The following is a 72,089-nucleotide window of genomic DNA, read 5'->3' as shown; positions in this document are numbered from 1 at the left end:
CTGCACAGTATCCTCCTGTGTGAGTGTGTATGTGCGTGTGTTTATCCAACCCCTCTCCAATAAACACTTAGGCTGATTTTTAAAATTTGCTGCTATAAAATAATCTTACAGAAATATCTGTGCACTATGGGAAAATTTCAATGCACTCTTCTATTATTGTCTAAAAATAAGTTCTAGAAGTGGATTTGCTAAGTCACAAGTTACCCTCGTTAAAAATCTTTATATAGTTTGACAAGCTGCACTTAAGAAAGAAGTTGCAGGGCTTCCCTGGTGGTGCAGTGACTGATGGTCTGCTTGCCAATGCAAGGGACGCAGGTTCGAGCCCTGGTCTGGGAAGATCCCATATGCCACGGAGCGGCTGGGCCTGTGCACCACAGCTGCTGAGCCTGTGCTCTGGAGCCCACGAGCCGCAACTACTGAGCCCACGTGCTACAACTACTGAAGCCCGCGTGCCTAGAGCCTGTGCTCTGCAACAAGAGAAGCCACTGCAATGAGAAGCCCGTGCACTGCAACGAAGAGTAGCCCCCACTCGCTGCAATTAGAGAAAGCCCGCGCATAGCAATGAACACCCAATGCAGCCAAAAATAAATAAATAAATTTTATTTAAAAAAAAAAAAGTGGTTGCAACAATTCACACTTCCACCATTGCAGTGTGTGAATGTGCCTGTTTCCCACGCTCTCTGACACCCGGTGTTACCTAATTTTTGCCAATCTTATAAAATGGAAATGTTATCTCACTGTTTAAATTTACTTTTATTTCTTTTTTGGTGTGGCTAAACAGCTCCTCATATGATTATAGGTCACTTGCCTTTCTTCTTTTATGAATTGCCAATTCATTTTCTGCCCAACTTTCAACTGGGGTAAGTATACATAAGTATTTATGTAATCAAATCTATTCTAATTAGCTTTTACTTACATTCTTTATTTCGGTGGATGAAAGAATGAAACCAACATGAGAGTTGGTCCATCAGAAGTTTGATTTATAATCTGAGTTTCTAAAAGAATCCGACAACCCATCAATCTCTTGGCCCAACTTCAGGAAACAGGCCAATTGTTTAAGATGGTAAAAGTTTTCACTTACATGCTAAATATTTACCTAAGCCAACTTAAGAAGGATTTCCAACCAGGCTAGGGTGAAAGCTACTAAGCTTGCCCTTCCGGCTTGTATCCTGCTTAAAATGTGTGGTATTCAAGTCGGAGTTGGATTTGGATGTTAACGGAGGCTGTTGGGATGTGTGCCAGGTGGGTCATCCCTATTCTTTAACCCTGAGCTTCCTAAATGGTGTCTGCTTGCGGATGTCAGAATCCTCACTGCCATTTCTACAGTGTTTGGCTCTTTGCTCTTTGTTCTTCCTAAAAGTTGCTCCCAGGATAAATGCAGTTCAAATCATAACTGAGTAGAGCTCAGATTTATATCACTACTGTTCACCAGGCAAAAGTCCCCAGGGTTTACGAGAGCACATGGGGCCTGGACCGCACAGAATGATTCTAAGTTAAGGCTCCAGGTTCAAGAGCTGAGAATTAGGTACAGGCTCTGATTAAGGGTAAAGTTCTAGTTCTTATCTTTTAATCAGAAGGCTCCCTCTGGACCCTCTTACCTTCCTTCTCTGTGCAATCAAAACTTGCTGAGCCATGCCTACCACAACTGTCTCCACTCCTGTACTTTCTCTTCTTTAAGATGTTCAGACAAATTCCGGAAAGGAGGCAGTTTTCTCTTCAAAGTGTGAATTCTTAAAAAAGAAGGATGCAAATTCTAGTTCCTTTTCTTTAAAATACCACTTGGACCTCAACTCCTCTGAAAGTCTTCCTGAGCAGCTATCTAGAACTTTTCTGTGTTGTGTTCAGTTGTCACTGTCCTTACAGCTTCACACCATGTTGCCTTGGCTCCTTCACTAGTTCATCTGCTCTGTGAGATACTGGTCTTCTCTGGGCAGAACTGTGAGCTACCCATCTCTTCATCTGTAGCGCTTAACACAGTGTCAGTTGTACATTTGGCACTCCATAAATGTCTTTTTATTGGATCTATGATAGAACAATGGAAAATATTTGATTTCAACATGCCATTATGACCTTGGCTTGGGTCAAGTGGGAACTCATAGCTTCTGAGATAAATGCATGTGAAAATAATAGTATCCCAGTTGGAGGTGTATCAGATAGTGGTTTAAAGGAGAAATATTGTGACCCTCCTCTCTGGAGAACAGCCAAAGATTAAGACATAATCAGATTGCCTGTCTGTAGAAGAAAAAAATATGTCTGGAGAATGGGCTAAGCCTACATGTAGCCAAATAATACTCAGGCCCCTGTATCAATTTATCAGTTTCCTTGAATTTCATTAGTTAATCTTACTTATAAGATCATGTAAAATAAGATGGTAATGGGATATAAACTTTAGCATGCCAAGAGTTACTTGAAGACATACGAAGCCCAGTTATTATTAACTGACCCTGACATTCGTTTAGATATCTCAAAAGAAGTTTTAACATGTCAAAGGTTCTTGTAGTTTGCCTTTTCTAAAAATGATCAAAATGTGTTGTAGCAATTTTAAAGAAAGGGGTGTGCTATCAATAGAAGTCTTTAAGTCCCATGATTTGGACAGACATTTGCTAATTAATTCCAGAAATTAAGCAAGTATCTAGATTTTGTGGAACCCACACCCAGAAATAGGCCAGACAAAAGATTTGTCTTTTCATAAAATTGAACTAATGTCTTTCCCATGTTAAAATTCTTTCCATACATTGTACACACACACACACACAACTTGTAAATTATTTTTGTTCCACTGCAATTACGGTAAAACACTTGGTGCTTACGAATGCCTGATGATTTATGGCGTGAAAGTCTCCTCTGTTCAAAATGTTGCCTTTTCCCTTTCAGGTAATGCACAGTGAAAAACAGGATTGTCAGGAACTGTTCCTGCATCTCTTGGAAAGTCTCTGCTGGCTATGCCCCTCCTTACCTTCACTGTCTAGCAGACTCTCAGGCACAGATGGGATACTCATGGGGCAGAATGAGGACTAGAGGTAAGTGTATATGTGGCCACATGGCTTTTTGAAAGTGGGAAAACAGAGTTCCATATTGCCTCATGCTCTGAAACACTTTTCCTCCTGCTAGAAAACTGGCAGGGCTAGAGAATCTAGTTCAATATTAGGAATTCAGTTCAATTCAAGAAATAAGGTGTGCTCACTGACCCTGTAAAAAAAGTTATGAAGGTGCCAACTGGTGTTTGGCCACTTGTTCATTAACATTAGAGAATATATGAAATTGTCCCATATTTCAGCACCTTGCCGTTTTTGTTTTTTTTTTAAACTTGATGGGCGTACATTGAGGTCTACATTGAGCTAAAATTTGACACTGATAATGATTGTTGGAACCATATGCCATTTTGGTTCTCTGGCCTCACTAAAAGGTAGTTCATGGTTGAATCATAAGTCTATTCCTTTCCTAACCTGCCTTAGCTGAATGTATATGGTGGGCAACCCAAGGGTGACTTTGCGTGGTTTGTTTTCTGGCTTCTAGAAAGTAAGTGTAGCCAGTATGTAGACTATCAGGTAAGCATTATTTATTGTGTTACACACCCCTCTCCCCAGAAGACTACCTAAGAAGTCAATTAGATATTAGGAATAGAATCAAAACTGAGAAATGTGAAAACTCAGTAAGATTTTTGCTGAGTACAATAGAAAGTCACTTGAGGATGCTGCCAGGAAATTGGTCTATTCTGACTGAATTCAAGTCATTCCCTCATCACCTGGAAAATTGCCAGATAACCCTTAGTGATTATAATTAATGTTGTCTTTCCCTCTCTCATCTTTAAAAGGGAACAAAAATGGGCAGCACGATGATGCAGTCTCTGACTGCTACTGAAACATCAGACCACTGATGCCCAATTTCTTTGAGTGCTTTTCTTGTTGGACCAGAGGTTCTTTGCCATTAGTCATGAGAGTGGTTCTTCGGGGCCTTAGAGCTCCCTGGGCATGGTCTGTGGCGACGAAGTGAACTGGCATGTGCCAGGATGCTACACATTTTCTTTATGAGAACTTCCCATCATGCCTTGGTGCTTGGTGCAATTAGCAGTTTCCTTTGAACAGTACTGCCCTGGGCAGCTTTCTCTCATACAATGTCACAGTGAGCAATATTATTCTTTCCTTTTTATAGGAAAAGGAGAGTAGAGTAAAATAACCTGAGGTTAAAAATAAAAAACATCAGTGTTTGGAACGGAACGTCATAATTCTGTCCGTCATCCTGATGATCATTCATCTCTGCAGAATATAAGAGTGAAGTTAGAGCCTCTCTAAAGAAAACTGTCCTTTCAGTTTGGGGCCTCGGGGAAGATCTTTTGATGCGTTCTTCTTCCTCGTTATGCCTTCTCTTCATTACAAATAGCCTTTCATGAAGCTTACAAGAAGGGACATGAGCACAGGCACCCAGTTAGCAATGGGTGAGCAACCCTGGGCAAGCAGCTGAGGTGGGTTAGGGAGGGGCAGGAGTCAGAGATGCACCATTCCCTCCGCACCACAGTGAATACTTGTAGTTTGCTAGTCATCCCTGGAAATTCCAAAGTCTTTTTTTTTTTAATAAATCACTTTTTCTACTCAATTTATAGTCAATTACTAGTTTATTTTCACCAAGGAATATTTATTGAGAATTTGTAATCATCAGAGTACTCTACAAATAATTAGAGGTGTATTTATACACACAAAGAGACCCAAACAGGGGACTCTACAGAGGCTGTGGTTTGGCTCACTTGATAAGTTTAAGACCTCTAAGATTATTTAATCCTGTTTCAAAAATAGCACCTAACATGTTTCTGGGAAAGAGTGGGTGACTATTGCAGAAGTGAAGATGACCTGTTAAGAAATGTTTGTGGTTCTTCACAGGAAGGATGCAGATGGTAAAGAGTTGAAACTGAGTCACCAGCAAGAACTTTAGAAACCGGCACCAAGGTGCAGAGCAAGACACTGGTGGAGTCAGGATCAGGATGCCTACAACTGGGCTATGTTTTATGATCTATTTGTTGGATTGCAAGTTACCAACACAACTACATTCTATAATAATACCTCTTCTCAGGGGCACTTCCATTCTCCAAAGAGAAACAAAAAGAGTTGAATTTTGGTCGAGAACAGTCAGGTTTGGGGAAGTCTAGCCATTGGTTCTTGCCTATATTCGGGATTCCTGTCTAGGAAGCAGAGCTCAATTTTGTGGAATATGTATGTTTGAACTTGAGGTTGCATCTCCTTTGAATTGAGATACGGGTTTTCCTTTGGTCAGAGAGAAGTCTGCTTTCTGCAACATCTCTGGTCGGCCTTTGGGTTTTCTCTCTTCTTGCTACCTGCTCACATACCAACCACAAATTTCCAGCTGCTTACCTTGTGAAATCTAATGAGAGCACCACAAAGCAGGTCCCATGGATGACAGCCATCATTATCCAGAAATAAACAAGAGGTCCAGCTAAATGCACCATATAAGGCTTATTTTAAGAAATGAATCCTTGAAAACATCAGCCCAGCGATGATAAAAAAGAATTCTGCCTAGTTAGAGTTCTCTGCTGGAAGGGTTTTTGATATTGCTTTGGCTTTAGGGAAAAAAAAAAACAACGCTGGACTTTATGGGGGTTACCTAAGTGCACAGTGAAACTGCAAATTCAAACTGTTTGAATCCTGTCCTCCAACTACAGAGGTCTTATGTGAAAACAATCTCATTTTCCTTTTGCTTTCTGGGAAGCCCTCCAAGGCATGGTGAATTGCCAGCTTTTGTGACCTTTAGTTTCTTAGCTGCTCCCAAGGGAAACTTGACCTTGGAACTGTAGAAAGGAGGGAAATAATTTTCAAGCTGGTGCAGGGCAGGGGCAGAAGTTTCGTTCTGTTTTCTCATTGCCCAAAACTTATAGGTTCTCCGGCACCAATATCCTTAGAGCCTCTGAGGTCACAGAAATGAGGACAAAAGTTGTGATGAAGATGTGTATGAACCCCAAGGCAAGGACGCGGACAACAAGACTGCCACATGGGATGGAGACTCAGGTGACCAACCAGGTGCAGTTCCCAGTAAAGCCTTAGGAGTAAAAAAATGATTAGTCCTGGGCTTCCCTGGTGGCGCAGTGGTTGAGAGTCCGCCTGCCAATGCAGGGGACGCGGGTTCGAGCCCTGGTCCGGGAGGATCCCACATGCCGCGGAGCAACTGAGCCCATGCGCCGCAACTACCGAGCCTGCGCTCTAGAGCCCACGAGCCACAACTACTGAGCCCGAGTGCCACAGCTACTGAGGCTCACGTGCCTAGAGCCTGTGCTCGGCAACAAGAGAAGCCCACGCACCGCAGCAAAGACCCAACACAGCCTAAAATAAAAATAAATAAATTTATTAAAAAAAAAAAAAGATGATTAGTCCTCACCCAGATTCACAGCTGATGCAGGGCTTTCTGACTCCTCATAGCATTTTAAGACAAATGGAATTCACAGGGCACAAGAATTCCTCCTGTAACTTTCGTTGGCTTCTATAGGTATTGGGACTATATCTAGGATGGATTCTCAACCTCCTTAGCTTTCCTACTATTTGGCAACTGCTTGACTCATGAGACATTCATCTGGTTACAGAGTTAACCAAGAGAGGACTTGTGTACATCAAGAGACACCACGGGGGCTCTGGAAGCCCTGCTCACATACACTGTCCCCCAGGCATGGAATAGATTAGGGGACAGTGATTTGTTACCACTGATTTCTCCAAGCAAGAATTTCTTTGAGATCTTATTTTGCTCGTGGGCACGTGGGTTTCAAAGATTTTGCTTTTGAGGCAGATTTTATTAACAATTAGTGTCTTCATTTCCAGTACTCAATGAAAATCTAATTAGAGTAACAACATGACCATACTGACCCGATAGAATCCCAGCCCAAAACAGTCACTATCTGAGTGGGTCTCTGTAGCCTGAGAACAGACTGTGTAGTCATTCGGCACTTTTAATTTCTGAAAATAGCTGTGTGTCCCATTCTTATCATTTGTAAGCCTTAGGAATCCAGAGAACTGTTTGTGTATTAGAAAAAAAGAGCAAAGAATTTGGAGTCCCGAACCCTCTGGGACGTGCCAGCTGAGTGATATTGAGAAGGACACTCACCTTGAATGAGTCTCAGGTTCCTTATTTCAAAGGCTATCATCAGAAAATGACACTTCTCTAACAGGGCTCTTATGAAGATTAAATAAAACCATACTGGAAAGTTTTGACATACTTAGCTTTCTCAAAGACAGAAATTTGCAGAAATAAACATCAAAAAAATCCTGGTATAATGCATAAAAAATTTGTTTGTATGTCACATTAAAATCAAACAAACTAAACAATGTTTGTGAACCAGGAGAGAAAAACAATTTTTTCTTGCAGTTTCAGAAAGGGATAAATGTGCTAACCTGTGGGCAATTGTGTGTGTGTGTGTGTGTGTGTGTGTGTGTGTGTTTTGTGGTTACTTTCCTGGAGGAGAGGAAAACCACTGTGATATTGATTTTTATACCTGTATAGGATCAAGGATACTATGGGGGGTGTGTGTGTCATAAATATATACTCTGAGGATCCAAGCAAATAATTTAGAAAGGACTCCTTAGTCTTTTACACTTAAAATACAAAGAGTATAGATACTGTTGGGTGAGTATTTTTCCCGGAGTGTAGAGAACATGGGCTTTGGAGTCAGATAGGCTCCAACTCAAATTTCACCTCATCTCACTAGCTCTGTGACTTGAGCAAGTATTATAAATTGCTTATAGGGATTAAATGAAAAAGAAATGAGGAGCAATAGTTCAATTCCTGGTCCTAAGAAGCACTGGATAAAAATGAAATGTTGTTATTCATCCTTATATTTCAGCTTCAACTTTTCTCTTTATCCTAATGTTAACAAAACATTTTTTTATCCTGTTTATCCTAAGTTAACAAAAATGAAAGCATTTGAGTAGAGTTCACGCGGGGCCAACTGTATAAAAAAAGGGCACTCAGTGGACTTGGTGATGCAATCCTTGTTTGTAATGCCTTTGCTATCACACTCTTAGGTATGTATGAGGTGGGTCAGTAAAAAAGAAGAAACTCTTTGTTCAAAGTTGTTTAGCCAACCACATTTCATGATGGCATTCTTTTATCTTGATCTTGTAAATGCTCAGGAATTGTGGCTGCTTTGGAATGTCTGCCAGACAGCTAATGGAATTTTTAGGATGAATCTGAAAAAGAGTGCAAGCGTCTTTGTCCAAATCCATTGGATTTAGATGAGTGGATATTAGCTGAGGTGAAGTGAAACAGTAACTAAATTCTTCAGTTTTCAGAGAAAGATTAAGATGGTGTCATTTTTCCCTGGAAATAGTGCAGATATTGTATTTTAGTTGGGGCTCATGAATCTCTGGAAGGGAATGGGGTAGAGATCTAGCCTGAGAATTGCCTGTGTTTCCTTAGGAAATATTCGGGACTGGGAAGACCCCAGTGACTGCCACCACTAGAACTGGGAACACTTCTCTTTGCTGCTCACCCACTCCTCCCTTTACCTCCCCTCAAAGAAGGTCCAATCTAGTCAATGCTGGCCTTTTGGTTACAGTGGTACCCAAATGGCCCAGGGCATGGCACATCCAAGGGCCAGTGGAGAACCACTGACTTTGTTAGTCAGCCTTGCTTTCCTCAGTGACATTCCCACCCACCACCCAATTTAACTCCTGCATGTGCTTAATTCCATGGCCACTTGGGAAAACCAATGGGTTGGGAATGAGGCAGAAATGAGTAGAGTCCTGGCTCAGCCTCTCACTGAGCTAACTTGGGCAAATTAGTTGCCTTCTGAGTTCTAACTTCCTGACATGTAAAAGGAATAATACTGTCTATCTAGTCTAGTCAATCTCAAGAATAATCTCCCTCCACCTAACATCCAATATGCGTGAAGAGGGAAGAAAAGCTGGGTATATGTTCAAGGGGCCACCAGAGTTTTGGCCAGATGCTGCACAGAAAGGATAGGTAAGACCTAGTGTGGGACAGACAGCCTACAGGCCTGTGGGTAAATCTGGCCAATGCATTTGAATGCACTGACACCCTTCCCCCTCTTCAAAACCACCTCCATCGTTATCTCCAAGAATTATCTGGAAACTGGCCAGATACACACTTACCATTTTACTGAGCTTAATATTGTCACAGAAATCAATCAGTTTCTCATAATTCTTCACCACATTCCTGGGAATTAGCCCCAGATTCATCGAAAATCACACATGGGGTTTGTGTCTGGGCTGCACTCTCAGTGGCCTCAACTCCTGCTTCTAGTTAACTGCCGGAGCCACTTAAAACCTCTAGCCACAAACTTCACCAGAGGGGAGTCACTTCAGTTCCATAAGTGATTGACAAAAATAGTGTCAAACATTGGGACTTCCCTGGTGGCACAGTGGTTAAGAATCTGCCTGCCAATGCAGGGGACATGGGTTCGAGCCCTGGTCCGGGAAGATCGCACATGCCGCGGAGCAACTAAGCCCGTGTACCACTACTGAGCCTGTGCTCTAGAGCCCACAAGCCACAACTACTGAGCCCACGTGCCACAACTACTGAAGCCCACGCGCCTAGAGCCTGTGCTCTGCAACAAGAGAAACCACCGCAATGAGAAGCCCATGCACCGCAACGAAGAGTAGCCCCCTCTCTTTGCAACTAGAGAAAGCCCGCGCGCAGAAGCGAAGACCCAACACAGCCCAAAACAATAGTGTCAAACATTACCAGGTCAAATACATGGCCCAGCCCCTTCCTTAAAGGGAGTTCAGAAAAATAGGGCCTCCCTACCACCAGGCTTCTAATAATTATAAAAAACAGGAACCACTGCACAGACCTGACAGACATATGCTGTGACAATATGACAATGTTTCTAGAGGAGTTACATTCAGGCCTAAAGAAGAGTGGATCGTGTTCACTAAGAATATTTCTGGAATGTGTAGACTTGGAGGGGAAAATTCCATGTTTTTGAGGATTATGTAACAACCTCAATCCCCCCCTAGAATAATAACTTATTCTAGAGCTAGTCTATTTCTTCCCTATAGACTTCCAGCAGCAGGAGAAGTTTCTCCAAAGTCATGAGCTCTTATGTCCGAGGTGGTGTCAGATATCCAGCTTGTGTGCTTGCTCACGTTTATTATCGAGCTGGGAAGGATCCTGTGGCATTTCCTACTCTGGGCAGGGTAAAAATGTACTCTGGTCTGGAGGCTGTAGCTTCAGAGAAATGTATCTTCTAAGTTGCCTTGTGTCCATTCTTTAGAGAGAATCAGGCAAGGGCTTTAGCGGTCCTCCACCAAAGGTAGGAAAGAGCCCGGCATCAGTAAATGATTGACCTGCTGCCTGGGGTGATAAGCTTAGGTAAATAGGCTTGATTCTGCTCCAGCAATTTCAAGACTTTTAACTCCCTAGGTTCCAAAGCAGAAAAGTGCACATGGCTTCCTGGGATATCCTGTCTTTTGAGGTTTACAGCCTCTGCATGGACTGTGCGTTCCTCAGAATAATTGCAAACTGTCCTCTTTGGTGTATTTTGAAAGTGAAAAGAATTCATGCAAATGAAATTCTGGAACAAAGCCATGTTTACAGAGCCACGATCGATGGAAGAATTTCAACAAATCACAAATAGGATTTTTTATGATGAAAGATTTTTTTTAAACTTTTGAAATATGTAGAAGAACAGCAGCAATTTTCAAAGGAGAGAGAAGCTGGAAGAAAAATACAACCCACTTTCAGAATACGTTGGAGGACAAATGATTTGATTTGCCCGACATACGCCCACATCAACCACACCTCCTTCAGCAGAACATCACCCGAGACGTGCTGGCTGCAAGGTTGGGTCAAGCGCTTGCTTTGTGATCTCCAGAGAAGGGCCTGTGACCAGACAGATCACCTACCTTGATTGCTGCTTCTCGATCTGGATTCTTCCCTCAGCTTCCTTCCTGGTTCAGCAGGGGCGGTCTGAGACTGTTCCAATCCTTGCTGAAGATTTTGGGATGTTTGGAAGAAGCATCAACACAGGCTTCTACTTCTCCCCCAAGCACGAAATTGAGATGTTCCCCTCTGTTTCCTTTCCTGGTCTCTCTGGCTCCTGGACACAGTGGTCACAGGCAGCAATTTGCTTGCAGTCAGGTATGTTGACAGATGTGAAGGCGGGAGCTCGTGCTGGTCTCAGCTGCCTGGTCTGGCCAATCATTACACACCAGGTCAGGCTCTCAATCCTGCTCAAACCCAACCAGAGATCTAGGTGACACAATCAGACAGCAGTACCACAGGGGGCAAATAGCAGGGTCTGTTAGCTATTGACAACCCAGAAAATCAATTACCTCATTCCCAATGGGTTGGGAATGAGGCAGAAATGAGTAGAGTCCTGGCTCAGCCTCTGACTGAGCTAACTTGGGCAAATTAGTTGCCTTCTGAGTTCTAACTTCCTGACATGTAAAAGGAATAATACTGTCTATCTAGTCTAGTCAATCTCAAGAATAATCTCCCTCCACCTAACATCCAATATGCGTGAAGAGGGAAGAAAAGCTGGGTATATGTTCAAGGGACCACCAGAGTTTTGGCCAGTTTTGGCTGCACAGAAAGGATAGGTAAGACCTAGTGTGGGACAGATCTGGATCTGTGAAGTAGACAACACAATTATATCTGGGAGAAAAATCCCCTTTACTTCTTTCCCTTTTATTTTAGCAATCTCAGAAGAGAATTTGGAGGTCACTTTATCAAATCTTATAGAACTTAATAATGGAATGTCTTCTATGGAATTCCTGTCTGGTGGGAATCACCTGGAAGTTCCTTGAACAAACATGGCTGCCACTTCCTGAGGGCACACTCTGTGTTAAGCATTTTATACATATTGCCACAAATCCTCATAATCATAACCTTGAGATTTTATTCTTTTTTGTGGATGAGGGGACAGAGACTCAAAGGGGTAATTGTTGGGCAATGAATAGGTGCTGGAGCCAGGATTTGAAGTCAGGCCTGCTTTCAACTCAGTATCAGTGTGAACGCACATTTCAGGATCCACTCTATGGCAGGCTGAATAAGAGCCCCCAGAGATGTCCATGTCTTCATCCCCAGTGCCTGTGAATAAGCCACCTTATATGGTAAATAAGACTTTGCCTATGTGATCAATTAAGGATTTTAAGATGGAAAATTATCCTGGATCATCCAGGTGGGAATAATGAATCACAAGGGTCCTCATAAGAGGTTAGAATCAAAGAAGATGAGATGACAGAACCAGAGTCAGAGGGAGATTGAGGATGCTACACTGCTGGCTTTGAAGATGCAGGGAGTTGGCTTCTAGAAATTGAAGGTAAGGAAATGGAGTATCCTCTAGGGGCTCTTGAAGGAACACAGCCCTGCTGGCCCATTTTAGACTTCTGGCTCCAGACTGGAAAGATAAGAAATTTGTGCTGTTGCAAACCATTGTTTGTGGTTACTTTGTTATAACAGCAATAGGAAACTAATATACACTCTCTCAGAAATAGTCGTTATGATGGTGAGCTCACTAGCTCACTCAGCGTCCCTTTCCACATACGGATGCTTTTCATGAAGCCGTGATCTAACTTCCTGAAATGGCAGCTCATGAGTTCTAGTTCTTTCCTGCACATCAGGCACTCAGGGAAGCAGCTGGAAATGATGGAAAGGGACTCAGAGACCAAATTCTAGTGTCAGCTCTGCCTTAGGCCAGGCAGTCCTCTCTGGTTTTGTTTCCCCTCCTGTAACATGAGCAATGGCACAAATGTTCTTTGGTCCCTTCCACATCTAAAGTCATAAGATTCTAAAATCTCAGTCATAAATATCCCTGTCACCTTTCTCTCAATCTTTTCTAAACCCAACCTTCCTGCTTTCTCATGAGACGTGACTTCCGGCTTCTTCACTCTCCTGGTTGCCCTTCTCTGGGGAGGCTCCGACGTACCCATCTGCCTCTGAACTTGTGCTCAGATCTGTGCCTCGTGCCCAGTCATCTCTCCGTGTCTGCCAGTGGGCCTGGCTGCTCTGGCTTTCCCACCCTCCTCTCTTGCTAAAGCTCATCTAACTGTCTCTTAGGATCCTTTGGACTTGACTTAGTCTGTTCCTTTTTATCTTGTTCTATCCAATCTTACGTCTTGAAAGAGAGCACTTTTAGTGAACAAATGCGTGAGTCTTAATTTAGTTCGTTTTGTTGTCCTAGGAAGGACCAAGGCTTCCTAGGGCTAGCCTCAATTAGCCATCTTTGCTTGCTTAACAACATTTAAATGATAATTTGTTCTCATGGGCACTTGAAAGGCAATGGTATATAATCGTTTAGCATCATAGATTCCTTGATGAAAGCTACGGATCCTCTACCAGGAAAAAGTGCATATACACGGAAAAGTTTGTGTTGTTTCAGCGCCTGCGCATTCTGGCTCTACTAAAGCATCCCACCACCCCCGCCGCAGCTTCCCCACCCTGTCTGGCAAGTTAGTTCTACACTCACAAGGTTGCTGGTGGGGGACGCTTTTGTAAAAGGCAATCTAATGTCCTATATTTCACAGAGATCTGGAAATGAAACTCTCTGCACCCTGACTGAGAACATACCCACTGGGGATCGAGGCAGGAAAGTCTTTAGACAGCAGTCCCTTTAGATTAAATCCATCTGCTTGCCTAAGGCTTCTTCGGCACGATGTTACTTGTCAGAGGCTGACACTTCTGTGTCCCCCTTCCCCACCCATGCTGTCCCCAAACACTGCCCAGCTGTGCAAACACCCTGGGCTGACCAGCACTTTGTTTTATTGGCACTTGTCCAGGCCATCCCGGGTGAGGTTTGAGGCACATGGGCTTTGGCCACTGTCCCTCCCTTGCAACCCTCCACTCTCTCTGAGAATGAAAGGTTTCATGTCTTAAAGATAATAACACTCCTTTAGTCATACTGAGCAGATTAGCAGAGGGGTAAACAAAGAACAGGCTGCTGATCAAGAAGAATTCCTTTGGGGGGAAAAAAAGAAAACCACAAGAAAAATCCAGGACATCCAAGCATCCCAGCTTCAGGGAGTCACAGAAAAGGAGTCACTTTCGAAGCTGGAGGAATGGGGTTTGCTCTCTGCATTGTCTGCTAACCGGGTACAGCCATCTGTGGGACTTCCCCCAAGTTTAAACTGCTGCCCAGACAACATGGAGAGAAGATGGTCTAAGCGCGGACCTTCTGCAGGAAACACGAAGAAAGTTCCCTTATGAAAAAAAGAGGTGATTCCCTATCTCAAATAGTAGTTTATTTATGTATTTAGTAAAGATGTTCAAAAAGAGCCCAGCCAAACCCAATTCTCGGCAAAAATGTGGTAGAATCAATTGCAATCATTTTCGGCCCGGAAAGGATCGTAAGCATAGGTCATTCCCATAGCTTCTTCACAGTGGACTCTCAAAAAACTTAAATTTATTTTTATTTTTAATTTTTTTTAGGTTTGGAAAGGGTTTTATGCTATATAATTCTCACAAATTCACAGTATATATTAACAGAGGCTCTGAGGAGTCTGCTATAAAGGAATCAGGTTAGCTCTGCTTAATCCATCTTCTCTCAAAGCCAATGTCAACATTACAGCCAGTATTATCTTTCTAAAATGTAAATGTGCTGAAAATGTTCATTGGCTCACCACTGTCCTCAGGATAAAGTCCAAATCTCCTAGAATGGGTTATAAGACCTCTTGAGATCAGGCCCTGCATACCTCTCCAGTCTGTTAACTGATTCTTTATTCCCTGTATGTCTGTGCTCCAGCCATACTGAACTATCTGCATATCTACATGTTTGCTCTTTTTTGTGTCTGTGCCTTATCACAGAAATGCCCACCTTTGCACCCACACCCCCACCCCACGAGGTTAACTGCTACTTATTAGTCAAGGTTACTAACATTGGAAAACTTTTTTTAAGCCAGTATGTCATCTCTTCTACCTTTTCATATCACTTATCACACTGTATTGTAATTGCATGCTTACTTATTTTTCCTATCCCTGCTCTTCTGTAAGCTCCTTAAGGGTATTTCTAGTATTTTTTTTTAAACTTAAATTTATTTTGAAAGGAAATTTTATATCACTCTTGAAAAACCCTGGATCACTTTGCTACAGAGAGAAGGTAACCAAAAGATAAATACAATACAAAATGATATTTAATGTTCGCTAGATACTATTATCTTTTTTGTTTTTGCTGAACAAACAAGGGTCAAAGAGATTTTTGTCACTAAGCTGAGACTTTCGCCTCAACTAATCAGAATGGTTAAGTGATTAACGATATTAATGCTATTAGGATGTGGTCGCTTTCCACCTTACATCATTTTGCAGACCACCAGTGGTATGAATCCCACTCTCTGAGCAATGTATCGATATATTTGGTCCAGGGATTGTGCAACTTTCTCTTTCACTGTCTGAATGTATCTGCTTTCTCTCTCATTAATTGGTTTCTGTTAAATCATTTACCAGTAGACACAATGGTTAGCAGTCAACCGTGTAGAAGAGGCTGTGCTGGGTGCTCTTTGGAGGGGGTGGGTGCAAAGTCCCCACCCTAGTATTAAGACTAATAGTTACTCGAGTATTTACTATGTGCCAGGCTCTGTGCTAGATGCTTTCCATATATTTTCTTGTTTGGACTTCTCAATAACCCTTCAGAGAAGGTATTATTAGTCCTATATCCTATATACTTAGAAATATTAGTTTGCCTAAGATCACATGGCCAGGGCATGCTCTAGTTGGGACAGAAATCCAGGTCTATGCATCTCTGAAATGCCTGTTCTTAGTTTCTGTGCTAAATAGAATGTTTATAACCCAGCTATAATATGACAAATTGTGATTAGATATTAAAGGGTTCATATATAACGCAACAGTTCCATTGTCATAGGGGCAATGTTTCAGCCCAAGTGTATGTTCAGAAATTGAGTCAGACTGGTAGAATCATTGCACTTTCACCACGCAGGTTACACCTGCTTCGTTTATGTTTGGACACAGCCCTATCTACATTATGTTGTTTTTTTATTAAAACCAAATGGAAATGACTGGAAATGGTACTTATCAAAGCCAACCAAAGTACAGTATGGTAGACTTACTACACAATAACTAAAAACACAGGCAGAAAATTCTGACTATGACTATGTTCTTCACTTGCTATGATAACTTGAATAGAAATATAATTATCCCTAATTACCTGTTCTAACATTCAACTATATGAAATGAATAATTACTTAGAATTAATTTGATTTCTGCTAAATTCATAAACGGGACTTTCACCTCAACTCATTATTTTTGTAGGGTATAGGGCAAAAAGAGAAATTCACCAAAACTAAGTGGCCTCAGATACTCTATTAAAAAGAATTAGGAATGAGGAGAATATTGAAATCTTCATTGCCAGCAGAAACTGTAGGCCCACTTTTATTTATTCCTTGTATGCTCAACACATAATCTCCACGTTGTTCTATTTCTGGGCATTTGGTGACCACTCAGAGTAACATGGGCCAGAGGTGTTGGTCAAATGAGACCATGAATGTAAGTAGGATCGAGCCTAAGCCTAGTGCAAACAGCTGAAGTGCTGAGGGTGAAGCTTGGAAAAGCATGGGTGACAAGACTGTGTACATTTCATGCACAGCTCATTTTGGGAATCGCAGGCCTGTGCAACTAATTCCAGTATGTGTGAGACAAAGCTGAGAGGGTCTTCATCCAATATACTATAATCAGGCTTTTTTTTTTTTTTTTTTTTTTGCAGTACGCGGGCCTCTCACTGTTGTGGCCTCTCCCGTTGCAGAGCACAGGCTCCAGACGAGCAGGCTCAGTGGCCCAGCCGTGGCTTACGGGCCTAGCCGCTCTGCCGCATGTGGGATCTTCCCGGACCGGGGCACGAACCCGTGTCCCCTGCATCGGCAGGCAGACTCTCAACCACTGCGCCACCAGGGAAGCCCAATCAGGTATTTTATTGACGTTGAGTCTGTAACTTTTTAAAACAAAATTAGAAGTGGGCCAATAATAAAATTTGCATACCAACAAAGGAAAAGTGCCTGCCAAAGTTTTATATTTATTATTAGGTTTAAGCCTATTTAGGTAGTTCAAATCAAATACAAGAAAAGATATCATGTCATCATATCTACTAAACTTTTTTCACAGTTAAAATGAGGTACTCTGGCTTTACAATGTTTTAGGTTGAATTAAGCAGTTTAATCCAGGTTACCAGAAAGATGGAGAGAGATATATTTGAACAATTATTTCCTAGGGGGAAAAAAAGCCATGTGAAATGCATATGAATAAGATAATTATGCCACAAAATGCATTTCAGAGTATCAAGCAGCATATATGTAAAATTTTCATTCTAACCTTAAAAATTGGTGTAATGTATTATTTTTTTACTTAGCAAACAGCATGCATTGTCATATAAAACAAGCATAAAGAACAAAATATAATATCTAACAGAGCATTTATCAGGTTCACATTATCATCTGAATTGACCAAGATTTATTTTCACTTTGACAATCTCTATACCTTCTAATCAGTGAGGTTAATGATTACAGTTGGCATATACACAATACAAATAATGCATACATGATCTGCACGTAATACTTATTACCATTAGGGTGGAAATTAGTAAGTATAATAGCAGTAAGGTACCACTGTTTCTAGAATATGTTCTAAGATTTATCATATTGATAGGATAGATTTATGACTGAAGTGTTATTAGTGCTCTAACCTAATAACAAATGTAAAACTGCAAATGTACAAAGCTACGGAAGGCTTATTTGACTTTTCAAAATGCTGTGCTTCTCGTTGGGCTCAGAGTTTGTGACAAGCCCCAACTATTTGAATGAAGTACTGGCCCCAGGTCTGGGGTCCAATCAGGTAAAGTTCTATTGATGGGGTTTGAGTAGGGGTGCAGAATAATGCCTTTGAGGAGAGTAAGGTGCAAAAACCACTGTGGTAAGAGTGTATTTGCACATCATTGAATGTATGTGCTTTTTATTGTAAGTTTCGCCAGCATCCTGTGATTAACAGTAATCAGCAGCTGGTCAAGGGTGACCAGGAGACAAGAGGAGGCAGTGGTATATTCCATGACGGAGATGAGAGGGAAAGATATGGAAAATGCCTCTAGACTATTGATGGGGGGTACTCAGTAGACTGTGGGATTGGATTCCCAGTGAAGGGAAGGAAAATATTTTATCCAAACTATGAGGCTTAGAAACAAGTTTGAAAAGTCCTAAGAACAAGTTTTGTTGGAGAAAAGACTAGAACACTATATCCACTGCAGGGTAGAGAGCGTTATCTTAGGATACTTTTAGTGTCTAAGACTGTGCCAACAACATCAATAGCATTTTGTCCACTATTCCCCTGGTTTAGGGCCAATTCAGTGATGACAGTGCCATTAGTGTCATTATTTCTAGTAGGACTCTGGGGAAGCCAGAGGATAAGGGGACAGTGGAGCTCTCGGAGCAGTAAAGAGCTGTTCACTATCATTTGGAATTAAGGGTAAAGTTTCCAGCTAATTCACTTATCACCCAATCAGTTCACTCCTGTGTGTCCCAAGGCAACATCTGAGTTGACACAGCTCTGGTAGCAGATATTAGGAAGCAGTCTGAGGCAGAGGGGCGAGATAGATGTACAGGGAAGTTGGCGGAATTTAGGGGGACAGCCACGTTCTATGCCATACAATATAAACTTCCTGTCAGTTTGGACGTTTTATGTTTTCAGTTTCTATTTATTTCCTTTTGGCATAACGTGACTATTTAGCATGTATTTGGGAAAGCTCACCTCCCTAGCTCAGATATTGCTTTCAGCCCTACTCATCTCATTTGACGGGTCACTAAAGGTGCCACTGGTGGACAAGTCTGTCGTCCTAAGCCACTCTCTTGATAAATGAGCTCTCTACACATCTCTACACATCTCACACAAGGAAGACTACTGCCCCTCTACACGCTCTGCACACAGGCATTTAACCTAATTATTAGGGACCTGATGTTTTGGGGGAGCTAGTTGAGTGTGGTTTGCAAAACATCAGACAGCATTTTTATTCCAGATGAAAGACCCAAGGCAGATTTAGTCCAGGATCGCTTCTCTGCTCTGCAAGGGGAGGGGGGGGGGTCTCATGGCTGTGTTCCCATCATTAGCCCGTTCCATTTCCCAGAACCTATCAGTGAAAGTCTGCAATTAGCCAATGAAGGCCATTACAGAAACTTCATCTGTGGCATGAACTAACTCTGTAAGATGGCCTAAATTTGTATCACGCTTTTGCTTCCTAGGAAGCAAAAGTTTCGTCTCAGGCTTAATCTCTTCTGTTTCTCCACCTTTAGTTTAGCACTAAGCCCCCTAGCTGGATTGTATGTAATAATAATATCTCTGTGGGCAGCACTTCAGAATAAATGAAAGTAGAAAATCCTGACCCACCATGAAATGCATTTAATTCCAGAATGCTCCACTACATTGTCTTATTGAACAGAAAGATAAACATTTTTTTCTGTGGTACGCAAACCTCTCACTGTTGTGGCCTCTGCCGTTGCAGAGCACAGGCTCCAGACACGCAGGCTCAGCGGCCATGGCTCACGGGCCCAGCCGCTCCGCGGCATGTGGGATCTTCCCGGACCGGGGCACGAACCTGTGTCCCCTGCATCGGCAGGCGGACTCTCAACCACTGCGCCACCAGGGAAGCCCCTAGAAATATAAACTTTTCGATGAGAATATAAGGTCATGTTAGAAGAAGTAGGATTCTTAAGGGTGATCATTACCTGGGCTCAGATCTTGTGTTTTTGTTTGCGTTTATATAAAATCCTGGGTTGGGGCTATGGCTTAACTGTTCTCAAGAATGCAGGGGTCTGGACTCAGCACTAAGGAAAATAATTACACTTAATTACTATAGAGTCTCATACAGCAAATACGTAATATTTTTGGCATAACCCTTTTAGATGTGCCATTAATTTAAAGTTTAGTATTCAATAATTTATCATTCCCTTCCATCAATTCCATCTTGACCTCTTTCTCCAATCCTAAGAATATCTTCTGTACCCATGAAACCACAGTGGTACCTCTAAAAGGCTCAAAGTTCAAGCCTTTAAACACTGCTCTACTCTAACTGCAACCTGTGACTGTCCCCTTTGCCATGAAGCCATGGAGGTGTGGCCATGTGGGAAGTGGTCCTGGGAGCCCAAGAAAATCTCAGTCTACATTTCAGAATGAATGTGGCCCCAAATCCTGTGAAACTAAAGTCCTCTTTTGCTCAATCAAGTAGCTTTTTCACTGATCTTGAAGTTCATTCTGAGCAAATATGATAGCCTTGTTTGATCCAAAAAATCCCAAGACCTTGTGAGAATAAGCGATGTGATCAGGTCACAATTTTTTATTGTTGGCAGTTGCAGAATGAGTCATAGACCTAAAGTGTCTCTTCCCCCGGTCCCATCACTGAGTCTCCTGCTTGGCCTGAGGTCAAGGAGCAGAACACACACATCCTTTACAATATATTAAGCAACTTTGTCTTGGGGCAGAAATTCTGCCAATTCAGGGGTGTTTACCAAGGGTGAACTGTAAATAATCTTCCTCCTATTTTCCAGAACTCTTGTGCAGAATTTCAGAATGCAGGCCAGGCTGGCAACCCAAAGCAACAGGAAGGAGTGAGCGCCTGGCCCCTCCACAAAAAGCAAGACTCCATGCGTGCGACCTTGGTGTGGTTTTCTGTGCTTTTTCGTCATGAACATCGAGGTGCACTTAAATGTTACAACCCAAGTGAAGTGCAACGATATATTTTAACACTAAAGGAGAAAATCAAGTAAACATTTCACTGAACAGTCAGCAGCCCTTGGGTGTCACTGGCATCCTGTGTAGATACCTGTCAACACACCTGGCCTCATAGCACCAAGCGTCTGGGCAAAGCTAAGGCTCAAGTAAAACAGAGCAGAATAATTCTCCTCTTGCCTCCATATCTCTTTGCCAAGTAACAAAGGGCTTGAAGTAGGGAAATGATCTAGCCCCTAGCAATTGACCAAGTATTAAAATCAAGACAAAAATGAAATAATGACAACACAAATAAAACCCTGAGGGTAGGCTAGGGAATTTCAGAGCTTGTCACTGCAGTTTAATATCAGAATCGAAGGAAAATTAAGAAAGTGAGGGTACTCACTTTCTCACTCCTTTCCAGAGAAGGCCCTCAAAAAACTGACAATAAAATCCCAGAACCATCTCTGGAGAGGGATTCAAATGCAAGAGAAGGAACAGTTAAACCAGAGGCCTTTGCGTTGTGACGTCCTCGGCTGGGGCTTAAATTACTTTAAGCAATGTAAAGGCTGGAAGACCAAGTGTCGGGGGTGTGCATGTGCTCTTAGCAGCTCAGCTAGGACACCCCCACGGCAGGCAACATGCAAAATCCAGCCATGAGCATCGGAGAACAGGTGTGGGAAGGTGCTGGGAGGTGGTCCAACCATCTGTATAAAGGCACACAGCCGTCCGGGATTCCGTGTTATCTTTCAGCCTTAAGGATCCAGAAGACGACACTTCCTTAGGGATTCTCAGAGAGTTCTGAGGAGCACTGAAGTACACACACTCCCGTGGCCAGTGTTCTTTCTAGCACCTTCCTTTTCATCGCTCTTCTAGAGGGTTTTCCTTAAAAACCGAGAGCTCTTCATGACCCATTTCATCTTCTGTTCCAGTGCACGGCTTGGTAGTGGCTTCTCGGGTCTGGACCACACCCACACACGAACACCGTCCCCAGCGTGATGGGCTGGGGTGGGGGGCAGGACGTCTACAGCATCTATAGTAGAGTCAGAGGTCGCTCATGGTCCTGAGATGCGTGGTCCTGTGGAGGGGAGGAGGACCGTGGCAGCATCTGGCCTGGGTGAGAAAAGTTCAGGAAGCTCCTTTGTGAGTGATCTTGAGGTAAGAAGCACTGAAGATACTTAACCTATAAATAAATAAAAGAATAAATAAATAAATAAAACACAAGAGGGCTCTTTATAGATAAGCACCTCTTCTCAATAATAATAAAAAAATCCCCTCTTGAGTTTCAAAGCCCTCCTTCGGTGGTGATTAGCAGGCTCAAAACAACCTGCAGAAATTAGAACAATCAAGACACAAACTGGAAGTGTTCCAACACTGTGTATTTCTCACGGGATGACACACCATCATCTTAAATGTCCCCGAGGTAGTCTTGTTTTCAAGGAGTTACAGAACAGCTCCAAACCCACTTGTTTCTGATACCGAGGACAGTACGCACGGTTTGTCTAAAGAATGAAGATGACCAATTACCAGCACAAGCACTGCAAGACGGCTTGTGGCTGAAATAGCTTGGTGATAAATACGTCTTACTCTTGGGGAAGAAGTGGTGACGTTTAACACGCTTAGAGAAAACTGCTGCTTGGCCTTTCTCCCCTCAGAGCCCCAGGCTGGTGATAGAGCCACCGCACAGGGCAGTCCACACCTGCCACGAGCCCTCCTTTGGATCAGGAATGCCCTTCTGCTTCAGCCTTCTCTCTGCCTCAAACACAACATCCCAGAAGACAACAGGGAACTGGGCCAATTAGGGGACACTCAATACCCCAGTGGAACCTGGAAACCCCACTTCCATATTACATTCAACATCATATGCCGTTGGGGAGATGCTGACCCTGATCACATGAAACAAGCTTTCTTCCCTCGGACTTAAGTTTTTACAAAGTCTCATTTGGGAAAAATGCAATTAAAAGCCCTGTAATTTTATCCAAATGGCCCTGTGAGGAGGGGAAAAAAAAATATCCCCTCCTCTGACTCCCTTCACCATCACTGCCCAGGGGCCAACTTAACAAGAAACCCTTCAGAACTCTAGCCTGGATCAACAACTTCAATATTAAGTTAAATAACAAGTTAAATCAGCATTTAGCCAAAGCTCTATCCTCCTGTAGGAGGTCATTCAATTCAATGACAGCTGTGGCAAAGTCCACCAGGTCCACGAAGTCAGACGTGATGATGTTGACACCCAGGGCTCCAGGCTTCTGAGTCTTCACCCAGTCCAGGATGGCAGGAAGATTCCTACACAGGAGAGTGTTGGGGCAAGAGAGAACAGAGAGTAGCGTTTAGAAACGGGAAAGAAAACATTTCTGTTAATGTAACAAAAGCGTATCAACAGAGGCATAAGCTCATGGTGTCATAAAGGGACACCAAATTTGTCCCTTTAAGCTTAAACCTTTTTCAGGGACAGAGTGATGTCTAGTCCATTAGAGAACTGTACTTTTAGGGTTTCTGTGCTGGAAGAAGAAATTCTTCGCCTCAATCACCAAAGACATACCATGTCAACAGGATCTTGAAAAACTAAGATCAAGAGGCTAATTATTGGTGAGTTCTTTAATTTTTTTGTACCACGAAATTTTATCATGAAACTTTTCAAACATATCGCAACACTGAAAGAAATTTACAGTGAGCATGTCCACCATCTAGATTCTACCACTAACATTTTACTATACTTGCTTACCATATATCTGGGCATCAATCCAGCTTATATTTTTGACAAATTCCAACTGCAAACATCTATTACACATTCCCCTCAGTATCTCAGCATGCAGATCTAGGGTTCAGTATTTGTTTTCAACCTGTTTCCCTTTTGACGTGATGTTTATACCCAGTAAAATGCACACAGCTTAAGTGAACACTGGTTGAGTTTTGACAAATGTATATATATAACCCATACCCATCTCAAGGTATAGAACATTACCAGCACCCCAGAAGGTTCTGCATTCACCTTTCCCATCGATCCCTGCCCCCATTCTTCCAGAGGCAATAATTATACTGTTGTTGTTATTGTTGTTTTTAAGAAAACACAGATTAAATTTGCCTGGTCTAGAATTACACATAAGCCATGCAATGTGCATTCTTGTGTGTGAGGCTCTTTCACTCAGCATTATGGTTTTGAAATTCATCCATGTTGTTGCATGCATCAGCAATTTGTTCTCTTTTTTAGTCATTGGATAGTATTCCATTGTATGAATATACTGTAATTTATCCATTTTCCTATTGATGGATAAATGGACTGTTTCCAGTTTTTGGATATTATGAATAGAGCTGTTATGGTCATCCTTATACAAGTCTTTTTTGTGGACATTTATTTTCATTTCTTTTGGGTAAGTACCAAAGAGTGAAGTTGTTTTATTATATGTTAGGTTTACATTTGGTTTTATAAGAAATTTCCAGATCTTTACCCAAAGAGGTCGTTCCATTGTACATTCCATGAACAAAGTATGCGAGTTCTGTTTGCTTCACATCCTCTCTTAAATTTGGTGCTATAAATCTTTTTAATTTTAGCTGTTCTAGCAGATGTGTAAAGTTATCTCACAGTGTTTTAGTTTGCATTTTTCTGATCACTAATGATGTTGGGCAGTTTGTCATGTACTTATTTGCCATTTGTGTATCTTCTTTGGGAAGCATCTGCTCAGTTCCTTTACCCATTCTCTCTTTTGCTCTTTTTCCTTTAATTGTTGAGTTGTAGATGTTACTTATATATTCTGGATACTAGCCTTTTGTCAGATAAGCTTTTTGAATATTTTATCCCCACCTGTAGCTTGCCTATTAATTTTCTCAATGGCATATTTTGGTGAGCTGAATTCCTTAATTTGGATGGAGTCTAATTTATCTTTTTTTGTTTTATGGTTTCTGTGACCTGTCTAAGAAACTTTTGCCTACTCCCAAGTCACAAGATACTTTCCTGTTTTATAATTTTAGCTTTTATGTTTAGATCTAGGATCCATCTCAAGTTAATTTTTATATATGGTGTGAAGCAGGGGCCAAGGTTCACTTTTGCCATATGGATATACAGTTATTCCAGCAGCACGTGTGGCTTCTTATTGGACCAATGCTTGCTCAGTTGTCTTACAAATGCAGTCTGTCAGTCTCATGTTATAATTTCTATGTGAAAGCCAGAATGTGATCCAAAGAAGCTCACAATTCAGAGATGTAAACAAACGATGACAGTTTAATGTGATAGTTCCTATATTAGTAGTAAGTGTAAAATACCACGGGTGGTATAGAGGAGGGAGTAATGAAGTACTCAGCTTTGCATCATGGTGACAATAGCTCACTAAATACTTGCGACATTGAGGATGCTATAAGGAAGACACAAACCAGGGCTTATGTTTTGGTTAAGAGACTGGAGGTTGTTTTTAGGAAGGATTTTCTCTGGGTAAAAACTGAAAATAAGCTAAGTTTATTTCTTAATGGCCCCTTTCTCTGCTTTTGGTAACACTGTCCTTGGTTGTCATCTTCTCCCCACCTTGTGCCTCTGAAGCTGTCTTCCCTCCTCTGAGTGTACATTCAACTTCTCAGTCTCTCTCTAGGCAACGCTGGCAAGGCCTTGAAGCATTTTGTCCTTCTCCACTTTCTTTTCCTTTCATCATGACAACTGTAATCAGTCCTGGGTCTCTTCCCTCGCTCAGCAGACTCTATGATCAGCCATGGGCTAAAACACATCTCACAAATTGATTTGCATTTTTATATTCATAGCTAATTATGACGTAATAAGCCAATATCACAGGGGTACTTCCATTCTTAACTGGGGTTCCTGACAATTTAGTAGTACCCTTGATTTGACCATAACCTATTCAGTTTCTCTGCCTCAGTCTCTCCCCCTGTAAAATGGGGATAATAATAAAACTTCATATAGATTTGGGGGAATTAAATAAAGTAATATGTGTAAAGTACTTAGAAGAGGGCCTGGGATATAATAAGTACTCTGTAAGTGTTGGGGACCAGAGAAGGAATCATAAATGGTAGAGATTTGGGGGTGGGGGTAAGAAAACTTCCTAAAGTGGTCATATCCTGCTGCTTAGGTGACAAACTGTGTCCTGAGAGGGAAGGGTCACAAATGCAGTCATCCCTTGGAGACAAAGACCTGGAACACAGAGGGGCCCACACGAAGGCCACAGCAGCCCTGAGCCTGATGCATTTCAGCCTCCTTTTAAAAAATCCGCTGATCCACGTTTAAGTATGAGACTCTGGCACCACCTTCTGGTCATCACGGGGAAATGAGAATGAAAGGTTTGGTCAAGGCACCTCCAGCCGACTCCAGCCAGAGCCAGCCCGTGGAGGACCCCTGGAGGCCTGGAGGCCGAGCAGAGGGAAAGGCGAGCACCTGTGGTCTCCTCTCCGTGACAAAGAGCTCTGTGTCAGCTTCGGGTTCTCGTGTCAGCCTTCCCCAGGGCAAGGATCAAATAAGCAGGATTGTACACAAGGATCGAATAACGAGGAAATGCAGAACCCACTGAGCAGGGGCCGCTCTATTCTCTTAACTCTTGGCCTTCACCAAGCCCTCTTCACCAAGACCTCTTCACCAAGACCTCTTTACCAAGATTTCTTTACCAAGAGATCAGTGCAGACGGCTGAGTCAGATACTGCTCTGGGGCCGTGAGGCACTGAATCCCAAGGGCTGCAGAGCAGCAGCTCACAAACTTCCCCCTGGCTTAAAGGCCCACTGAGAGCAGGGCTGGTCCAGTGCAGGGACGGGCATGGCATGCCTGTCTTGTGCCAGGCACTGTGGGAGACGCTTCCCTGTTAAGACTCCACAATCTTGTGCGGTTTTATTAACCCCACTTATCTGGTAAGACAACACACAGCTCGGAGACCTCAGGAAATTTGTCAAAGGCAGTCTGTTTTTTTTTTAAAGAAGATGTTGGGGGTAGGAGTTTATTAATTAATTAATTAAGTTTTGGCTGTGTTGGGTCTTTGTTTCTGTGCGAGGGCTTTCTCTAGTTGTGAGCGGAGGCCACTCTTCATCGTGGTGCACGGGCCCCTCACTATCGTGGCCTCTCTTGTTGCGGAGCACAGGCTCCAGACATGCAGGCTCAGTAGTTGTGGTCACGGGCCTAGTTGCTCTGTGGCATGTGGGATCCTCCCAGACCAGGGCTCGAACCCGTGTCCCCTGCATCGGCAGGCAGATTCTCAACCACTGCACCACCAGGCAAGCCCAGGTAGTCTGTTTCTAAGGCACTGTGTTAATTTTCTAGGGCTGCTGTAAGAAAAGGCCACAGACTGGGTGGCTTAAACAACGTAAGTTTATTTCCTCACAGCTCTAGAGGCTGGAAGTCCAAGATCAAGGTGTCAGCAGGTTTGGTTTCTCCTGAGGCCTCTCTCCTTGGCGTGCACATGGCCACCTTCTCCCTGTGTCCTCACAGGGTTTGCTCTCTGTGCACACCCATCCCCAGTGTCTCTGTGTGTCCTAATTTCCTCGTCCTATAAGGACACCAGTCAGACTGGATTAGGGCCCACCTGAATGGCCTCATTTTAACTTTACCAGCTTTTTTTTTTTTTTGTGGTATGCGGGCCTCTCACTGTTGTGGCCTCTCCCGTTGCAGAGCACAGGCTCCGGATGCGCAGGCTCAGCGGCCATGGCTCACGGGCCCAGCCGCTCCTCGGCATGTGGGATCTTCCCGGACCAGGGCTCGAACGCGTGTGCCCTGCATCGGCAGGCGGACTCTCAACCACTGCGCCACCAGGGAAGCCCAAGTTTACCAGCTCTTTAAAGGCCCTATCTCCAGATATAGCCATGTTCTGAGGTACTGGAGATTAGGGCTTCAACATGTGAAATTCCAGGGAACACAATTCAGTCCGTAACAGGAACCAAGTCAGGCTTCAACCTTGGGCCTCTGGTTTCAGTCTGTGTCCCCTTCTGCGGCCCCATGCTGCTGTGCCCTCAGGCTTAGGCAAAATTTGCTTTCATTTGATTTCAGTGGGAGTGCAAGGTTTCTAAGAATCTAGGGGAAACTACCTTAGAAATTCAGTCAGAATGGCTATGTTTTACCCCTGCACCGCAGCAGGTAGGCGCACCACAGGGGACACCCCCGTGCCCCAGGCTCTGGGCCCTCGGGACATCACCTGCACAAGGTCACTCCTTCAAGACTGGGGAGGTCGTTGGCACAGAGAGTCAGGCAAAAGAGGAGACAGAGAAATATGTTCCAAACAAAAGATCAAGACAGAAACTCACAAGAAGATCTTAATGAAATGGAGATAAGAATGGATATATTTTTCATGGCTTCAAGCAAACAAAATCACAAGTCCAAAGTTGACCTAAGAGTTAGCGGGAAGGGGGGGTTAACTGCCTGCTGAGAAAACCACCACTACATTTATAGGAAAATATACCTTGCCTTTTCCTCTCGGTTAAGCTGATAACTGGTGCCCAGGACCAGTCTGACAGCACCCCTTGTGCCTTACGACAGACCTTCTGGGTGTTGGCTCTCAGGGAAGGCCTGTGACAACTGCTTCTTCCATATGCTTGAGAAATGAAATATTTCCTGCCATGTCAATAAACAAAGGATGTCACAGTCATCAATGACTATACCCCTCAAACGTGAGCCGAGGAAACTCAGGGCTGAAAAGAATACCTGCCATCTAGCAGCCCGCCAGACTGCAGCCACTCCCTGCGGTGAGCCCTGAGGAAACTCAGGATGTGTCAGGATACTGGCCCCAGATGGCTGAGGTGCATATCAAAGGAATGATTACAGTGAGCCAAGACTCTTGCATCTTCCGTACATAGAAAAGCGCTAAATTCCTTAACTTGAGATATCTGGTTTTCTTTAATTAGCAATAATCTTCTGACGTTCCCGACAACCTGCCCTTTGTTGCAAAGCTCCTCTGTATACTGGCTTCCCCCCTCGCCTCCTTGGAGCAGCTTCTCAGAGTTATCTGAAACGCTGTCTCCTGAGCTTCAGTCCTCATTCTGCCCCCAATAAAACTTAACTCGCAGCTCTCACGTTGTGCATATATATTTTTTAAGTCAACACGCTTGTTCAATAGCCCAGGGGAAATGACAGCCACCTGTCGTGCTGGTGTTTGGGAACAAATTTGACCAAAGCAGCTCATGTGGAGGCCTAGGAAGCCTAATGCATCTCGGTAACATTCTTGTGACCAGCAGGCGGCAAGATGCCCCAGTATCCTTCCAATCTCCCAGATGTGTGCCTGCAGCCAGCAGGTTAAGGCTCTGGCGTGCTAGGATGCTGGGACTTTGGGCGCGTGCGCCATCGTTACCTCTCAATGGAAGAGGCTTGTGCTTCATCTGCAGCCAGATTAAAGATGCAGGAACTCACGAGTATGAAAAGCATTGTGACTTTGTGGGTTCAGAATTGTAGCCAGTAAGAGCTGACCGGATTCAGGTGCTAGTGAGACAATCACAGACCAGTGGAGCAGAAAGGAACAGGGCACTGAAATGTGCTACATACAAGTCAGTGCTTGGATGCTGAAAGGAGCAATGGTCCAACAGTCAGAAGTCCACGGATGGGATGTAATACTGACTCTTACCAGCTTTGGGGGTCTGGGTCACTTAACCTCATTGGGCCCATCTGAAGTGGGGACAATAACATGCTTTAGACAACGTGCCCTCCTGGAGGCTGGCTTACTTTAAGAACCTAATGAAATCATCTGCAAGAGGGTGCTCTATATTCAGAATACACTATACAGATATAACACATCCTTATTTTTAAAGACTTCCTCTTCCTTACAAGTACAGCTCTCTGCACAGACTTTATTATAGTGATTTTCACAGTGTTACATAGAAATTTACATGTTTATTTTTCCCGATAGAATGTACGTCTGTGGGGGCAATGACTAGATTATTCATCTTGTGTCTTTGGACCTAGCTCCTGTTCATCGCTGAATAAATAAATAAATAAATAATGTTAATCTACAAATTTACCAAAGGCATGAGGAAATGGTATGGATATATGAGCATGTACTACAAAAAGGAAAGTTCATGATTCTGGTCTTGGTTTATGAAACTCTCTTTCCCAAGTTAAGCACAGGTAATTCGGTGAAGACTTAGTAGAGCCACACAGAAAGAGGTTTCTGGTTCTGTTCACGGCCAGCACAATCAGAAGCTCTCAGTTCGTCATCCAAACTCCTGCCAGGTGAACACCTGTTACCAGAAGTCATATCCAAACTATCCAAATAGACAGGGACACGTTTTTTGATGAATCTTTCATTATCTGAACTCTGGTGCTCAGCACCTGGAACTCAGGAACCAAAGTGATTCTCGTAAATATCCCTTGTTATCCAAACATACTGGTTTCCTCAGCTTGGATTGTGAGGGATGCCCTATTAGCCAAATGTATTTATAACATTCCCTTTATACACAGGCATAGGCATACACACATACATGTACATATACACAAGCCATCCTTTTTCTTGACGACCCCTATCATTTATTGGTGCCCAGGATAACGAACATCATCTAACACAACGTTTCTGGAGCTTCTCCTGCCTAATTGTACAGTCAGGATCAGTTCTGCTCCGAGGAAGTATCTGAAGCTATGGCATGGTAGGTGGTATCCTGAGCTGCTTCTTAGGACTCACTGTCACTAAGGAAGGGAGAAAGGACATCCTAAATCCTGGGAGGGTCATCTCTGAATCCCTACTGCCTGGCACAGCAGTCTCATTTAATGCTTCTTAAGAGAGTGAGTGCTTGGGCCAGCTTCGAGGGCAGGGGCAGGAACATGATGGCATCTCCAGCCAGAAGTGAACGGACTGGTGGTGGCCGAAAGTGCTTTGTCTCCATATTGAAATGTAGAGGGTATTTATGTTATAATATGTACCTTTTAACAGAGTGTTTAGAGATCCTTTGGCCACGGTTAATGCAAGACACCTCAAGTACACAACTTTTTCAAATATAAGGTTTTTTGGGTTTTGTTTTGTTATTTTAAATCTTCAAGGTATATGGTTTTACTGCTGTTTGCTGTTTATTCAGAAGAGAATCAACATAAAAACTTTTTTTTTAACCCTCACTTGTGAAAAGGAAGCAAATTCTTACCTATGGACCAGCGTGTTCTTGAGGCCGCCAACCAGGCCCCGGGCGATGGTCTTCACTCTGGGCGTGAGGATCGCTTGAGACACGTGGAAGGATCCGTGGGGAGAGCGCTCACTCAGCGTGGTCTCCAAGAAGAGGATGAGCTTGCGCACACTTGTGGTATTTGCCCAGGGCGCTGGGATCTTCTTTCCAGGCCATAGGAAGGGGTATTGCTTGTAGAAGGGACAGTGATAGAAGATGAGAACCTGAAACGTTCAGAACAGATAAAGGAGGGCACTTCATGAACAAGCTGAGTGCTAACTCCTCGGCTTCACACTGATGGATTGCTAGGAGGAAAGGCGCACACATACAAACATACGTGGAAATTCAAAAATTTTTATATACATATTTTTTTAGAAAAATTAATAAGCAAAGATTTAAGCACTTGCTATATGCCTGACTTGAAGTTTTTAACGTTTTGGGGGTCATGAACACCTTTGGAAGTATGGTAAACTCCTGAACCCCTTCTCAGATGGTTTTAAATGAATGTCTAAAATAAAATAGATAGGATTACAAAGAAAATCAATGAGATGGAAATATAGCTATCAACATGATAATTAAATCTGTAATAAATTAATTAATGTATGCACTTCATAATAAACTCATTAAATAAAAATATTTTGTTTTAAGTCTAATAAGTTCCATAATTTTGAGTAAATGATGAGTATACACAATATTTCAAGATATCTGCACTAAATGAATATCTGTGGTTTCTGTGGGGACAAAGTCATAGGGAGTTGCCAACACTGCCAACACTGCCGACACTGCCAACACTGCCGACACTGCCATGGGTGACTGCTCACACATAATCAGTGGTTATACTGATATTCAGTTAGAGGTTAAAAGCCAGTATGTAGTGCTTTTCCCATCCAAATTCACAGACTTCTTAAATTCTACCCTAACCCACTCCCCTTGGGAACCTCTGGACCCCAGGTGGAGAACCTCAGCGGTTAGTCCTGTCTATAAGTTATGACTCCTATGCTCACGAAATTGACCCTTAGCTCTTGGGTTGAGATCAATACACTGAACTGAATTTGGGAGGATGTAGGTTTTCAGTTGCGCGTGCTGACTCTGAATGAAACTGCCCTTCCCGGGAGAGGGAGGGAGTGAGCTATGTGAGGCAGGGAAGACTTCGAGTACCGGATGGGTCTCCAGTGGGACCTCTCAGGATGGTAGTGATTTTGCAAATAATTAGCAAGCCACATCCACGGCATTAATTAGTTTCTGAAGGCAGCAGAGAGACAGGGAATTGCTATTTCGATTGTCCCAATTCAGAGCTCTGATGCTTAGGTTTCCAGAAGTACTATGTTTTTTCTCCTCGCGGGTACCAGCGATTCTTCCCTGGAGGAATGTCCATTGTGTGTATTTACACTCCGTGGACCGCAGTCCTCGAATAGCTGGGCTCACAGCATAATTCTCCTGGCACCCAAGGGCAAGAGCTCTGAATGTGTGTCTTGTTTCCGGGGTGCGTTTAGCCTAACTGCTCCTGAAGGCCTAGAGCTAGGGAGCACCAGGCTCAAAGCACTGAACAGGCTAGTTGTTCTTGCTGCTTTTAATGGCTTTGAGTAATGTCTGACTGCCTGCTAATGATGTTGGTGGTAAACACACGGGTTAATGAGGTTAATCACAGGCTCATCGTAAGCAGGTTGCCTGGGAGATTGGGGAAGATTTCCTGCTGGCGTTGTAACTGGCTAGCTTGGAAGGCTGGGGTCTCCAGCATCTGTAAGTGTGAAAAGCTGTGCTGTGAGATGGACTGTGGGCGAGGCGGGAGGCTGTGGGATCCTTCGACAGGGCCTGTCAAACCATTTCCCATGCTGCCTGACCCCTGAGCAGAGGGTCAGGGGATGAAAGGAAAGCGCTGTTCTTCACTCAGTCTTGGAGAAGGAGCAAAAAGGACACATTCTACAAAAGGGGCTTTATGGCTTTCCTCAAGAGCCTTCTCAAGTAATCTGATCCTAAAGGTTATAGGGGGAATTTCTGTTTACGGTAGGAGCTTGGCTTAGCAAACCAGCCCTCATTCTACAGAATTCTGGGGGGCAGTAAGTCTTGCCCGGGGCCTGTGTTTTGCATCTGACTCCCGACCTTGCTCTGCTGTATTTTCTGTCTGAGATATTCTTCCCTCCAGCTCAGCAATTCATATGCAGGTTTTCTCTCGAGACTCAGATTTAAAATCTCATTTCCTTTAAGAATTATTCTTTAATTGACCTCTTCTTATTTTGATCATTCTTTTACAGGGGCCCCTGGGATGCAGATTTATACTACGTACTATTTTTCAATTGATGGATTACAAAACCCTTTTTTTCATACAGCACGTCTGAGGCAGTTTTGCCTTGTAATTGTATGTCAGTTGTCTTATAGTTTACTAGCGGCACATATTCTTACCTTCTCATTAAGATTCTAAATACTGCCAAGTTGTAGATGAAATCTTCCAATTCACTGTACCCTCAAAACTCATAACCACTAATATACCAATACATACCTGTGAGCTGTGGTATAACTGCATATTGAGTACATGAAATGTGACTGAATGGTGGTACACTTTTTTCTATCAAACTGTAGTAATAAAATACTCTGGGGGTTACATGCAAGGCAGTTCATTATATAATGAATATTTAAAGTTTAACCACCAGTATGGCACTGCCCCAGCAGGGGGCAGATGATTGAGAGCTCTGTTGGAGATCTCTTTAGCTTTTAAGAAGAGGTTTAGCAGGGAAACCTCTGGGAAAGGAAGGGGAGCAGGGAAATCCTGGAATTCAAATTGATGACATGCTCCTTTTTTCTGACACATCATCACAGTCTCTTTCCTTATAATTTTAGGGGTATTGGTTGTTGAATGACACAGATTAGCCCATACTTAAAAACTATAACAGATCTTTACTGTTCTGCTAGAAATTCACTGTCCACATGATTCATTATTCCTGAAATTACCTGTTTCTCTTGCAAATTTCTAAATGATTTAGTATGCAATGTGGCAGCCCATCCAGAATACTATCTGTGCATAAAATTACAAAACTATAACAGATACCTGTTTATAAATTTAGCTGGACTCAAATTTAACCTTACCTGAATCCTCGTATTCAAAAGCCCTCTCACGGATCTTCCCTGTCTCCCATTCTGCTAACCCTCTGAGACCTTCTGATAATAGGGCTCTTGAATAAGGAGAAAGTGTTTTTATTAGCATCGTCTATGACACTAGTTGTGAAGATCACCAAGATGTGTGAACAGCCCTGGGAGAGCATTGAAGGCTGTGGGAACTCGTAGAGCCCAACAGCCTGTGACTGAGTCCTGGCCCTTGTGGCTCACTGACAATGTTCTCTTGGGCAAGGTGCTTAATTGCTCCCTGCCTCAGTTTTCTCATCTGTAAAATGAGGATAATAATGACAGCCTATGTCATAGTGTTGTTGAGAGGATTAAATGAGTTAATCCCTGTACTTAGTACATTGTAAAGGCTCAATAAATGTGTTATTGCTCTTGTTACTAGTATTATTTAGCATTTTAAGAGAGAGATTCCACTGGGGAAAAATCTGTCCAAATTTTTTTTTTTTTTTTTTTTTTTTTGCGGTACGCGGGCCTCTCACTGTCGTGGCCTCTCCCGTTGCGGAGCACAGGCTCCGGACTCGCAGGCTCAGCGGCCATGGCTCACGGGCCCAGCCGCTCCGCGGCATGCGGGATCTTCCCGGACCGGGCACGAACCCGTGTCCCCTGCATCGGCAGGCAGACTCCCAACCACTGCGCCACCAGGGAAGCCCAAATCTCTCCAAATTTGACCTGCGAGTCTGAATAGATATAAACTTAGGTTTAGGGGAGAGGTGTGATAAATATTTGGCAAAATATCACTTACAAAAGTTTTAGTGAAGAAAAATAGCTTAGATAAAACTTAACAGATACTAAGAGTTAACTCATTAGTCTTCGTAGATTCAAAGACCTTCAGCACTTTCATGGGTGTGCAAAACCACCTGGTGTTTCCCTGGTTGTTTCCTGGTGTTTACTCAGGCCGAGCCTGGGAGTCATCCTGGAATCCTCACATCCCAACAGTTAGGAAACGCTATTAGGTCTAACTTCTGGTGGATTCCAAATCTGACCACTTCCCACTACTCTCCTCACTGGTTTCTGTACTTCCCTTCTGTCTTTCCAGGGCTCTTCCTAGTAACCAGAGGGATACCATCAAAACTTAAGTCAGGCCACAACACCCTGTGCTCAGAACCCTCCCAGAACCTTCCTCACTCAGAGTAAAAACCAAGTCCTTTCAGTGCCTTCAAGGGCCCCCTGATCAACCATTATCTCTCTGACCTCGTCCGCTGCTCTGCTCTCCAGTCCCGTGGCCCCTGCTTTTCCTCAACCATGTCAGGGACCCTCCTGCTTTGGGGCTCTGCTCTGACTGGTTCCTCTGCTGGGAAAGCTCTTCCCCCAATAGATTCACTCCCTCAAATGTCATCTTTTCAATGAGGGCTACCCTGATCAACACATTTAAAACTGTGACCAACCCTCCAACCCATAGATCCCCGGTTCCCCCTTACTGTGCCTGGCTTTCTTTTTCCATTGCTTATTACCTTCTAACATTCTCTATACTGTATTTATCATGTTTATTGTCTATGATCTATCTCTGTCCACCTGAATGAAATCTCCATTAGGGCAAGGATCTTTGTTTTATTTACTGATTTATCCCAAGTGCTTAGAATGGAGCTCGGCACGTACTTAGTGTTCACCATACATTTGCAAAGGAATAATCTTTAATTGCTTTCTAATTAAAAGCTCTTCCCTCAGTTCAAAAATCACTGCCTCTTTAAGATGCTTTGGTTAATGCATCTATGAGTAAGGGAGCAACTGTGAATGAAAGGTACTTTTTTGCTTTTTCTTTTTTAAAGAGAGTCTAAATTGGAGGCTGACCATTCCTGAAGCTCTCCTCTCTCGCTATCCACCATCCTCTGGGACCAGAACAGAATATATCTGAGGCCCGTGCTCCTTTTCCTGAGTCTGTCCTTCCTGGGTCTGGGTTTGGGGCTCTTCTCAACTTAGGGATGCTCCTCTAGCCTTGATCTCTTTGCGGGTTCTTCCTTCCTTAACTGTCTTCCCCGCTGACCCAAACTCTGTGGAGATGGCCTTTCAAAATGTTAACTAACACCTCTGAGACGAATCACTTCACGTGCCTTTGTCAGCTAATGCTATCAAACAATATTTGGCAGGGATTATCTGATATTGAGTAGAAGACAGGATGGGACAGATGATCCCTAAGGGGAACTAGGAGTGTGAAAACAGATACAATGGGAGACAGAAAAATGGTAATGGCCAACTGGTCCTATTTCACAACTCTGCCTTGGGCTGGTTCTGGCCAGGCCATTGCCAAACAAGTTAATCCCAGTTCAGCTGTGCCCAGGGGAGCCCTTGGAGCCGTCTTAGAGCCCATGAACTGGTGTGCAGATCTTTATCATCCCAAACAATCTATGCCTTCTGACCCAAGAGCCCTGGAGTGAGCTGCCTTAGAGCTGGTGACACAGAAAAAGCAGAAAGAGTTCCGTTGTTGCCCTTGGAAGCTAATCTCTGTTCCCTCCTACCTGGCTCTTCTTCTCCCACAGCGTCTGGAGCGTCATACTCTCCACACTGCAGGCTGAGCACAGCTTGTTCCCAAAGGCCTCCTGGATCCGGAGAATCAGGCGTTTGTGATGGGCCTCGTCCATGGCATAGAAGTGGTTGAAATCCAGGAAGACAATCTCTTGGGGGTGCTGTGTGAGGAACGAGTCAATCTCCATCAGCCCATCCCAGACCCTGATGCCAAAAAGCCCGTGAATGAAGTAGATTTCCTGGTCGGCATCCCCTGGCTTGGAAGACACACGCAGGTCGAAGTAGCGGATCCCAGCGTCCAGCTGTTCTCGGAATGTCAGGTTCTGAGTCACAGACCATTTCTTCATGAGCTTCTTTACCAAGGAGATCCTGGCGAGGCGTTTGATAGCTGGGGTTTGGTCAGGCCCCACTGGGGACTTTTCGTCTACCCAGTAACTGAATGAATCATGGGAGCCTATACGAAGCAATAAATGTGAGGAGAGGGGTTGAGACTGGAGCTGGGACAGATAATCCAATTGATAAGAAAACAACAACAAAAATTTAGAACCAAGCACACATGCAGAATATTGTGAACAAATACTTGCAAAAATTTTCAAGCTTGCTAGGGATGAAATAAACACAAATAAGAGTAACATAGTCTTATTAGCAGCTTGTCAAGCCTGCGGTAAAACTATAATTTCATACATTGCTGGTATAAGGTATTGATTAATTAATAAATACCTTTTTTTTTCTTTTTTTGTGGTACGCGGGCCTCTCACTGTTATGGCCTCTCCCGTTGCGGAGCACAGGCTCCGGACGCGCAGGCTCAGCGGCCATGGCTCACGGGCCCAGTTGCTCCGCGGCACGTGGGATCTTCCCAGACCGGGGCACGAACCCATGTACCCTGCATCGGCAGGCGGACTCTCACCACTGCGCCACCAGAGAAGCCCACGTCCCTCTTTTTGAATAAGCCAAATCTGCTATTAAATGATCAAATGCATGTTGTATTTCTCTTCCTTAAAGAGGGTAGGGATCCTCCTAGACACTGAGATGATCTTATTGTTATAAAGTCTAAGTGACCACGAGAGACACATTTCTAACTATAGTGAGAAAATATTTCAGCAGTAACTTAAGTAAAAATTATCTTTAACAAATATCTTTTGTTTTGTCATTGGTTTCTATCTGGTGTCAACCATTATTATTTGGTTGGCTTGGTGACTGGCCCTGACCCTGGGGGGCTCCACACAGGCGGCTGCACTTTGCAAGCAAAACCTAGGAGGAAAGTGTCATGTTCTGACACTACCAACCTTGTTCTTAATCACTACCACCCACACCAGAATCAAAATTCTTATATTCATATAGAATACTCTTGACTGTCACCAGTTATCCTTTTTACTAAATTGTAGAGTAGGCATTTCATACATAATATAGGATTTTACACAACTCTACTGTTTCATGTTTTATTATTTCCATTTTCTTGAAAATAAATCATTCTGGGAATGGCTTTACTGTTCTATCCTCTCAGAAATAAAGCAAAAAAAAAAAAAAGGTGGCAAGCGATGCTTTATTTTTATGTAGTCTCTACAACATGGAGGGTATTCAGTAACTATTAAGAAAAAGCATAGTTATCAATCCTTAGGCAAAATGAATTTTGCCAGCAAGAGAATTACTAGCATATTTAAGGTAAAAAAAAAAAAATTGCCGTTACTAATAGAAATGTGGGGCAAGTCCCCCTGGAGCTTCCATACTGGTTGTCTCTGCTAATAAGACTCACTGGATACTTGCCGAATGTTCTGCTTCCTTGGGCTGCACAGAAATAGGAGATCTTCATACCTCCTCATCAAGAGATTTATTACGAATACATTATGTATAGATGGAGAACAGCCAGTTCTCTCTTCTTTTTAGATTTTATCAGCAGCCCAGCTGTTCGGGATTGAGTGTGTAATATAGTGTGAGTTCCGCATAATACTTAATTCTTCTTTGGGTATCAGGGAATAGGCATTATCCAAGCATGGAGGAGAGCAAATCCTCTCTGGTATTCTCTTGTTGGTGCTGAGTCCAGTTTCATGTCCAGAGGGAGATATGCTAACAACCTCTGAGGCTTTTCTCTGTGTCTGAGGATTCTGCGGCACTGTGACAGCGATGGGCCCCCAGGGACCATTTCTGAATACACAGGGTACCCAGCCCATCCCACAGAAGAGGGAGGGTGTGCACGTTCCCTGGGAACCGGGAGTCCCTCTTTCTCTCTTTCCTCCCTTTTCCATTCTGGGTGCCCAGCACTGCCCACTTCCGTCCCCTTGATAGGAAGAGACAGGACAAGGGAACAGGCCATTTGCTGACTGGTTTACAGCAGTTGTCCTACCGAGGCCTCCAGCAGTCAAAGCCAGCACTCACTCATTAACCACTGTCAATACTTTTGCCTTTCTACTTACTTTTTTCCAGGAAGTGTTTGGCCTCACTCACATAGAGTGAGGGAATAACATTCAGGTACTTAAGTGCATTTAACTATTTCTTTTTCAAAAAACTGGATAAAAATGCCCCAACCCTCACCAGAATATTTACAAGTTATACAATGTGCAAATAATACTTATAAAAAGAAAATCCTAATATTTTGCACTCCAGATTTATTATCAAAGTTTCCTCTTCTCCCTACACCTGAAAGAAGTTATTTCACTCTTTAAAGATTGTCTTTAGGGCTACTTCTCCCCCTCTGCCCTGGGATGTGTGGGTTAAATTCACACATTTCCCCCAGAAGAGGTGGAAAAACCCCTGCTCCATTGGTCCTTGCCTTGTTCTCGAAGAGAACTGCTGTGTGGAGTTGGTAGGGATCTCTGCTCCATGAGTTCTGGCTTGTTTTATGATAAGGTTAGAAAATAGTTTAGAACCTCACCCTGCTGTGATTTCTGCCACGGGAAGTGTTTTTGCTGCTACTGCCTGGGAGCGCCTGTGCATCTTCACTCATCCTCTCCATGGCTCTTTTATCACTGTCTAAAATAGATTTAAGTGGTCCTCTTTATCTTAAGAACAAAACAAAGCACTTTCCATTACACGCCTTACCCCTTCAAGTGACTATCTTCTCTTTCTTCCCAGTTGTTGAATTCTTGAAAAAGAGGCCAGTCGTGTGGCCTCTGTCTCCCCTGATCTACTCCCTCCTTCCAGTTGGAGGCCACCTCCTATCCTTCTATTGCTACTTTTGATCCTTATAACCTTGGAATCAACAACTCCAAGTGGCTTTATTCTTCTTAGCTTCTCTGAGGGTCTGCTAAGTCAGCCCTTTTCTGGAAGCTTCCATTCCCTTGTGATCCACGATGCACACTTTTGGGTGTTCCTATCCTGTTACCTCTCTCCTTTGGCCTCCTTTGCTGGCTCCTCTCCCTCCTTCTTGTTCCCCAGTTTAAACGTTTTCCAAGGGTCTTTATTCCTTCCTTCTCCCACCCTCAGAGATTTCATCCACTTCCCAAGTTTTTACCACAGCACCATTATGCAGACGACACCAAAAGTTTCATTTCTAGCTCAGACTCTTCTAAGTTCCAAATTTATGTTTCCGACTTCTCCTGTGGTCTTCCATCCACGCCTGCCTGCTGACACAACAAATTACAGATTTTCAAAGTCCAGCTACTCATGCTGTCCCTCTCACCGCTACAAAGTGCCTCTCTTGAAGTTCTGCTCAGTTACTCAGACTTGAAACCTCGGATTCTAATTAAATTCTTCCCTCTCCCTCACCCACTTCATCCAACCAGGTACTAAATCTTTGCATTTGACTTTTACAACAGACATCAAACATGTCTCTTCCTTTAACCTTCACCTGCCACCCTCCTCATTACCAGTCCTTTAATCAGGACCAAAACAACCCTAACTTGTCCTTTCAGTCCAGCCTCTCTCCAATTTGTTCATATTGGAAAGTCAATCATCTCAAGATACAGATCAGGTTCAAACTCTGGACACTGGGGTTTAGGACTTTCCTCAATACCGCTCCAATGTATTATTTCAGTCTCATCCCTCACCAGGCCCCTTCCTGGACTCTATGCACTTACTTTTGCTGACAGCTTCCATAAAATATTCTCTTACCCCAACTCTGTCTACCAGCGTTTATAACCCATATTGGGCAAGCTGCCTACCCTATGTCTCAGTTTTTTAATCTGTAAAATGGGCATGATAGTATCGATTGTCACAAAAACTGTTGTGAACATTGGAATGCATGCAAAGTGCCTGGAACAATGCCGATACATACTAAGTGCTGAACTATTGTTATTGTTATTATAAGTCATTCTCTGTTAGCCGGAAACTAGAGGGAAGAAGGGGTGATTAACTGAAACTCCTTATCTTAAATACTTAGGGTCTGGAAGATTTTCTTTCCTGTACCGGAAGCACTGTTCCTCTCCATCTCCATCTTATTGGTTGCCATGGAGATGATAGCTTAGCCTCTACTTTGTTGACAGTAGCTGTCACTCACTCTCTTGGTCACAGCCTAAGCTTTGTCATCGCCCACTTCTAAAATCACAAAATGCAATATCCTCCTTTCTGATCACAACTTACTTTCTTCTGCCTCATTGTGACTTGACTTCTATTCCCCCTACTCTGAGAGCCCAGAGTTGGCTCCACTTCACCCTTTAGCTACAACCAAGGTTGTTACTTGCCACTTCTACCTGCAGAATTATTCATTATAACCATCCAGAAGCTGTAAGGATCACCGTTGAGGCACTCGTCTGTCTCTACATGCAGATTGTGTGCACAAGCCCAGAATGCACATGGAAATATTAACGTGATATTTTTTAACAAACTTTTTGCCTAATAACAAATGTTCTACTTCTCTAATATTTCTCTTTTATAGAGTGGACTAAATAAGGTTTTAGAAAATAATAGTCATCAAATATTGGATGACTATTTTCAGACTTTTCTGGGTAGGGAACTTTTGTTGTCATCTCAAGAATATTCCATACAGAGCAGGAAATATGGACATACAGGCCTCTCCTTAATGTTCTACACTCCATGGATTGATATCATCCTTAATTTTAGCCCTACAAAGGTAAGGTTTTTTTCCTCCAATTTTTTTTTTTTTTTTTTTTTTTTGCGGTACGCGGGCCTCTCGCTGTTGTGGCCTCTCCCGTTGCGGAGCACAGGCTCCGGACGCGCAGGCTCAGCGGCCATGGCTCACGGGCCCAGCCGCTCCGCGGCATGTGGGATCTTCCCGGACCGGGGCACGAACCCGTGTCCCCTGCATCGGCAGGCGGACTCTCAACCACTGCACCACCAGGGAAGCCCTCTTCCAATTTTTGAAAACTGTTTTTTCTGCAATCCTTTCATTTTCACAATTACCACTCTTGTCTTTTCCTGTTTCTTTATACAATCAAAAGGCATTAAAATGTCTCTATTTCCTCTCTTTATGTATACAAAACCCTGGATAATGTATGTGAAAGCATTTTGTAATCTAAAGCAGTAATTCTCAACCTTGAATGTACATCAGAATCCCCTGGGGGAGCTTTTAAAAAACACCAGTGCCCAAGAGCCCACCCAAGACCCATGGAGTCAGAATCTCTCTGGAGTGGGAGTTGAGAATAAAAAACTTGAAAAGCTCGCCTGGTGATTCTATCAGACACCCAGGCTTGACATTCACTGCCATGAATGTAAGATTATCCTTCGCTGACAAGCTCTCTGACTTCCGGGGATCAATTTCTCTGGTTGGTCTTCTACTACTTTCAAATCTTCAAATAATAATCTGGTGCACTGCCTTTCCCATATCTGGGTAGAAGCTCTCTTTACCATCCTTTGTGTTCTAGGAATGCCTCCTGCTCTTTGACCAGCTGAATAATCACCACTTCTTTGTAGAGAAGAAAAATATTGGGGCGCCTTGCTTCTTTATCATGCCTTCTAGTAAGTAATTGGATGAGGATCTTTAAGTTTAATTAGAGCATTTCAGACGTGCACTGGGTCACAGAGTTCAGAATAAAGTCACTGAGGCAGCAAAATCACAAGGAAAGAGATATTTGAATGAGAAAAGGTTAGCAGGATGTCCATCCAGTGTTAGGGGTATTTCCTCCTAGGCAGCATTAGGTTACAAGATAATCTAAGGGACCAAGTAGGAGAAAATGAGCCGCTTTGTGAGGACTGGGGACAGCCAGTTGGCTCCTTATCTGGAACGCCAGTTGCTGCTTGACTCTTTCTTAGGTTCGCTATTTGGGAGTTAGGAGACCTCACGTGAGCACACAACAGTTTTTAGTTAAGGCACTTTCATTACCCATTTCTTGCAATTTGGAACAGTAGCCATTTTTCTGAACTCAATTAAAAAGAGTTTAAAGCAAGCTTCTTGGGAAGCTGGTCTCTAAATAAAACTAAGAGAATTCAAATCACACACCCTGAAGTGATACACGTCATCACAACACAATGGCATTTCAGATTATGAGGTGACTATACGTAGAGCCACGGAGGGAAGAATGAGACAAGAGTTAAGTGAAGAATATTAGAAAGAGAAAATCTTCTTTATCACACTTCTGGGTGGCATCCGGGGAGGTGGGGATGGTGACCCAGGTCAAAGAACGCCTGACCTCCACTTGTCAAAGCAGGACTTGAGGGAAACAGGCTCCCAAGGAAAACCCTGTATCCCTGGAAATGTCCACTGACAGCACAGTGTGACAGGCACAGTGCTAGGCCTGATGCTACATACAGGAGGAGGCTGGAATCCTCCTCGGGACTCGCTGCCTAGCAGAGGAGACCCAAACCCCATCCTGCAACCAGTGGTTTAACAGAAATACATGCCAGAAAGTAGGGGCAATTAATTCCATCCAGGGGTTTCAAAACTTTCATTTAAAGGTCAATTTGTATCTCTGTTTCAGGGATAAGAGAGAACATAAAGAAACGAAGTCGCTCAATATTCTGTGATAACCTAACTGGGAAAAGGATTTGATAAAGAATAGAAACATGTATATGTATAACTGAATCACTTTGCTGTACACCTGAAACTAACACAACATTGTAAATCAACTCTGCTCCAATATTAAATAAAATTTTTTTTTTTTTAAAAAAGAACGCCTGACCTCATAGATTTAAGAAAATCTCTTCTTCTCACTTCCCTCAGGTACCACCCTGCCCTTGGTGGGCCCTTTAACCTTGAAGCCCATTAACCCCTCCAAGTCTGTTCACTGAAGGCCACCCTCCCACCCTGTGTTTACTCACACCATTCAATGTATTGGTGCCTCTAGGCCACGTATTCTCAACTGGGTGACTCCGCCCCAAGGGAACCAAAAATTGGTTCTTGGGGGAATGAAAAAATCTTACTCTTTTTATGTTCAAGGTATAAAGAGAGTACCTAAACAGATATACCATACAGTGTATCTGTGGTATTAAAATTTCATCACTGCGGGGGTGGGGATAGTGAGAAGGAGTGGCATAGAAATAGCTAAAAAGACTCCTTAGTTTGGCCACAGAGGAAAAAAGGCTGAGAAATATCACTCCAGACTGAGCTCCCTGGTAGCCAAATGGACAGCTGGCGTGTCTGCGTTGGATCTCTGGCCCTGCACCTCTTTTATCCTTAACTGGCATGTCTGTCAATGCTACCAGTGACTGTTTCCCACTGGACACCATCCATAAGGTGAGTCGATATTGGAGGGATCTGTCCTCATCCCCTGCCCCTAGAACACTAATGGGTTGAGAGCCAGTTAATTTTTAAATATTCCTACCAGGCTTCTCCAGGCCCAGCAAGTCATTTCTCCACCTACATAGCCCTGAAGGACCCAGAGTTGTAGTGTACAAGATGCCAGTTTAGCAAGAAGAGATTTACCAATGGTAAGTCCTGAGCCCTGGCTTGATGAAACACTGTAGCTCCGGATAAGCTACATGGAGAGTTCCCACAATGGTGAAGAGCATGGCGTCTGGTGCCAGGCTACCTAGATACATACTCCTGGCTGCACTGCTTACTAGCTAAGTGACTGAAATGCTGTGCCTCAGTTTCTCACCTGTCAACAGGGGACAACAATAGTACCAACACCAATGGTTTGTGGTGAAGGTTAAGTGATTCACTTAGGTAAGCATTCAGAAGAGTCCTTGGCCAACAGAATGAACTCAAACATATTATTAGTATTATTTCATTATTAAGGAATTTGTGTTATCTTCTACTTGAATGACACAACCTGAGAAACAAATAATTCTAGTTTTTAAATAATGTTGTGAAACCTCATTAAACATTCATATTCAGGGATCTGCTGTGGCAGTTAACTGAGGAAAAGGAAGTTTGCAGCTTAAGGGATTTATTTTAGGTTTCATTCAGAATTAACATCAAAAGGAATAAATTAAAATCACAGTATTATGTAGGCTAAGTATAAATTGGCACTAAAAGTATAATTATAAACAATCTCTAGTCTGCTCCTGTGTCAATAACAGGAATAAATAAATTCAGTGACTACGACGCAATTTGAAAATATGGGAGAGAAAGTTCCAAGGATATTCTTGAACTTTTTACTTTTAACATCACAGAATTAGACATCCACAAGTGATTTCTATAGAAAAACAAACACAAAAAAGCCAAATCCAATCTATCGCTAAAGGCATGTTGGATAGTTGATTTTTGGAGAAGGAAAACCTATAATGCATTATTTGAAATGGAAAGAAACAGTAATACTTCCCCAACTCTTCAAAAAACCCTATCAGTTTTAATAAATACCAGTAAAACACTCAAACACTTATATAACCATCCACAACAAATCTTTCTATAATAGAAAGCATTAAAACACCAAACACCAGAGTCTTCCTGAAGCTTTCTTCAGTATTCTGAAGTCATACTTTCAGAAGTTGTTTTCTGTATTTTTTGCACATTTAAAACACTAGTGCACAGTTCTTAAGGACGTGAGCATGACCGCTTTATGTCAGATCATCTCCCTCAACATTCTTTATCACTTTGTTTTTTCTTTGCAAGTATGGGCTTTTCAGGCCTCTTGGGTTCACGGATTTTATTCAAAGCCTTTTTGCTTTCTTAGACGACATTTCTACTCAGTAATGTGGCAAGTTGAGAGCACTAATGTACAATTGAGCCTATTGAGAGAGCAGCTGAGCCATGGGTGTGACACATTTCTCCATCTCCTGGCCTGGATGTACCTGCAACTTGAATGTTTTTGCTAGCCCACACGTGTGAATTTGCTATGAGATATTTTTCATTCAGGAAGTAAATTCCAGGTAAAACAAATCTTATTATAAGTTGTTATAGCAAATGTTTAAATAGCAAAACTTCATAGTAGGGATACCTATAGAGGTGTTTGGAACTAATGTCTCTCAGTTGCCAAAGCATTTATGTGCACGTCGATGTGTATATGTTGACACTAGAGTGGTCCGTCTGAAATGAAATCCAGATAAAACTTATATTCAGAAGGAAAAAAAAAACATGCTTCATTTACTTGGAAAAGTATATTTAAAAGGATTGAAAAAAATTCACTATTTCACAGAAGTATTTTTACTAATAAAAATAAAGATGTTCTAATAGACATAATCATCATTCTGCAAAATTTCTTTTAAAGACAATTATTATTTTGAGCTTATTTTTAAAAGAGCCATCTAAACTCCAGATTTTTATCAGCACTTCATCGTACTACTGCTGTCAAAATTAAGATGGTCCGGCTCATTGCAGGCTAGGTCTTAAAACATATACTGAATGTGCATGCATTTTCTGTTAGGAATAGTCAAAGTGTTCAGTTAGGGCTTGTTTATTTTATCTCAGTTTGAACTTTAGGTCATATGATTTGTAATTTCATATTCTTGTAATTTCATATTTCATATTTATAATTACATATTCATTCATATGTAATTTCATATTCTTCTTGTAATTTCATATTTCATATTTGTAATTTCATATTCTGGCCTCATACCAGGTGAGGCCAGAATAATGCAGGCAGCTTGCAAGAAAACAGGTGCAGCCGTTTTGCCAGTTACCCAGTGGAGCTGACGCTGCATAAAATGGTACTGAATGTCCAATTTATTTTTCTAAATTCATGTAAAATATACATAGCAAAAAATTATTCTGGGAAAGTGAATAAGATCTGAGCTGCAAAAACTACAGTGAGAGGATATTAAAGATGCCCAAACACAAAAGACCAAAAATCTTGCTTACACTCTATCTTAATGAAGCTAGGTCATTCAGATAACCAGAAGGTGTCTGGGCTGGAATGAAGGGTCAACTAGATCAAATGATGGTCAGTGCAAAGAGCAGAAGAGAGAGCAGTATCAGGCTTTATAAAGAGAGAGAAAAGATAAGTGTTCAAGCCAAAGAAAGACAGTAATGTTCTCCCATCTCCAAAGGAGGAAAAGAAGAGAGAACAGCCCTCAGGTGGAGTTGGGAGCAGAAACTGAGAGGTCTAGCTGAACAACAGCTCTTCCTCATACTGTCCATCCACCTTGGAGAGTTCTGGGAGATAGCCTGGTGATGTATTAATCCATTTTAAAGGGTTGAATTTTTCTGAAAAAATAAGAGGATTTTATGCCTTGATTTACACAGAGCCCAGAAGATTCTATCTTCATATAATTTCTAAGAAATCTTTCAAAAGTATTTCTTAGAAAATGAGCTTAAAAGTGAGGTTTGGGCCCTCAAACCCACTGTCTCACTAAAAGTGTTTGCATTTTAATGAACCTGTGATTTTTAAGCAATTAAAAAATTTTTTTCAAAAGTTCTAAAACTAAGGCAATCAAAACATTCCCACTCAAGATCATTTGAACAAGAAGTCAGGATATTCTTCTAAGGTTTGGAGAGATCACTACTCTCAGACTCAAATGGTGACAGGGAATAGACAGGGACACCTCTCTGGCCCTTCAGAGAGCATGGGTCCAGCTGGACTCCAAATGCCCTGCTGCTTGGCTCTCACTTCCCGAGGAGGCTGTCACCAGCTCCTCTCCCTCCCCGGCATCTTCCTGCCTCGTGACAGCAGCTCTGGCAGCACCGTGGGCTTCCAGGGAGAGCTATGTTGAGGGGCACAGTATCAGAGTGGTGGCTGAAGGGACCCATCAACAAGGGATGTAAAAGTATCACTGGGATAATCTACAAACTTGGTGCCAGTTGATGTAGGTTTTCACCAGTGACTCCTTACAAAATGGGCAGGATGTTTAAAAAAAAAAGAGAGAGAGAGAGAGAGATCTCTCTTTAAGGCACATAGTAAACTCTTTATCTTAAGTATGAACATGTGATAAGGATAAAAAAGTCATTTTCAGTTCATGCAGAGAGAATCCTGGTAAGTGTGGTATCTTTTGTTTGCTCGGCACAAATGAAATATTCATCTCTGGCGTTAATGGCTTTTGACATACTTGCAGCAGTATTAAGCAGTGGGTGCGGGTGTGCAAGTCTGCAGACAGAAGCTTGGAAGGACCTAAACTGATCTGCCGAGAAAGGGGAGGGAGCCTGAGAGGCCAGGAGGAGAAGGGGAGAGAAGGAGGGAATCCTAGGGCAGCAGGGCTGAGGAGAGAGAACTGGGAGAGGAGATAACCTAATGCAGAGTTTTCAAAGATGTAAAATTTCACCTCAACATTTCTCTATAAATCACGAATACATATTCTTTAAGTGACAGTGTGAGGGGTGCCATGATATTAACCTGTCTAGAGCAAACACACGTCCTGCCCATCCCAGTTTTCAGGCCCCCTCACACCAGGGGGTTCTCCTCTGCCAGACCGTCCCTCCTTGCCTCAACTTGCCCAGTGCCTGGCCCAGAGGGGCAGACCTCGATTGGGAGTGGAGTGGTGTCACATAAAGATGAGGGGAAGGTGGAAACGTACAAGAGGAGGCTTCCCTCTGGTTGAGATGGACTTCCTTCATGAAAAATCTTTTTCATGGTATGCTGGCATTAAAACTGGAACACAGGAAGGGTAAGCTGGGACGAAGTGAGAGAGTGGCATGGACATATATACACTACCAAATGTAAAATAGATAGCTAGTGAGAAGCAGCCGCATAGCACAGGGAGATCAGCTCGGTGCTTTGTGACCACCTAGAGGGGTGGGATAGGGAGGGTGGGAGGGAGAGGCAAGAGGGAAGAGATATGGGGATATATGTATATATACAGCTGATTCACTTTGTTATAAAGCAGAGATTAACGTACCATTGTAAAGCAATTATACTCCAATAAAGATGTTAAAAAAAACAAAACTGGAACACAAGGGCTAGTAATATAAGCATCGATAAACAAGACACAGAGATGTTTAGGGGCATTCTAAGGAGAAAAACCATGAGTAAAAAGACAAAAGCGTAAAGTAGAAAATGAGTTGAACATCAGAAACTGTTTCACAAATGCTATTGAGGTAACTACAGCAGCTACAAAATGTATTGTTCAGTTAATCCACACAAATAGGAGACTTTCAAGTATGAGTCAGGGGATATCTTTTCACTCTTTGACTGATGATTGATGTCCACAAAGGGAGCACAGCGCGGCCAGCGGCGGTCTACGGCTATGGCACTGCCGCGTGCGCCTGCGCCGCCGAACAGGGGGCACGCTGCCGGCGCCAAGAGGTTCCAGCTCTGCTCCTCCGCAACCACGCGAGGGCCCGAGGATGAACTTTCCATCAGTAATAAATTCCCCGGCCTCACGTGCTATATTTGTCTTATGTGAAGTAACAGATTGAGCGAGGCGAGCAAACTGACCAGCCTTTTTTTAATCTGCTCTTGCGGTGCGATAAACCTCCCAGCGATTGTGGTATCTAGGATAAGTATGTGGATGACAGTGTCCAATCCAAGCTTTCCTTTCCTTTTCCCTGGTTGGGTGAAAACAAAGAGAGGGGCACAGGTGAGGGGTTCCTTTCGCCCCTACCCGCTTCCCGCTTACACACTATTGAACTGTCTTCCTCAACTCTCCAATGAGCTAGTGGAAGAAAGATACAATCACCAGACTCCACACTTCCACTGACATTTAAAGGTCAAGTCTCCTTGTATTGTACATAATGATATCTCCCTCCCACATGTGTGAAAAGGACGGCTGTGAGAATTACTGGAGGGAGGAGGGAACCTTTGAAAGTTCACTGGGGCAAAAGGACTCGATTTAGTGGCATTTTTCCGGAACACTTAAGCTGAGGTAGCTTGTTTCATAAAAAAAGAAGTTTAAGGAAAATGAAAATCAAAGAATGAATTCATCCAGCTATTGTTTTTCACCTCTGTTCTTTACTTATTTTAATATGGTTACGCTCTCAATAAATAAAGACTTCTTAAAGAACTGGACCAATGCCCTAAACAAGATCCGGTTTTCAAACTTTATCTTTCAGAGCAGAGATTTTTTTTTTGACTGCTGGGCCCTTAGTGCCAAAGACCAGGTGTTACCTCTGAAAGAGATTCCATCTGTGGGAAAGCCATTAGGCCTAGCTCTGTTTAAACTTCCCCATCTAAAGGAAGAATTTATTTTGGAAGAATCACATATTTAGCATGTTATTCCTTTAAAAATGTACTTCCTCTGCCCCCAGAGCTCATGGAAACCTCTTCATCCAAGAGCTAAAAGCATCCCAAGGACATTCTGTTCACTCCACAGCGTTCTCACTTCAGTTCCTTCACTGTGAACTTGCTGGTGATCCCTCACATCCGAAAATAACTAATAATTTCAATTTATTGTTTATTGTTTACCAAATGTCAGGCTGGGCTGACTTACATGATTGCATTTGATCTCTGCCAGTCCTGCAGGGCAGTGACTATCTGTATTTTACAGATGAGGGGACAGAGGTTCAGGCTGGTTTTGCAACTGTTACCAAGGGTTACCAAGAGTGCCAGTGGCTGCCCGGGGACAGAAACCTAGGTCAGCCAGACCCGAATCCACACAAAACTACTCTAGGGATGATGTTATTGTCTTTACTGATGAAGTAGGTCAAATGCATTGTGCATCTACTTCCGATAACATAATGATCACAGGATTTGTCTTCAGAACTACATGTCTGACCTTTCACCCCAATGCAGTAAAATTGATGGAGAGATTAAAGTGATTTAAAATTTTGTAAAGACATAAAGAATTTCCATGTAGGGACACAAGAGGGCACTCTAACCTTCCTTCAGTTGAGGACGCAATTTTTTTTTTTTTTTTTTTTTTTTGTGGTTAACACAGCTCTGAGCCTTGAATCCCAGTGCTGGTTCTGCTCTGATCACTTGTATGAACTTCAGCTTTTAGGTTCAGACTGTAGCTCAACTTCTCCCTTTGCAAATTTAGGAAGGGGGGTGAAGTGAGCTCTAGGGTCTCTTCTATCTAAAGAATCCAAGGATTCTAACTCATTAACAGCGAATTAAAGGAATATATGACCCTATTTTAACAAGGATTATTAATCACTGCAAAGAAGTAAGATACGTTCCTTTCCTACTTGCTACACTTAAGATGAATATGTGCTTATAGATTTAACTTACCATATTTGCAAAAAGCAAATCATTCTCAAGCCTGACAGTGGTATTTATTTACTTTTGGCTCATCTGAGAATTTTGTCAAATTGCTGGAGAAATTCTCTCCCGTCACACTGACTCAGGTTGGCCAGTGATGAATCTGTACTATGCTGACTGAACACATTGGCCAGTAGCTCATTTCTCGTCTAGCATTTAGGTGACAGTTCCCTTCACTCCAGAATGACTGGCATTTCACTGCTTTGTGGGACATTTCTATGGAATTTATTGTGGGGACTTTGGAAAAAAAACACCTTCCTAATCACCTAGCTTGGGTTGAAAGTTTTCACAGAGAAGGGTTACTTTAAGATTCATTTGACAAAAGAAATAAACAGAATCCAGATCAGAAAAGAAGTAAAGCTGTCACTGTTTGCAGATGACATGATACTATACATAGAGAATCCTAAGGATGCTACCAGAAAACTATTGGAGCTAATCAATGAATTTGGTAAAGTAGCAGGACACATAATTAATGCACAGAAATCTCTTGCATTCCTAGACACTAATAATGAAAAATATGAAAGTGAAATCAAGAAAACACTCCCATTTACCATTGCAACAAAAAGAATAAAATACCTAGGAATAAACCTACCTAAGGAGACAAAAGACCTGTATGCAGAAAATTATAAGACACTGATGAAAGAAATTAAAAATGATACAAATAGATGGAGAGATATACCATGTTCTTGGATTGGAAGAATCAACATTGTGAAAATGACTCTACTACCCAAAGCAATCTACAGATTCAATGCAATCCCTATGAAACTACCACTGGCATTTTTCACAGAACTAGAACAAAAAATCTCACAATTTGTATGGAAACACAAAAGACCCCGAATAGCCAAAGCAATTTTGAGAACGAAAAATGGAGCTGGAGGAATCAGGCTTCCTGACTTCAGACTATACTACAAAGCTACAGTAATCAAGACAGTATGGTACTGGCACAAAAACAGAAATATAGATCAATGGAACAGGATAGAAAGCCCAGAGATAAACCCACGCACATATGGTCACCTTATCTTTGACAAAGGAGGCAGAAATGTACAGTGGAGAAAGGACAGCCTATTCAATAAGTGGTGCTGGGAAAACTGGACAGGTACATGTAAAAGTATGAGATTAGATCACTCCCTAACACCATACACAAAAATAAGCTCAAAATGGATTAAAGACCTAAATGTAAGGCCAGAAACTATCAAACTCTTAGAGGAAAACATAGGCAGAACACTCTATGACATAAATCACAGCAAGATCCTTTTTGACCCACCTCCTAGAGAAATGGAAATAAAAACAAAAGTAAACAAATGGGACCTAATGAAACTTAAAAGCTTTTGCGCAGCAAAGGAAACCATAAAGAAGACCAAAAGACAACCCTCAGAATGGGAGAAAATATTTGCAAATGAAGCAACCGACAAAGGATTAATCTCCAAAATTTATAAGCAGCTCATGCAGCTTAATAACAAAAGAACAAACAACCCAATCCAAAAATGGGCAGAAGACCTAAATAGACATTTCTCCAAAGAAGATATACAGACTGCCAACAAACACATGAAAGAATGCTCAACATCACTAATCATTAGAGAAATGCAAATCAAAACTACAATGAGATATCATCTCACACCAGTCAGAATGGCCATCATCAAAAAATCTAGAAACAATAAATGCTGGAGAGGGTGTGGAGAAAAGGGAACCCTCTTACACTGTTGGTGGGAATGTAAATTGATACAGCCACTGTGGAGAACAGTATGGAGGTTCCTTAAAAAGCTACAAATAGAACTACCATATGACCCAGCAATCCCACTACTGGGCATATACCCTGAGAAAACCATAATTCAAAAAGAGTCATGTACCAAAATGTTCATTGCAGCTCTATTTACAATAGCCCAGAGATGGAAACAACCTAAGTGTCCATCATCGGATGAATGGATAAAGAAGATGTGGCACATATATACAATGGAATATTACTCAGCCATAAAAAGAGACGAAAATGAGCTATTTGTAATGAGGTGGATAGACCTAGAGTCTGTCATACAGAGTGAAGTAAGTCAGAAAGAGAGAGACAAATACCGTATGCTAACACATATATATGGAATTTAAGAAAAAAAAATGTCATGAAAAACCTAGGGGTGAAACAGGAATAAAGACACAGACTTACTAGAGAATGGACTTGAGGCTATGGGGAGGGGGAAGGGTAAACGGTGACAAAGCAATAAAGAGGCATGGACATGTATACACTACCAAACGTAAGGTAGATAGCTAGTGGGAAGCAGCCGCATAGCACAGGGAGATCAGCTCGGTGCTGTGTGACCGCCTGGAGGGGTGGGATAGGGAGGGTGGGAGGGAGGGTGATGCAAGCGGGAAGAGATATGGGAACATATGTATATATATAACTGATTCATTTTGTTGTGAAGCTGAAACTAACATACCATTGTAAAGCAATTATGCTCCAATAAAGATGTTTTAAAAAAAAAAAAAAAAAAAAAGATTCATTTGACAAACTGCTGAATGTCTGAGATCCAGGGAAGCTCCTCAGCTAGATCCCCTCAAAACAAGAAGGGTTTTTCTCTTTCCTGGTAATGGAGGACTAGGCCAGGAGCTCTGACAGGGGAAAGGGAAAAGGAACAAGGAACAGGGAAAATCTAACAAGTAGCAGCGTAAATTACACCAAATGATGGGTTTAAAGGAAATTTGTACATTACACACAGCAGGGGAAGGAGAAGGAAAACACACCCACCCCTGAAGCAGAGTGTTCTGACAAGCACATGCCTGCTAAAAGCCTCTGCTGGTCTTTCCACCTCGGAGAGGCAGAAAGACCTCTTCCCTGCTGGAGCCTTGCTGGGCCATTACTACACAATCCACTTAAACCACTGGGCTGCTTTTGTTCTCAGTCAATAAAAAGCCTCCTAGACGTTTGGTCTTGAAAAATAAAAGTGGCTTGTTCAGCTGGAACAGGTTAGCAGGCAGTCCTTCAAACACAACCATCCTCATGGGCGCTCAGGCATTAGGGGCCTGGCGTGGAAACATATGCCTCAGATGAAAAGAACACTGCTCTTTATTCCAACCAACACAAGGAACTGAAGTTACAGCCCAACACTAGGTCAGTCTCCAACTCTATTCAGATGCAATTAAATGAATTTGGCAAGATGAAGTTTTTACAATCCTAGGATTGTTATCAGGATTTCTGTTGCAATTTGCTTATCTACTGTGTCCCTCAATTTCTTCATTTGTAAAATGGAGATAATGTTAGTACTTATATCACTGAGTTGCAGAGATTAACTGGGTTCACATAAATCAAGCAGAGCATATCCGGCGCCTACCAAGTGCTTTATAAGTGTTGTATAAGCAAGCTCGTTTTCTGCCTCTTATCATTATTATTATTATTATTACTATTACTACTAAAGCCTTGGGATACCTTGAGAAGACTCTGCCATGCAGTTATAAGATTTTGTCTTACTCTAGGCACTATTACTCACTCTCTCTGTATGTCCTAGTTTCTCTTTAAATTAACTAGAAATATCTGCTCTTTAAATTCTTTGTAGATATTTCAAGATTTCATGTCTCTCTCCTCTCTCGCTCTCTCCCTTTTTTCCTTTGAACCACTCTACAAGTATACAGACACTGAGTATACAGAGATGACAAACTACAGTTGTGTATAGCGGAAAACAGGCCCTGATGGCATATAACGTGTTTCATTATGGAGGTGTGCACAGAAGTAGTTCTTGAGCTGTTTCTTGCAGGATGAACTGTAATTGGCCAAGTGAAGTGGGCGGTATTGGGAGGGTGAGTGATACGGTTGAGGAAGGAGCATGTTTCAAAGACTGGAGATATGAAAAGAGACAGCCTATTCTCTTCCAGGGTGTTCTTTAGGCCTTATATTGATTGTCACTGGTTCCCCAGAGTCTATGAGATAAGGCCTCAAGTGCTCAACAGCACGTTGAAAAGCTCTCTCAGTCTGTCTGTCCAGTGCTTTCCCATTTCTTCCTCCTGTTGCTTCTACAGTAGGCCATGGCAGCCCTTCTCTGTTCCCCGAAAGGGCCCTTGCTTTCCCATCTCTGATTTTATTCATGTGGTTCCCTCTGTCTGGAATGCCCTCCCCCCTTTTCGGAACCCCCATCCCTCAGTGCCGCTCAGGTGCCCTCCCGGAGCAGCTGTCCCCTAACCCCTGCCTGGAAGTAACCTCTCCCTTCCACTGGTCCCTAGCAGTTTGCTTGCTCCTTTACTGTGATACTCAACCTCATTCTGCTTTTGTTGGTTTTACTTGAAACTTAGTATCTCTCCTCCAAGATTATAAACTACACCTTGTTAATTTTTTTTAAGATTTCCTATAGTATCTAGTATGATGCTGTAGGATCAAAAAGGATTGCTAATAATAATAGATATATATCCAAGATTTATGCTTGTTTTGTACTAGGCAAAATTCTAAGCCCATTGTAACCATCATCTTACTTAATTCAACACATCGGTTGTGTAGTAAAAAATTTAACCTTGCCCAAAGAGGGGTCAGGTCTTTGTCCTTGGCCTCTGGGAGGTAATCTCTTAAACCCTTGGAATATCCTACCTGATAAGAGTACCTTTGTTTACCTGAGAGCTTTGGGACCACATCAAAAAGTCTAAGGATGAGATTTATGGTGAGGGTTTTGAGTCATGTGGGAACAGGCTTGACCTCTGGGGGGCTGGATGCTGAGATCAGCCATTTGGACCCTCAATAAAGACTCTGGACACCAAGGGTCGGGCTAGCTTCCCGGATTAGCAATACTTTGTGCATATCATCACACATCAACACCAGGACAGCAGCACTGTCCACAACTCCAGGGTAGAGGGCAACTGGAAGCTCCACATTTGGGATTTCCCTGGACACTTCATGTGGCTGATTGTAGCTGTAATAAATAGCAATTGAGTATAGCAGCTTTCAGTGAGTTCTGTCAGTCCTTCTAGCAAATTATCAAACATAAGAGTGACCTTGAGGACCCCCAAACTTGCAACTGGTGTCAGAGTGAGGGTGGTCTCGTGGACTGTGCTTCCACTTACTTTGCACTTGTGAAATAAGTACTATAATTATATCCATTTTACAGATGAGAAAACTGTATGACAGAGGGTTAAACTTTTTATTCGAGATTACATAACTAGTAGCTAGGATTTGATCCTAGGGCCACTAAAACAGAACCCATATTCGGAATTACTTCTTTGTGTGTGTGTGTGTGTGTGTGTGTGTGTGTATGTGTGGTACGCGGGCCTCTCACTGTTTGTAGCCTCTCCTGTTGCGGAGCACAGGCTCTAGACGCACAGGCGCAGCGGCCATGGCTCACGGGCCCAGCCGCTCCACGGCATGTGGGATCTTCCCGGACCGGGGCACGAACCCGTGTCCCCTGCATCGGCAGGCGGACTCTCAACCACTGCGCCACCGGGGAAGCCCAGAACTACTTCTTTATACTGCCTCCAATGTGAATAAAAATTAAAGATAGATATAAGATAAAAAAATATTAAGAATAGGCATAAAAACAAACATGTCCTTAAAGGCTGAAGATGTTTAGGGCAGCTTTTGTAGAAAAGCATATCATATTATGACTCAGGTATTTAATCTCTATGAATATTGCAATAAATTTGATCTCAACAGATTGTAATTGTGCATATTAAAATATCTCTATGGCCTGAGCTACGAAGACACTTATTTGTAAAAATATGTATGAGAATTGGGCCTTATGGCTATTGAATATAGCAAAAGATTTGTTTAAAAAAACCACAAAAAAACCCTTAGAGTCCTTGGGAACAATCTCATTGCCCCTTGCCTTTCCATTTTAATTACTTGTATGTGACTCAGGTCATAATCATTTGTCTGTGAGCTCACGTGACTCAAGCAGATTTAACTGCTCTTTGCCCTGTGCTGCTCGGAACACTGGTGGTAATTATCTCCATGTCTGTCCCTGAGAGCTGACTGTGAGATATTGAGGGTGGGATCATGTCTAATTCATGCCCATATCTCCATATTTAGTGAGTTTCGGCATACAGTATGCACTGAATACACGTATATAGAATAAGTGCAAGCATGCTTACTTAAACGTACAGCTGTTTAGAGCGTTGCTTAGGGCAGATGAGCCTAGGTCTCCTGATCCTTTCCCAAACTTCTCTTTGGTCCATTCATCTTCTTTAAATAGGCAAAGTTCACTCTCTGCACCTTCTCTCCCCCAGCACCTGTACATCCCCAGTTCCATTTATCTCTATTTGTCCTTCTAGCTTGAGTTATCTGGGTCAATGAAGAGGGATGTGTTGGAAAACACAGAGGACAAAAATAAACCAGAAAGAATGACTAAAGGAGCAGCTAGAATAAAATACTGCATTGAACAATTTAAAAGGAAAAGTCCTAGAGAGTAGATTTCCTCCAACTTAAGCCCATGTAAATTATCTTTTAATAACATCTCCTTGGGGCTTCCCATCTCACGCACCTAAATTAGGTCCTTGGGAAAAATCAGCATTTGTAGAGAACTTGACTCCATGTGGACAAGTGCGGAAAGGCTGAGGCATCTTTAGGATATACAAAATATGGCCAACGTGGATCCAAGGTTCAAGATCAGGGACTGCTTAGCAGTTTTCCAAACCAAAGAATAATATCTTCAAAGCTTGCCAAGCCAACGGGATAAACTTGACCCATCATACTTGATTATTTTCCATGGGGCATGTGGGAGAATATGAATTATAGCCATTATACTGTCAGCAAAATCTGAGAGGGCCATGTGGCCAATATAATTTTTAATCAGTTGCCTATTTAATTCATAATTATTCACAGTGCAACAAAGCAACTGTGTTTTGAAGCAAGGCAGAACATTTGGAAGCAGAGGATGTTGATCAACATATTTTTCATGTTCTGAGAAGCCAAGGGGCATCCCACTGTCTGAGGACAGACATCAGCCTGGGAATCCGGAGAGCTGGTCCTGGTCTAGCCCAACTGGCTAGATGAGCTAGAGAAAACTGAAGTAAATCAGAGGTTCTCAGGGTGCTTTCAGACCTGGAATGTTGTCAAATGAAGTATTTATATATAAAAACAAATGCAAGTAGAGCTTCTCTGGTTAAAGGCCTGTCCAGACAGTCCCACTTCTGGCCTAGAGGTGTCCTTGCGGGGCTCAATGGGAAGTCAAGCCTCCCAAGAACTCTGCAGGGCATCAAGGTAATTCATTGCCCTAGACAGTCTCTAAATCAGCCCCAACAGCCTAGGATATATGTGAGTCAAAGGGTTTTCAATCCCACGTATGGGAGGCATTTTATATAGTTGGGGATCTATTTTTCTTTGAACGACTTTCTCTTCCTTAAATGTCCAACAGATGCTAATACCCAAATAAGACACTGTATAGGTAATTCATTAATAAGAAATTCCTCCTCTAGTTTGCTAATTATCACCCTGCTCTGTCTCTGAACAGATGGCATCATCTCTGGTAAAATAACACCTCACAAAGGGCACTTGGTCATCCTCTGATGAGCCTTCTCAGTTCTGGGATAATCATATTTTAACAACCTTTCCTTTTAACACAAAAGAAAGAACAGTACAAACGTTTAGGGAAAACAGGAAAATGTTTAGGGTAGAAGAAAAAGTTAACACTAAACATTCTATTACAAAATTCTCCTGCTTTTACTAACTTGGTGTAACCCTGAATGTCCATGTGTAAAATAAATCGTATTTGATAATGTGGTAATGTAACTAAAAGCTTCCATTTCACAGCTGGTTTGTGGTGTATTGCACATAGCTAACCCCTCCCCCGCCCCAACCCCAAGCTGCCAATACGGTAGGGGAAAGAGTGAAACAAATGACAGAATTCATGCCGATTAAGCAGAACACTAAATGAGCTTGGGAGGGTCATTTATCTGGGACCAGAAGTTGAAGACAGATTTCCTGAAAGAAGTAAAATTTTAGTTGAAATCCAAAAAATATATATATATAAAAAAATGAAGACACTAAATTCAAACTCAAATCATCTTATACTGAATATGACAGTAGCTGTGAGGGAGGGTAGGGGGTTGGGCAAATTGTAAGATTTAGCTCTGAAATCATTTCCACTGGATGCTACTACGCTTTCTCCCAATTCTGTAATGTCCCACGGGTACCTCAAACTCGGCATGTTCCAAACTAAGCATGCCTGTTTCCTTCCATCACCCTTGAAACTGCTCCCTCCCCTGTATCCCTATTTCTGGGAATGCCATCCCCCTCCTCCCAGCTACCCAAGACAGTTATACCATCTCTTTTACCCTCCAATGAGTCGCCAAGTCCTGCTGATACTTCCTCCTATATATCTCCTGTGTCTGTCCCTTTTCCTTCATCTACACTGTCACTATCTTCCTCAGGTCAGTATCATCTCCCACCTGGATGACCTCATCAGCAGCCTAAGTGGTCTCCTTGGTTACAGTACTTCCCAACTCAAATACCTTTTGTGGACTGCAGCCAGAGTGATCTTTCCAAAACACAAAGCTGCTCTGTCATTCATCTGTTTAACACCCTTCCCTCACCTGTTAAGGTAAAGCTAAATCACTTTAACACGGCTTAGGAGACCTCTCAGTATCTGCCACTTTACTCCTTGCCCCCTCCTCCTTGCTTATGGTAAATAAACTACAATGAACCATTTGGGTTTGTTAAATGGGCCATTTTCTCTCTTCAAGGTCTTCACCCAGATTGTTTCCTCTCCTAGGACACTCCTGGCCTTGCTGCTCTTATCCTGGGGCTAGTTCCTGTGTATACTTCAGACTGCAGTATATTCATCACTTCCTCCTGGGGGCCTCCCTAGACTCGCAAGTCTTCTTAAGATATCCTTGCTATAGGCTTCTTCCACCAGTAATCTCTACCTCTCATCTTACATAGCATATTGTATTATGACTGTTTGATTAAATGTCCATTTCTCCAACTAGACTGTAAGCTTTTGAAGGCAGGAAACATGTCTGTATTGATCATCACTGAATCACCAGTGCCCAGGAGAGAGCCTGGCATATGGAAGGTCATCAACATATATATATTCAACAGAATGAAAGAAATAATGAATTTCTTAGATTACCCCTCAGCATCCCTAATAAATGATGGGTCATTTTGTTTCTCCGCACCCTTATGCCATTGTTTTAGGGCTGTTAATCTATTCCTGACCAAGTCTTTCAGTGGCTGCTTTTTGCCTTCGGGATAACATTCAATGTTTAATCTTGGCATGATACATAAGGCTCATTAGCCTACTTTCCCAGCTTTATCTCCATTACTTTCTTTAAATGAAATCGATGCTTGGGTTTCCTCAAGGAAACCCTATCTCTCAGTCCTTGGTACCTCTGCATTGTGTCACACTTCTCTCTACCTGTAGCACCTGGATATTTACTAATTGCTCTTTTATGATTCAACCCAAGGGTCATCTCCTCTTGGAAGCCCAATCTACTAAGCTTTCCTCCACCTACCAGTAATGGAATAGGTACAGGTTTTCTAAGTGTTATTGTATCCTATGCATTTTTCTCCATGGTGTTTGAATTTTGGCTTTCCTCTAAGATCAGAACTTGATGAAGAGCAGGGAGAAGAATCCTATTTATCTCCATATTCACCTAATTTAACACAGCACCTTACACAAAAGGGCACTTGATAAATATCCTTTGAACAAATACTTTCCCTTTAAATGGATACATTTTTAAAGTACAGGCAATGAGAACCAAAAGAAGCAAACAAGCACCAGTAATTGTTTTTAGCCAATCTGACACGACGTGCACATATAATTCTTAGGAGGATCTATATGGACACCTCCTGCCAGGACGATCACTTAAACTCAAACCCAGGGAGGGAGAGAGGGACACTGTCTTCACCTTTATCTGTTCGGCATGTTTTTTTCATCTGGCTTCAACTGTACTTTAAGAATATTGTTTTCAGTATATAAGCCTTCAAAGCGTACATGTTCATAAAATATTCCTCTCAGTCTGCCAGAGTCTAAGATTTCTCAGTCCCATCATTAATGCAGATGCCTTCACACTCCAAGACATTTGCATTACGAGGTACAACTGCTTCCTATTTTTTTCTTTATTTAGATTTCATTAGGTCCGTACAGAGAAAAAAAATACTGACAGACTATCCCCAGAGAAGACATAATACCTTCCAGCCAACAGTTCTAGAATAATTGGAAATTAATTTTTAAAACCCTGTTCTTCTCTTAGAAAATGTCAACTGCTTAGTAGACAATGAATCCAAAAAAGAATGCCGATCTTTCGTAGATAATACAAGCTAGACACCCCCCTGAGAGCAGTGCAGGCCTCTGTGGCCAAACCCATGTGATCTGGGAGCCACCTAGAAATCTCGTAATGCCATCCTCCCAGGTATTGTTTGAGCCTCATGGGCATTCAGCAATATAACCCACATTCCTATAGATGTGAGAAAGTGGAAGGACTCCTACTTACCCACGTGCATGTAAATACTCAGACAGATTTAGTCACAGTTCTCCTCCACCTAAGTTTGGTTCTTGACATGTGTTCAAATTCTTTTCACACACACAAATACGCCCACCTATTACAATGTCCATAAAAAATCCCTTCTCTACAGGCCTGGTTTGAAACTCTAATTAGGGTTAGTCAGCATTTACAAAGTGGTTTGTGCTGTTCCCAAAGGCAAAGTTACAGGAGCTAAAGCATTTCACCACCATTCCCTCTAGTGTGCCTACAGTTATAAGCTCTTAGAGGATGGGAAGAGATGTGGAGCCAGCCTGTCACGCAGGGTAGAGGTCAGGTCAGAGCACGTGTCAGAAGCCAAATCCTCAGCCTCAGAAGCTCGTCTGAAACAGCAGCAATGCAGGTGACAGCGACAGGCTCCTAGGGTCTGAAATGTCAGTGGGCATGTCTTGCGGGATCTTTATAAAGGCGAAACAACAGCAGGCAGTAGAATTGGGGATCTCTTGAGGGTGAGGCTAAGGTCGTGGCTCAGTGTGTGCGCATTGTGTGTGTGTGTGTGTGTGTGTGTGTGTGTGTGTGTGTTGGGTGATGGGTAGTATGTGTGTGTTTGTGTGTATGTGTGGGTGATGCCTGTATCTGGAGGGACTATGAAGCTATTCCACGGCTGGGGAAGGAGTTATATATGTAAAAAGATTTGTTTAAAGGAATGCATTTTGTAATATTCCTTCTGTTCATCTGGGAACAAAATGACTAGGTTAATAGGGTAAGTGATGGGGCCAGGAGGAGAGCAGAAGCAAAGTTAGCAATATGGTCCTGTCACAGAGACTTAAATTTTTCCCAAAGGCTTTGGATGGCTGGAGATGACAAAGTTTGACAGCTGAACTAGGGATGGGAGGACAAAGTAGCTAAAGAGGATTTTCTGGCTCTCTTGATCAGCTGCCCTCAGATTGCATTTAAGACTCATTTGGTACTCACATCCTGGGCAACCCTCCATGTAGCCTTCCCTTAACTCGAAGTCCCCTTGAGGGGATGACCATTCAAGTTATCCTGATCTGATCAGACAGAGAACATTGAGCCACAGGGCTTAATTGGAAGGTCAGCTCCTTAACTAGACTACAAATTACCTGAGGGTATAGACTGCATTTTACACCTCTGTTTTTGTTGTCCATTCCAGACACAGGCTTTCAATAAATGACTATCATGATTAATTTTTTTAAAAGACACATTATTTTGTGACAGACACTGTTCTTAGCGTGCAACATGAATTAATTTAATTCTCGCACTAACCAAATGAGGTAGTGCCATTACTATCTCTGTTTTACAGAGAACACTGAGGCACAGAGAGGTTAAGTAATTTGCCCAAGGTCACAGAGTCATGAGGGGCAGAGTTGGGATTCAAAACCAGACAGTGTGGCTTTAGCATTAATACTCTAAACCAATCCATGATTCTGCTTCTTACAGACATAGGTGATTCCTGAGTTCCTTGTGGCTTTTGTGTGATTGGGGCAGGGAAAGGATCTCAGGAAGTGATGAACCTTCTTAGAAGAGAAACCTACTAATGCAAACACTAAATCATAGCCTCTTTTTATTCCTCACCATGATCACCCAGAGGAAAAACGAAAAACAACAACAAAAACCTATTCCCACTTAAGAGGCCATTTTGATTCCGTGTGATTTTTTTCTTGATTGGGTCAGCCCTGGTAGATTTAGCTTGGTCCTTGGTTTTCCACAGCCTCAGATTCTGTAGGACAATGAGTCTCTTCTAGGGCCAACTCATGGCTCATGATATCCCCAAAGTGAAGCTCACCTAAACTTCTTGTTCCAGAAGGTATCTTGCACCCTTTTGGGTCCCCATCTCTGTGAGATGCACCTGATCCAACTTCCAGAAGCGGGATTTGAGTAATGATTCCCTACGTCCTGCCCCCGTAATGATTTTGTCTCCCTGTCGCACATGTGGGGAGTGAGTGAGGGACCACAGGAGAAGAGCTATAGAAATTGCCAAGTGGTCAAAGGCAGGACTGCATAGGAAAAGGATAGGATTCCAGAAAGGTGAAAAAGGAGAGAAGGGAATGTCATCAGCAAGATGAGAGCAGAGAACGCTCCGGGAATTGGAGAGCAGTGAGGAGGTCTGAGCAAGGGCTGACACTGGAACGGGAGAGGTCGGGATACAGGCCAGGTCAGTGGAAGGAAGGGGAACAAGAAATGAGAGCAGGCTGAGGCTGCAGCCAGACAGGAAACATGAGACGCTTACATTTGACAAGGGAAGAAGGAAGGCAGAAGGGATGCAGGGTGAAAGAACTGTTCCTAGGGCAGAAGTGACACAGAGATCTGCTTCTGACCCTTCTGACCATCTTACTCTGCCTGAGAATTTCCATTTCTAATGGGGCTCAGTGATGAGTCTTATCTAGAGCTACGGGAAAATTATGCAAAAGATAACAAGAAATGGATTGGAAAATATTCCGAGTGTTTCATACGGCATTCCCAGAAGGAGAACCTAACCTATCTGTTCAGTTTAGCTCTGATCACAATTGAAAAAGATGGTGGCTGCAAGCCACTTTTCCAGCATCCTTACTTTCCTGTTCCATGCACTAAAAGATCCACTCAGCAGTTACCAGTGACAGAGCTGCTACCCTGTACTAGGACTTAGGATTGTAAGGGGAAATAAGCCATGTTCTCTGTGTACAAGTTGTTCACAGACGATGTAGAAGACAGATACCCAGAAATAACAATGTGTGGAGAAGGGCAATGATAAAGATATTAACAAAGCATTACTGAGGGGCAGCAGAGGGAGTCCTCCAGCCATTTCCCCAATATATCTCCATCCCTTAGCTTAATTGGCTTATTTCAAGTGGAAAGCCCCCTTCCCAATCCTGACCCCCAGGCCACATTCCTTGAAATTTTTGACCATTTTTCAAATTTAAAAGCTGAAATTAATCTTTCCATTCTGTGTTTCTGTAACACTTTATTTACATCTCTGTTATAATATTCACCCCAATTAGTTTTTTAAAATCGTGTATGGTGAAGATATGTATACACATATATGTGTGTGTGTGTAAACCTCTCTATCACTAGGATGCAAGTTCATTTGATAGCTTGATCCGCCTTTGGGTCTGCCACAGGCCTGAGCATGGAGGTTTCTTAAAACGTACTCAGAGTCTGTTCGATTTGAACTACTCTACAGTCGATTTTAGGATGCTAAAGTGAGAAGACCTCGCTTCCTTCTGGCAATTGTGATTCTCTGATTGCACGTGCCCAAAATAATTTCTTGTTCTGAAGAGGTATAAGAGAAATGACCTTCAGACAAAAATGACCCAGTCATTCTTCTATGTTTAGAGGTGAATAGGCAAAAAACAAAAAAAAAAACCCTTCAAACTAATCAAAGAAATTTTAATTTGGAAAGGACTCTACATTTCATTTAATCCAACATCTTAATTACAAATGAGGAAACTAAGTCCTGAGAAATTCGGATACTTCTACAGTGTCACACAGCCAGAATCAACAATATCAAATTTCGAGACCCTTACGTTCAAGGTTCTTTCCAATAAACCAAATTGTTTACCTTTGTTAAAAAGTAGGGAAAAACATGATTAAAAAAAGAGAGAGAAATAGCACTAAAATATACAGAGAAGAATTCATGGAAAAGCTGTATACATTATTGAAAAAATTTTTCCTATCAGTCCCTTTGTCCATAAAGAAAACCATGCTTTCACTAACATCAGCAAAATTGTTCGTAGCGTTCAAAGCTTTAATTTAAAAATCTGACTTTTGCAGTTTCCAGATGTTTTTACCCTTAAGGTCTCCAATTATCCTACACAGTTGGCAGGGAGAATTGTTCTGAGGTTCTCCTCCAAGATATGCCAATATGTTTGGGTGACAGTGGTCATTAACAGGTGTTCTTAACAGTTGTGGAAGTGAAATAATACATCAAGGCTTTGTTGAGAGGTGCAAGTTCACACTTGCTCTCTCCCATCATGACTTAGGCAAATGCAGCAGATGCACTCAGATCTGACATAGTTTACTCCATCCCGGTTCTGCTATTAATGTCAGAACCCCTGCCTTTTTTCTGCCCTTTCCCGCATCACTCCTACCCTACTCCCACACTGACAGAGCTGACCCAATATTACAGACGCCCTGCGGCGGCACACGCAAGCACACATGCACATACAGAATAGGTCTAAGCTCTAAATTTGAATTGAAAACTTACTGGATTCCAATTCCAAATAGGAATAACTTACTGGGTTCCAGTATATATATATATATATATATATATATATATATATATATATGGATATATATATACACATATATGAAAATTATATATTTATATTACAGATATATAATATGTACACACATCTGTGTGTATATCTAGCTAGATAGTGATTTATAATTGCTCAGGCAAAAACCACCTAGTTTTAAAAATTCTTTCATTTGCTGCAGAGGATAGTCTGTGAAAACTGGTTTTCAGTTAGAGAATTCTCCCCCCTCCCCCCAGCTGCTCTGCACTTCCCAAGGCCTCCTTAGGGGCACAGGGACAGTGCGTGGGTTTTGGAGCCAGCTACACAGGGGCTTAAATATTAGTTCTGCTGTTTACTACTTGTGTGATCTTGAGAAAATTACTTAACCTCTCTGGACAATAATTTTCTTATTTCTAAAATGAGGCTGTTCCTACCCATCTTGGAGGTGTAAAGATTTGAGGTAATGTATGCCAGTGGGTGCTGTATGGGACTGCTCAGGAAATAATAGCTATTATGATGAAGGTGATGATGACAGGGAAGAGGAAGAAAAGAAGAGGGAGCAACATGGTGGCCTCCACTTCCTGAATGCTGTCTGTATTTCAGAACCTCTCAGTGAGTCTTGGCAGAACTCGACTGCCAGTCCTTAGCTGGGGAATATTCAGCTTGAAGTAGGGAAGAGAGAGCCAGTGGTGAGGCAGGGGTGCAGGGGTGGGGGAGGAGGGGGCATGGCTGCCACGTAATATGTGATTTTCCTGTCTTGAGCTATATATATATATATTTATATATATATATATACACACATACACTCATGTTCCTTCCGCTGCTGGGAATAAGGCATTCATAGCAATGAGTGCCATATCTTTTGAGGAGTCAAGGACTTTTTTTTTTTTTGCTTAGAAGGACTGGACTTCACAAAGCAGGGTGAACAAACTCCTGTGTTCCCACGGTGGTTAACCACAGAATTTCCAGCAGGCCCCACCATTGACAAACTCTGGCAATTCTAGTAACCGGGAGATACCCTAGAGACTGCAGAACAAACGCCCAGCTCCTTTCTGGAGTCATGGGGTCAGAGTGCACAGCCACACCATGGGCAGAGCTGCTGCTGTGGTTTGAACTGTCCAAAGTACAACAGAAAGGAGGAAGCCCCAGCCTACCCAGACGTGCTCCAATGATAGAGCCATTAATCGCCTGCCTAAGATGCCATTCTGTTTGCAAACACATACTATTTACTGTAGCACCTGACAAAACAATTCCATCAGAAAGACATATGACTCATGTTAAAAGATGCCTGTGCAACATTTCAGCGATGACTCCACAGGCATCAATTAAACATGGAAAAGACCTGTTCTGAAGCATGACCATATGGCATTTCCCAAGGAGCTGTAGTCAATGGCTGATAAAACACAAGTGATCATACCTATAAAGAGATTTAGCAACCCTCTCCTTGCTCAAAAGCAACAAGAGCCCATGAGGACAATGAACCTGGAACCTCCAAAAGAAGAGGCGACTAAGGAAAGGCTGCATCTGAAGCCAGCATGGCTCTTCCTCATGCATAGAAAGCAAAGACCTGGGGTTGCGTGAGGTCGTCTTGTCTGCCACCAAAAGCAGACTGATCCCAGGGATGGCTGGGAGTTTTTCTGGTAGTCTAGGGGTGAAGTCAATTGTTATGTCTACAGGTGAGAGAAAGGACTGGCAGTGGTCCATTCCCCTGCTCCTGGGAGTGCTCGCCAAGCATCAGAATCTAGGACTTTGCCCAGCACATGAGACCAAGTTCACTGTAGTCCAAACCTCCTTCCCTAGAAACCAAGCTTTAACCAGCTTTTGAATGGAAGGAAGAGGACACACTTAACAAATCTAATGAGAGTGATGTCACAGTACAAAAGCCCCAGGGGAGAGCGAGTGGCTGGTGCAGGAGTGCTTTTCAAGGCTTCGGTTCTAGATCAGCCAGGCAGACACCTGTATATATATATAGACAAAGCTTCAAACACCACCACCTCATCACACCTAATGCCTGCTTGTGATGAGCACCTGCATTCTCAATTTCTGTCTTTTCCAACAACAATAATATGTGTCTTTATACTCAGTCCTAGTTCTGAACCTCTTCTTAAATGCTAACATGTTTCTTGTTTCTCTGCTATGAAAGGTCAAATAAGTGAGAAAGGAAATACTTTACAGTGTTAATGTTGATCCAGATCTACAACTGTTAATGACTTTTTACTCATTACCCTTGATCTTTCCTTTTAATTTTGAGTGATTCAAGAAACGCACCCCTCACATACCCTGGCCCCAACATTAAGAAGGTAATGTTCTTAGAGTCAGTCTATCAAGTAAAAACAAAACAAAACAAAAAGACCCCAACAAACAAAAAATGGCGCTTCCATTCTCGACTCCTTTTTGCCAATGATGCAGCGTACTTAAATCTCTTTACAGCAGCTGCTTCAGTGTTTTTAGTTAGAAATAAGAAAGAGGTTTAGTTAAGGTCACTGACAATTATTTTCTCAGCACAATAGAAAAGCAGCCCAACCCATTAACAACACTAAAATGGCAGAAGCAAACACAGTGGGAACAAGTAAGAACAGAAGAATACCTGGGATTGCCAGATTGGAAAGGGGGACGTTGTGGAGGAGAGGAGGGAGCGAGGCCATCCAGTCAGCATTGCAGACCTCCAATGTCTTTGTCCCGCTGGGACTGGGGGAGCAGATGGTCCCCATCCTGAGTTTCCTCCTTACCTTCCTAACTGCTAGCATCCCTTTCTATCAGTCAACTGCTGAGGCTCAGCCCAGGGCCACTCACTCAGCGATCATAATTGCCCGGGCTCTCTAACACTTCAGGGCCACCTTTGTCACACCAGTCTTGCCGAAAGGCCTTTCTGCCGGGGGAGACGGGGCAAAGACGTGGTTTCCTAGCCCCTCAGCACCTGCAGTCCGCACCCTCTCCGGCCCAGCCGCTGTTCCCTTAATCTGCTTAGATTCGGCTCCGTTAAACTTCTTACGTTCCCCCTCTGGAGCCAGGGAAAGGTAGGCCCCTCGAGATAAATCTTACAGAAACTGAACGTCCTACGAGCAGCCACGCCCAGAGCCACTCACACTACAGGTACCCACACGGCAGAAAGACACGCCGGTGGGTCTACATACACGTGAGCGCCCGGACGCACCATCCTCAGCCTGATTTACGCTTTTATGTCTGTCACTGGGCTGGCACATAAGCTGGGCCTGCCTGCTCTCCCTCCACCGGCTCCTCGCACAGGTTCCGCTGCCCTGTGGCTTCCAGAAGGCGCTCAGAAGTGTAACGCAGAAGGCGCTCAGAAGTGTAACCTGCGGCGCCCGGACTCCCGGCGGCCCCGCCCCACACTGCCGGGCAGATTTGCCGGGAGACGCGGCTCGTGATTGGCCGCTGGCGGAGAGCGCTCCGATTGGCCCGCGCCCTCTGAGCGGCGCCCACCCCTCCGATGCCCGGCCTCCCTTGCTCTGTTACTCCGGCCTTCAAATGTGTAGACGGCTGCCGCTGCAGCCTGCACGCTTGGACCAGTCAGGTCTTGGATCGGACAGGTCTTTCCACGGGCCTTTCACGCTGTCAGCACTCAGAGGTTAAATGCAACCATACGATTCCTTCCTTCTTTCCCCTACACACACACACACACACACACACACACACACGCACGCACGCACACACACAATGACAATTACACAGAGTATTACATTTTCAATAAACCACATAGGCAGCAGAAATATGAGAGGTAAAGAGGCTGAGAGGCTGAGAAAGGTGCAGTATATCATATTTGGACGACAACATCAAGGGCGGTTTGTGTTTCAACCATTACCTAATTAAGGTTCTCGTACACACCACTTATTCCCATTTCACAGAGAAGGAAATAATGATACTTTGCATTTTTATTGTCTGTTGTTTGGAACCTTTCTCCAAATTCTTTGTCCCATTTGCTCTTCAGAGTATCCCTATAAGGCAGGGGGGGTTGGTGGTATGACCCCCTTTTCATAGACGAAATCAAAGTTTGGCGGCCTTGTGGGAGCAGTTCATGTGGTGGCACTATTTGGAAATCCCATTTTGGAATGAGATCCTCGAGCCCTGAGGCTTGTAGGCATAGAAACCCATTTCTCTGCTTTCTGCAGTGTTCCCTGCGCTTTCAAATGGTCCCTTTCCACGGTGTAAACTATAGGGTCTTTAATGATAAGAGAATTTTGCACACGGATAATCACAGGAACACCTTGGCAAACAGGCAAATCAAGAAAATCACCCTGACCTTGACGGTGGGGTCCTGGAGGGCTTCAGGCCAGGCAGCGCCTCAGTGACTTAGGAGGGCTTACGGGAACAGGAAGGAGCAGCCTGTGTGCCAAGAGAAGACTGACGGCTCGTGTACAGACACACCCGCAGGTCCGCTGATACTGTCACCGAATGGCCCTGCCTCATCTCCAAGGTAAGTACACAGCAGCAATGCAGCTACTTTTCTATACACATAACTGCTGTTGCATAGTGCCCTCTTTTGACATCTTATTAAATTTCCTCTTCTGGGCTATTATTAACATTCATTTAAGCCAGCTTTTTCAGCCTTTTGAGCTGTGTAATATTACCAAAAGTTGTGTTTGTTTGTTTCCTGGAGGAGTATACCTTGGTTAATAAAAAGAACGTCTACACTATTCATCATATAGCTTCTGATTCTTAAAGAGCACTACAGTGTAGTGCTGTACCTATTGGGAATATGTCACCTAGCTGTTTTGTTCAATGAAATGCCACCCCCCCCCCCATCACACTATAGATTTACTTTTGAAATGTCACCTTTCTGGGCTTCCCTTGAACTTAAAAAAAATTTTTTTTTAAATCTCAACATAAAATTTTATGAAAGCTGCCTAAGGCAAACAAAAAGTGTTCTTTAAGCTTTACTGTGGAATGTCAATTTCAGTGACTTTTTTTTCTTATTTTTCAGCTCTTAATGGAAGGAAGGCACAGAATAAGAAAGCATTAAACATTAGACTTAGAGTCATCATTGTGTGAGAACTTGAAAACAAGAGAAGTGGAACGAGTTCACAATGAGACGTTTTGCACACCTGACAGCTTTCAGTCAAAACTACTTGGTTTGTCTAAGAAAACATTTCAAAAGAAGGCAGCACGCTCTCCATATATTCTTGAGTCAGTCCTGGAAGAAATTTTTCAAGTGAAAACACAGGCTCTAGTGCAGTACTTGGCATATAGCAGGTGTTCTATAAATATTTGTTAGAAGGAGGGAGATGCTTGGTAAAACATGCTCTGCTGGGTTCTAGGTAGTACCTTAGAGCAGTGCTTTCTAACCTTTAATGTGCAAAGCAACCATATTCTGATTGAGTTGGTCTGAGATGGGCCTGAGACTCTGCATTTCTAACAAGATTCTAGCTGACGCTGATGCTCCTGGTTCAGACCACACCTTGAGTAGCAAGGCCTTAGGAAACAGCTCACGTTTGCTAGGTGGGAATGTGTACTCCGTTTTCACTCTCCTTTCCAAGGTTTTATACTATTTTTATATCACTTTTATAATGAAAAAATAAATTTGCATTAAAATCCCAGCTAAGAATTTCTAAGTATTAGAGAATAATTTTTCTGTCACATAATGTAATGGAAACCAAATTATGAGTGGGATGTTTATACTATGCCACAATTGCTTTGGGAAAACCATATAGTTTTAAAATAAAAATTAATATTTACAATTTGGATAGTTAATATTTTCTTATATACTGTCTTATGAAATTTATCAGAGAGGAAACTAAATTAATAGAAGGACTGAAATTTTAAAACAAGTCAATTTTAATTAGCAATTACCACCAAGGGAGTGTTTATCATGTACAAATCATTTTGATAGGTGCTAGGAATGGAAGAAAAGTTAAACAAAAGTTGGTAACTGATGAACCTCAGATGATATATAATCCAGGAGAAAAGAGAATCAAATATGTGAATTACAAAATTTAACATGAGGCTGAATGAAGGGATAATAGAGGTACATGTGGAGGACAATAAAGAAGTATATATTTGATGGGGGAAGGGCCACAGGATGCATTATTAGAGGAGGTGACATTCAAGCCAGGTCCGGAATTCTGAGAAAAGTTTCTGCAAGTGGAAAATGGGTGGAGGGTTTTGGCGTGGGAAAGAGACTGTGTAGCTGAGAAAATGTAAGCAAAGCTATGACAATGAATGGGAGATGTGAGAAACAGAAAACACACAAGAGTGGCAGCACGTGGGATATGTGGGAAACACAATTCATTTACTCTCACTGAACCATCACAAGAGCCCAATGAGTTAGCTACTATTCCTATCCCCATTTTACAAAGGACACCGAAGCTTAGAGGCTACATAACTCTGCCCAAGAGCTAATAGCTAGTTAGTGGCAGAGCTGTGACTCCAGTCTCTTGATCATTGTGCCAGTGGCTTCTCATTATATGTTACCCATTATTTTTGTAAACCTGGTAAAGGATGTTTATGACCAAAGTACATTAAAGAGTTTGGACATTTTTTTTCCTATGGATAAAACGGGCCACTGCAGATTTTTGAGAAGGGGAGTAAAATGATTGACATTGTATTTTAGGAAGACAACTCCGGCATAATGAAGAATTGTTGGAGAAATACAACAATTTCAGGTAGACCATTGAAATTGGTTATCTAAGCAGGAAAAAGGTGAGAAAGCACGCAGAAGCTCTGGCACACAGAGACTCAATGCATGGCCTTCTAAACTATGGTGTTTGCCTCTTCTTTCCCACTTCTTCTCTCCAAGGATCTATGACTCTAAGCCCCAAGTGGACAGCCTGACTGTCTCTGGAATTATTTTCATCACTTGAAAGTCTCACCAAATTGTTCATCCATTTTTAGTATATGCAACCAAACCTG

General features: G+C 42.7%; 1 protein-coding gene across 3 annotated transcripts; it reads right to left on the bottom strand.

The window, feature by feature from the left end:
* Positions 1 to 16,854: 16,854 nt before the first annotated feature.
* Positions 16,855 to 68,563, bottom strand: PLCXD2 (phosphatidylinositol specific phospholipase C X domain containing 2). Of its 3 annotated transcripts, none has more exons than XM_060298047.1 (5): positions 67,813 to 68,563; positions 36,268 to 36,728; positions 30,680 to 30,921; positions 22,842 to 22,929; positions 16,855 to 21,826 (listed from the first exon to the last, which is right to left on the bottom strand). In XM_060298047.1, the coding sequence occupies exons 1-5, from the start codon at positions 67,970 to 67,972 to the stop codon at positions 21,677 to 21,679; spliced, it is 1,101 nt and encodes a 366-aa protein (XP_060154030.1). In that variant the 5' UTR covers positions 67,973 to 68,563; the 3' UTR covers positions 16,855 to 21,676. The 3 variants fall into 3 exon arrangements, 2 of the variants coding, with proteins under 2 accessions (XP_060154030.1, XP_030692607.1); XR_009563696.1 differs by having other exon boundaries at positions 21,696 to 21,826; positions 22,529 to 22,929; XM_030836747.2 differs by having other exon boundaries at positions 21,683 to 22,929.
* Positions 68,564 to 72,089: the final 3,526 nt, after the last annotated feature.

The sequence above is a fragment of the Globicephala melas genome, chromosome 4 (genome assembly GCF_963455315.2).
Source record: "Globicephala melas chromosome 4, mGloMel1.2, whole genome shotgun sequence".
Classification (NCBI taxonomy): domain Eukaryota; kingdom Metazoa; phylum Chordata; class Mammalia; order Artiodactyla; family Delphinidae; genus Globicephala; species Globicephala melas.
Note: the sequence above shows the minus strand (reverse complement) of the source record. Positions and strands in the feature narration are given on the sequence as shown.

Excerpts from the sequence above, each read along its gene's own strand:
- PLCXD2 (XM_060298047.1), bottom strand. The coding sequence starts at position 67,972 with ATGCTAGCAGTTAGGAAGGTAAGGAGGAAACTCAGGATGGGGACCATC. Across the intron at positions 30,922-36,267 it reads TGTGGGAGAAGAAGAGCCAG|GTTCTCATCTTCTATCACTG; the intron begins GTAGGAGGGAAC and ends TGAACGTTTCAG. Across the intron at positions 22,930-30,679 it reads AAGAACACGCTGGTCCATAG|GAATCTTCCTGCCATCCTGG; the intron begins GTAAGAATTTGC and ends TCTCCTGTGTAG.